This window comes from Lygodium microphyllum, chromosome 28, assembly GCF_053477565.2.
Source record: "Lygodium microphyllum isolate KBCC chromosome 28, Lygodium_microphyllum_v1.1.10, whole genome shotgun sequence".
NCBI classification, from domain to species: Eukaryota; Viridiplantae; Streptophyta; class Polypodiopsida; order Schizaeales; family Lygodiaceae; genus Lygodium; species Lygodium microphyllum.
In genome coordinates, this window is record NC_141162.1 from 58466418 (window position 1) to 58538506 (window position 72089).

Consider the following 72089-nt stretch of genomic DNA (forward strand, 5'->3'; position numbering starts at 1 on the left):
AAGATTGAAGGCATTCTTAACAACAAGAAGATTAATGGAGCAAAGAATTTGGGGAAAGTTGGATTTCAATCCTTTCTTCAACAATGGAGCATTTAATCTTGCTGATGAGAAGCATTGGAAGACTTTATGGGAGTTGCCATTGAAGATATTGAGGATCATCAAGCTTCCATTTTAGAGGTGTTTCTTGAATTATCTCTTCTAATCTCTGTAGATCCACTTGTTTACATATTAATTCACTCATTGATGAAGAGATTAATCCAACAATACCCAATTTTGACCATGTAAAGCCCTATAGAATACCTAGAGGACCTTTTTATGGGTAAACGCAATTCACAACTTCCCTCTTTTACTAATTGTAGTGATTATCAGGGCTATAGCCCCCCACACACTAATAAATGTACATGACAAGTACTTTGGTATAGTCCATGAAAAATGCTTTGATGTAGAATAGTCGTTTGTAAGTGTAAATATTGTTTGATTATCCTTACTTTGAAATCCTTGCTACCTTTAACTTATGGATATCTTTAATTGTGGTTCTTGATGAGATGTCAAAGTAATATAGCAAGACCAATATTTAAACTTGAAAAACTATTGAATGTCCATATGCTTGGTTTGATACTTAAGCTCTTACATGGCTCCATGATGAAATACCCATATAGAGTGCTCCATCTTTGGAGGGTAATCATGGTATTTAGAAGCACAGAAAGGCCTTTAAGTACCATACATGGCTTTGAATGTGGTATTTAAGCATTTTATGTAGCTCCATATTATTTTAGCTAGAAGTGGCCTTTTTTTAAATTGTAACATTGGTAATCGTGCTATGTATAAGGTAACGAACACTCTATATTTCAAGTATTGGATATAATCCAACCATTGGATATATTCTAGTTTTTGACAAGTATTTCTTGTATGATAAACTCAAGCTCTTGTTTGCTATATTTGATATTTTGTTCATTTGTTTTAGCAAGTGCTTCTTGTATGCTTAGAGTGCTAAATTTTATATACTTATTAAAGAAGTTTTAATTACCTAAGATGAATTTCCCTCTCTTTTAGCCACAAAGTTCTATCAAAAATATTGTTGCTAAAATTAGTTTTCTAGAAATCATTCAAATAATGTACCCAATGTATACTAGATTAGCATAAGATATTATAAGATAGTGAAACTTTTAAGTAGTTAGAGCTTGGTCCGTATGCATTTTATTTTGCTATATTAAATGCTTTAACTAGATTTACACCCCTTGAGTAACCTAAGGATATTTTGAAACTTTATTACATAGGGAGCCAATTTTTTAGATGTATTTTGACATTTTACATGTATAATATTTTTTCCTAGGTAAAAATACTTTGACTCCCCTACAAAATATCATCTTAAATGGCTTCCTTTGAGGTGAATGTCACATATTATATTTTGTATCATCTTAAATGACTTCTTTTGATACCAAAAAAAGTTTTTGAAGAATTATTGCCTTCAATAGACATGTAACATGGGATATAGTTGCTTAATCCATCAAATACTTAATTCATGGCTTCTTACTAGCAAGTTAAAATAAAAAGGATTACCTCATTAAATGTTTTATAGTAGTTGCTGGTTTACTTGAATGTGTATGATAAAGCTCTTATTTATTTTGGTTTGCTTATAACAATTGTATATTCGTAAATAGTCTATCTTCAATAGGCTTTTAACTCGCAATATAGTTGCTTAATCCATGAAATTGTTGATTCATGGCTTCTTAATTGCCTATAAAATAAAAAAGGTTCCTATGAACGATTGCCTTAGCAATTGTTTTATAGTAGCTTGTGGTTTACTTGAATGTGTATGATGAAGCTCTTATTTTCTTTGGTTTGCATATAATAATTTTATATTCATAGATAGTGTATCTTAGAGTAGCAATATTGACATAGTTGGTAGGGTTTGGTTTTAAATTATGCAAGTAACAAACTAAACCTTTCATCCATTCAGGCCTAGAAAGGCTACTCCCATGAACTATTTTTGACAAAATCAATTATCTTCCCATATTTTGCACATTTCAAAAAATATGATATCTATAAACTCTCAAAGTGTAACTCTATATATTTCCAAGGTTTGAATTGTATTTCTTTAAATTAGTTATCGAGTTTAATATAATTTACTAATTTTTAAATAATTATATATGTTTTCCTTTTTGAAGGGATTATTACTCAAATGCACATACTCCAATTCTCCCTACTAACCTTTGGTCGGGCTAGTAACATATAGATTTATTAAAAATTTACTAAATGTTAACACAAATAACTCCCAATCTAGAATTAGGATAACCAAGTGGTTGTTTGAATGCTATGGATCCTCTAAAACTTTTGTATTGGGAGTGCTACTATTATATTTGCATAAGTATCCCTAAATTCTAGCTCCCATATTGATCGAGTGATTTTTGTGGTGGCTATGGATCCTCTAGGTCCAAAATATTTGAAGGGTTATTATTTGTCAGTTTTTACTTCTATTTGCAAATAGCCTTACATAAGAACCCATGCTGTGTGATCAAGGTTTCAGAGAGAAGAAACGTGCTAAGAACAATGAAAATGGAGCTCAAACGGACCTGATCAAATCAACTACTAAGATTAAGTACATGATTCATAGAATGGATTTAAAGATGAAGACTACGTATTTTGGATCAACCATGGCCTCTAAAAATGCATCAAAATATATGGACGTGCTCCTAGGAGAATCTTCAATAGCAATAATACTTGATGGTTGTAGGCCAACTTCAAATTACCTCATGCAAGTATTTGGATGATCGAATCTTGAAGAAGGCTGATGATAATGGAGAGAAGCAAAGATCTTTGGCTAGAGACTCAATGGGAGCTTGGGAACAATGAAAAAGAAGAAGCTCTCTTGAAAAAGGAGTTACGTTTAAAGCCTTATCTAACTCCTCTACACCTACTTTTGCCAAAATACCTCCAAAGTTTGCATCTGAAACAATGACAACTTGCCATTTTGGCCTCGATCTTGCCAAACTTGTCCAAAGCTCTAATAAATAGCTCCAAAATTAGTATCTGCTATCTATAGATGGATTGTTAATGGGTGCTACTCATAAATCAATGCTTGTACTTGTGGTAGAATACATTGTCCGAGAGAAAATATGTGGGAAATGGATATGAAGCAAACTACAAATAGATCAAATGCATGTAGCTTTGATAGCACTTGTCAATAAGAGAACTAGAGGAGAGAGAGAGAATTGTGGAAGAGAGAGAAATAGTAGATAGAAGACTACACTACACGGCGACGATAAAACAAGGTTTGCAGTTGGCTAACTGGAACACTTGTAGCTGCTTTGGGGATCGACAGAGGTCGAATGGAGAAGGCGAAGAAGAAAGGGCGGGATGGTTTCTGATGGAGGTGAATTACAAAGCAACCAGGGTGGTGATTGCTGTTTTTGATGGAAGCTGATCAGGGCTGCCACCCTTGGATGAGCAGCAAACAGGCAATACCCTCAAGCGAGGAGAATTGGTGGATTCTAAGTTGATCAAGGGGTGGGGGCAGCACAGCAGACTGTAAAGGAGAGTGCTCGTGTTATTATGAAGGGCTCCTGTAAGAAGCAACCAGATCATGAAGGCGGCTGCATTGTTGCCGGAGACCATAGCCCACATGCGCCCCACAGATATGGCTCCCATAATTGTAAATGGTAGGTCCATTCCAGCTTCTTTTATCCTTAATAACACATGTTTGTATTCCATGAGTATACCTGCTCTAATAGGAGCGTTTGCTTCTATCCCTCAAGGCGCTTCGAGGTCGTTAGATCATGCTGGTAGTCCGGGATATAATTAAGAATGTCCATGATAAACAATCCTTTCATGTTTTTGGAAACATTATGAGCTTGGAGCTCCCTTTTTGTATGAAGTCTTGTTGGCAGAGTGAATCAAGAAATTTATGAGTTGCTTGATTTGAAGTCTGTTGCCACAATGAATCAAGAAGTTTATGAGTTGTTGACTTTTTGTACAATAGGCATGATATTTTGGATCTGTCTTGATGGTTCAAAATCATCGGATTTTGCCTGTCAGATGGGTTGGCACTTGAATATTGATGAATGCATAAGATAGACTATAATGACTAAATGTTTTGAAATAGGTGAGGCTTAGGGCACATCTTTTCAACATGCTTGCTTACATAGAAGCAACACATATTCTATGGGTTTATAATTGAAATCCTTTATACATATTTTCATTTTCTCTTTTGATACAAGTTGGTGCCATGAGATGAGGAAGGTTTTTGGTTGATGGGTTTTGATGTGATTCCTGTTGGTGCAAGTATGAAGTGATGATGCTTATCTGTCACTCTAGAGAAAGGATGTTTGTAGCACCCTCTTTAACTTTCAAAAATAATGCCTTGTACAGTTGGTTGGGTGGTCATTATGGTGTACTTTTTTTCTTTTTATCATTAGAAGCTACATGGATTTGGAATCAAATTAGAGCATTAGCACACACGCACTCACTCTCTCTCTCTCTCTCTCTCTCTCTCTCTCTCTCTCTCTCTCTCTCTCTCTCTCTCTCTCTCTCTCTCTCTCTCTCTCTCTCTCTCTCTCTCTCTCTCTCTCTCTCTCTCTCTCTCTCGCACAGAATCCCTTGAGTTGAGAGATTAAAGACTTGTTTGAGGTGAGTTTTAGAATTTATGTTTGAGACTTTGGGTTGTGTTGTTGCTAGAGACCTTGACAACTCAAAATAGAATTATGATAGAGGTGAGATGTGCTTGGTGAAATTCTACATTTGAGATGAGGTAGATGAGCTATGTAAGATTGATGAAGAGCAGCATCATCAACATTCAATTTGTTGTTTCCCTTGGGTCTCCTTCCCTAGTGGCATCTTTAGAGTAGTTGCCATGATTAGGAACACATTCGTGCATCACCCTATGTATGTGTGTGTGTGTGTGTGTGTGTACATATATTTATATTTATATTTATATATCTTTAAATTGAGAAGTTAAATACCATTGATTGGAGTTTAGGTTTATGGCTTTGAGTGGTGTTTGTTGAGGACCTTGGAAGCTAGAGCAAGAACCTTAAGGAGGTGAGTTGTACCTAGTGAATTTCTACTACTAAGAAGGGCATGGAGGCAAAGAGGACTTGAGAAGGACTATGAGCTAAGACTAGGATTGTTGTCTCTAGTGTTTGCTTCTAGAGGTTGTGTCCACATTCAAGTAAATTAAGCCTAGCACTAAGTTGGAAGTCCCTTACCACTACTCCTAAGGATCTTGACCATGCAAGTTAGAGAGGGTTTCTCTATCAAGAGAGTGCATCGTGCGTGTGTGCATGCATGCGTGTGTGTGCGTGTGTGTGTGTGCGTGCGCACGAGCTTCAAATATGCTCTAGCTATTACAAGTCATTCAATGAGTTATCTATAAGAGGATCAAGCAAAACTAGGTCCATTAAAAGATACATACCATGTGCATGCACACACACACATTCTCTCTCTCTCTCTCTCTCTCTCTCTCTCTCTCTCTCTCTCTCTCTCTCTCTCTCTCTCTCTCTCTCTCTCTCTCTCTCTCTCTCTCTCTCTCTCTCTCTCTCTCTCTCTCCTTCCTTTTTAATAAAGATATCAAGAGCTTGCAATCCTCCAAAGAATGGTTTCTTGATGGCAACAACTATGTCGTGTTGTTTACTTTAGGACCTTAGCAATACCATCTCCAAAGAATGGTTTCTTGATGGCAACAACTATGTAGTGTTGTTTACTTTCTCTTTGCAAGGCAAGAACAATGTGAAAAGTGGGTGGGGATTGAAGACACACACATGCACCTGTGTGTGTAATGGTTTCTTGATGGCAACAACTATGTAGTGTTGTTTACTTTCTCTTTGCAAGGCAAGAACAATGTGAAAAGTGGGTGGGGATTGAAGACACACACATGCACCTGTGTGTGTAATGGTTTCTTGATGGCAACAACTATGTAGTGTTGTTTACTTTTTCTTTGCAAGGCAAGAACAATGTGAAAAGTGGGTGGGGGTTGAAGACACACACATGCACCTCTGTGTGTGTGTGTGTGTGTGTGTGTGTGTGTGGTAGACAAAGAATGGTTTTTTGATGGCAATAGCAACTATGTAGTGTTGTTTAAATTCTCTTTGTGGGGGCAAGAACGTAGACGCACACACACACTGTGTGTGTGTGTGTGTGTGTGTGTGTGTGTGTGTGTGTGTGTGTGTGTGTGTGTGTGTGTGTGTGTGTGTGTGTGTGTGTGTGTGTGTGTGTGTGTGTGTGTGTGTGTGTGTGTGTGTGTGTGTGTGTGTGTGTGTGTGTGTGTGTGTGTGTGTGTGTGTGTGTGTGTGTGTGTGTGTGTGTGTGTGTGTGTGTGCACGCACGCATGTGTGTTGCAGAACATAGTCCTATGGGTGTGCTTAGCATTTAAATCCCCTCTTCATAAGTTGTCATACACAATTCAAATTGTTGGGAATAAAGGCCTCGTGCCTTTTAAATGTGCTCGGGTGTGAACACACCCTTAGCACTTGTACTTACACATATATATCTATCTAAAAACCTAAAGGCACTCACTCTCTCTGTCTCTCACTGCGTGTAATGACTGTCTCTCTCGATCTCCATGCCTAGTCGGTCCCTACAAACTGGTATCAGAGCCCAGGTGTTCAACACTCCATCAGTCTTGCAAGAGTCAACAGCAGAGTTGGAGTTGCAGGTTGGGCTGCAAGCATCGTGGGCGACAGGACTGACAAAGTCCAAGTCAATGGACTGTTGGACGGGGTGCGGTAGGTCGTTAATAAGCAACAGTCGCCAATCTAACACAGCGGGCAGAGCGGGCAGCAGAGTCGACGAGGACCAACGAGCAACAGAGTCGGCGAGGACCAACAGGCACAGCAGTCGGTGAGGACTAGCGACAGCTAACAAGGACCAGCGGGGCAGCGGACAGAGCATAACAAGGCAGCAGTCGTGCGATAGTGGTCCGTGGCGGGTAGGCACAGGCAACATCCCGTCGGCAACCTGCACGAGGTTAACAGACCCCGTCATGTTTTTTTCTCAAAATTATTTTTTCTTAAGAAAAACAAGAGAAAAAATGCAACTTCTATACCTTTGTTGACGGGGTTTCGCATGCCAAGCACAAAAGGCCAAATCTATGCAAACTTGGCCCGAAAATTTAGGGCTTTTCTCAGATTTGGAGATTGTGATGCAGAGCAATGTCATTTGTCTCAAAATTGCAGGAATTTTGTGACATTTTGTCCCCAACATTTAGGGCTTTTCATGTACATGCACAAATTGGGTTGAAATTTACCCAATTTCTCGACATTGATGCACATTGGACCCTGTGCAATTTGGGGCTTTTTGTTGGGGTAAAATGTTTCTGGGCCTACCCATCTATAGTGACCACCCATATTCTTCATTCATATATATGAGATAGTGCAATAAGGCTGTCATATCATTTTTGGACAACACCTATATTGTGTGTGCTATTCTCTCCCGCATCTTCCTCTTCTCCTTCTCCACTGCCATTGCATCCCCTTCAACTAGTATCAGAGCTTTGGATCATAGCTTGATCGTGGAGCTTAGCCATGCATTACTTCAGCCTGGATTGAAGACCTAGAGCTTGGAACTTCAATGCTAGCCATGGCTTCTTCTCCCCAAGGTAAGACTTCATCTCCCGCCTCTTCCCGGCCCTCATAGGCTCTTTGCATGTGTTCCTTGGCTTCATTAGGCACCTTGTATGCCCCCATTTACCCCCTTATCCTCATCATAACTAGCAGGCCCCACAGTAGCAGTTCACGTTTTTTTTTTTGCACATGTTTCAAAATCTGGCTCAAAATTCCCATTTTTTCTCATATCTCGGGCATTCGAAACCCAATTTAGGCAAAGTAAGAGTCTAACTTGGGGTTTTGGCACGCTCCGAATGCAATGGTGATGCTAGATCTGCCAAATTTTGATCACAAAATTTTCTGTAATAGATCTGAGTTGATTTACAGTAAGAAAATATAATGCTCTTAGCTTATGTGATGCTCCCGAGGCTTGGTATTTGATGGCCAAATGCTTTGGGGATGTTTGCCCAATGTTTTGAGATGCTTTGGGACTTGGATTGAGCTTCCATAGCTCAATTTATGCAGGGATTTATTGATGTACATTGTTTGGGCAACAAGGTTTTATCAGAGACGGCTTATGCATAATGCTCTTTGTTGACATTTGGGTGTCTTATTGGATGTATTGATGCTTGGTCATCATGGTTTATGCTCGAATATGCTATTTGAGAGCTATTGAGCCTTGATTTGGATGCGGACACTTTATTCTTGGTTGGGATTTATGCTACCTTGGTTGACAGGTTATTTTACCTCTAGATTGGTTATGCCTATGGTCTACGGGTGCTTCTGACTACTCGGGATGATATATTGATGTATTTGGATGATGTCACTTTGCTATTTATGCTCTTGGATACGTCTTGAGCAAAGAGTAGAGCTCAATTCTTGGTTCACTATCATTTTCTTTGTCGTTGGCATTTCACTTGACAAGGTTTATGTCCCATGCTACCCATTATGGAACTGATGTCTGATATGGATGCTTTTGGGTTCGGCTATAGTATGGCAGATGTTTGGACTTGAATCGACTTGCATTTCAAAATTTTGTGGAGCAGTTTGCATTTGGTCGGCTTATCGCTTATGCAACTTGGATGCTATTTGGCCCTTAATACCTCGATTATGGATCTTGGATTTACTTGGATGCAGATACATGTTTGAGCAGTGCTTGCTCCATTGTCTTGGCAATTGGTTATTGAGCTTTCATTGCTCATTGATGCTTGGTTCTTTGCAAGTTACTCCTTGATCAGTGGACTTCTTGATAGTGCTTGGGTTTAGCAATTATGGCTTTGTTGCTTCTATGTTGCCTAGCTTCTATGCTAGTTGGGTTGCTTTTGCCCATACAGGTCAGAGAGCAGTTGCTCTTAATGCTTACCCAGCTATGCACTTTGTATACTATCATGTACTTTACAAAGCCACTTATTTGGATGTTTTTGTACAAATACTTGGGCTTCTCCTGGAGCTTGACCATTGCAGGATATTATGCCACTTACCGGTCTTACATTGACTTGGATGCTACTATGTGGTCTGATGTACTACAAAGTCATGTTTGCCATTATGGTTATGGGCTGATTTCATGGCTGAATATCGTATGGTCTTTTGACAAATGTATTGGCCTTTACACTATTGTGGTTGGTTATGTCATGCACGTAGCTACAAGTCTTTTTCATGTGGGATCTTCTGCATCCCTAGTTGATGCTTCTATGCTTCCCTCTCCAGTGAGGATGGAAGAGTACTTGCAGCAACATGCTTCTACCACTTGTGCTTCTATTGATAGTTGTCTTGATGAGCAAGTTCCCTATGTTTGAATAGCCCTCGACTCCTTGAGCTCCGTGGATGCTATGGATAGCCCTATTCATGATGACTTGGATTCCTTGTCGTCTTCTACATATTCTTCTTTTACAAATCTATGCTTCCATTGTGGGAAGCTTGGGCATGTTAAAAGAAAATGTTTCAGATGGATTAGAGAGCAACAGAGATAGAGACGGACTCAACATGAGCAGAGAGTCAGAGATACATGAGATGCAGCGTGTATTACTACTGTTACTAGTGGTGAGGTACATGTTGTTACCCATGATGATGTAGTTGAGCATATACTCCTATCATCAAGTTTCCCTACACCTTTCTTGCTTAGTGATATGGCCTATGCCTCAGATTGGCTATTGGATTCTATGGCATCTTGTCATGTTACTCCACATAGAGCATGGTTCTCTACTTACAGGAGTTTGATGGATGCATTTATTTGGGCCTTGAGCAGACTTATGCTATTCTTGGTATAGGGGACATATACCTAGTTTTTCCTAATGGGACTTCTCTTATGCTTAGGGATGTTTTACATGTTCCCATGCTCAGTAAAAGCTTGATTTCTGTCAGCCAGTTGCATGACGCAGGTTACTCTGTTTCTCTTCAAGATAGGTCATGGAAGATCTATCATGGTTGCTTGGTTTTGGCCAGAGGTTCTTGAGTTGGTTCTCATTATCCAATGCATGTCTCTCACGTGGGAGATTCTATGGTTACAGTTATCCAGACACCACATTCATTTTTATGGCATTATCGCCTAGGCCATATGCACCACAAAGAGATGGAGATCTTGTCTCATTCAAACTCATTGTTGCCTCCTATGTCACTTACAGATCTTGATGCTTGCCTTGATTGTACTCTTGGTCCTTGTAGAGCCCCCTTGGCTTATGGCGATCGTACGAGGCATGCTCCTCTAGATCTTGTACATTGTGCAGTATATGGACCTATGCCTTCCCAGTCACTTGGTAGAGCATCGTACTTTGTGACCTTTGTTAATCATGCTACCCACCATCTTTGGGCTTTTCCCTTGATGAAGATTGAGGATGCTGCAATTATGCTTGAAAGTTTTTTGGATTCTGCTGGTAGCAGGCCTAGGTGCTTGCACATTATGAGAGTCATGCTCTCTCTCCCAGCTTTCGAACCTCTTGTCAACAATATGGCATTGATTTCTTATTCCCATGGTATTATGGGATTGCTCATGGCATGTACCTGACATTACACGCAAAGCTTGCTTCTATTCTTACCACAGTTAGGTTGTCTTATGGCTTTTGGGCTGAGGCCCTTATGACAGTAGTCTATTTGGTTAACAGGACACCATGCTTGACCTTCGATCGTATTACATCCCATGAGGTACGGAGTGGCATGCAACCCTCCTATGATTACTTGAGAATGTTTGGCTGTCAGGCATCTGTACGTATGCCACATGAGCCTACGTTACATAGATGTATCCTCCTTGGTTATAGAGATGGTGACTTTAAGGCCTACAAATTATGGGATTTGGATGCCCAGCAGATCATACGCAACCGTCATGCTATCTTCTATGAGATGCAGACACCTCTTAGGCCTCTTGATGAGCATTCAATATGCTTTATGGCTAATTTTACAGTAGCTACAGTGCCATTACAGCAAGCTGTTATACTGAAAATGAGGCACTTATTGGCCTAGATGACACAGCTATGCATAGCAGTCAGGGTCAGGATGATGGTGGTCACTTGCTAGACCCCTTCTTGTAGTTTTGCAGGCTGGACAACCAGCCATATGTCAGTCTTCTGCCTCGGTGAGGCCACATGTAGTCTTGAGACCCCGTTGGACAACTATTCAGGATGTTGGCTCTCTTTTAGTGATTGACTCTGGAGAGTTTGACTGCTCTCCGCTGTCTTGTATGCGCTATGGTGATGCTATGCGTGAATATGATGCTTTACAACCATGCACTAATGAGTTTTGCTTGCTTCATGAGAAGCATTCTTGGATTTCTTCATTGTATGAAGCTGTGGGATCGCTTATCTTCTGGATGTCATGGACTCGAGGATTCTTGACTCTTCTTCTGCAGAGGTTCCCCACACTTCTTGCACAACTCGCTTTTCGATTGGACATTGGGTGAGATGTCATGATTCCTCACCTTGTCTTTCTTTTCTTTTCTTTGTTTTCACTCCCCATCCACATTGGTCTTTTAGTGGGAGGTTGTTGGGGTAAAATGCCTCTAGGCCTATCCATGTATAGTGACTGCCCATATTCTTCATTCATATATATGAGATAGTGGAATAAGGCTGTTATATCATTTTTGGATAGCACCTACATTGTGTGTGCTCTTCTCTCCCGCGTCTTCCTCTTTTCCTTCTCCACTGCCATTGCATCCCCTTCACTTTTGCAGTTTGGGAAAAATTTGTGTCGCATTTGGTCATTTTATGTACATGCAGATTGAATTCCACACAATTTGGACATCAACACTTGGTAAAATTTGGGGATTTTACTGAAATTGCTCTATTTTGGCAAAATTGGCATGTTCTAGGCATAAGAGAGAAAATGCAAATGTGCGGCTAATGCTTTGAGCACAAAAATTTTGGGGCTTTTGACCGTTCGTGTCAAATTTTATGCCCTTGGGTACATGTACAACAAAAATTGCAATTGCAATTTTGGGATTTCTCATGTAATGTGATGCATATGCCCTTGGAAAAGTTGTAATCAGTTGGATAATGTTGTAGCCATGGTTTGGTGCTTCTTAAAATTTAATTACAGATCTGAAATCTATGCTTCTGCTTGGTCATTTATTGTTGATTGGTACTTGTTTGTACCTTGGTCACTTGGGTGATATTTTGGGCCTACATTTACTGGTTTTTTTATCACATTTGGGCAGAAAATCATGGTTGGCAACAATGACAGCAGTAATCTAATGCACATAAAGAAGCTTGAAGGCGCACATAACTTTGCAGTTTGGCAAAAGTAGTGCTACAATATCCTGTTACAAAAGAAGCAGGCAAAGCCAATCAAAACCAAAGGGGCAAAGCATGTGGACATGGATCAGGACGATTGGGATGAGTTAAATGAGCTTGCACGCTCAACCATAGAGCTATCGATTTCTGATGCCTTGCTCTTCAACATTGAAGGTTTGGATTCTGCATATGCTATATGGACTAGACTGGAAGAACTGTATGCACAAAAGAGTGTTGCAAGAAAAGTGTATTGGCTGAAAAAGCTTATGGATTTGCGTATGAAAGAGGGTACAGCAATGTCTACTCACTTGAGCGAGTTTAACTCCATTTTCAGCTAGTTGATTGCCTTGAAGTTCATGATTGATGAGGAATTTAAGGCTACTTTCTTGCTTTGTACTCTACCAAAGAGTTGGGATACATTCAGGACTACTATGAGCAATTTTAATGTGATCCTTTTATATACTGATGTAGAGAGTGCTCTACTTATGAAAGAGATGAATCAGCAAAACAATGCATCCAATAATTCTTCCAGTGCTTTGCATACTAGGGGCAGATCACAATAAAAGGGCAAATATGATAGCAAGGGACATAGTAAATCACATGGCAAAGATGTTGAATGTAATCATTGTGGCAAGAAGGGTCACTTTAAACGTGATTGCTACAAATAAAAGAAAGAGAAAGGAAAAGGCAAGAACACATATGATAGCAAGGAAGAGAAGAAGGACAGCTAGCCTAAGAAGAGCAGTGTAAAATTTGAAGAGGTGAATGTAGTCACTCATGACAATGGCAGTGGGAGTGACGTACTCTTTGTCTCTTCACACTTTGTTGCACATGCTTTACTTGCAGATACAGATGATGACATACATACGTGGATTCTCGATTCAGGTGCGTCCTTTCATGTCACCCCTCATCGTGAGTGGTTCTCCGCCTATACACGAGGTCGACATGGTGTTGTACATCTTGGGGACAACTATCCATGTGAGATTGCAAGTATTGGTAGTGTGCAATTACAGTTTCAGCATGGCTCTGTCTTTATAGCTCATCATGTACGGCATGTACCTCAGCTCAAGAAGACTTGATTAGCACATGGCAACTAGATGATGATGGTTTTCATACCACCTTTGGTGATGGAAAATGGAAGATCTGTAAGGGATCTAGGGTTATTGCCAAAGGTTGCAAGACTGATACTTTGTATCCACTTCATGTGTCTAGTGTGCGCGACCATGTTGTTACCATGACCGAGCAGCCAAGCATTTCTTTGTGGCATGGCCGGTTAGAATACATGAGTCAAACAAGAATGAAAGTGCTTTCTCGTTTGGATTACTTGCCTTGTCTTCATTATGCTGATTTTGAGCACTTTGATCATTGTATTTATGGCAAACATGCACGTACGTCTCCTAAAAAGTCTCTTGTCTTCATTATGCTGATTTTGAGCACTTTGATCATTGTATTTATGGCAAATATGCACATACGTCTCATAAAAAGTCTCTTTCTTTGAAATCTTCTCCTGTAGAGTTAGTACATTTGGATATATGTCAAATGCCAGGATTATCTTTAGGAAAAAAGAAATATTTTGTCACCTTTGTCGATGATGCTACACGGAAGGTATGGTTTACCCTATTCATAACAAGGATGAAGTGCTTGACAAGTTTAAAAAATTCTTGGCATTGGCTGAAAATTAGACAAATAAGACACTTAAGTGTCTTTACTCTGACAATGGTGGGGAATATGTATCCAAGGCATTTCAGGCATTTTGTGACAGTAAAGAGATAAAGAGGGAGCTTGCTGCCCCTCATAATCCGCCCCAAAATGGAGTTGCAGAGCGTATGAATCGGACCATACAGGATAAGGTCCGTACGATGGTGTCTCATGCTGCATTACCCCAGGGTTTTTGGGCAGAGGCTGTTATGACAATCATTCACTTAATTAATCGGTCACCAAACAGGTCTTTGGGGAGGGGGGTTCCCCAAGAAGCATGGTCGGGCAAGCCACTTTCATATGCTCATCTGAAAGTAGTTGGCTACGAGACTTTTGTACACATTCGTAAAGAAAAACGCAGCAAACTTGAGCCAAAGTCCTATAAATGCATTTTCTTAAGATATGGTGATGAGGGTGAAATGGGGTATGAATTGTAGGATCCCGAGAAAAGGAGAGTAGTATGCAGCAAATGACATTATCTTTCGGGAAGATCGCATGCACAAACAGCCCGAAAAGACAGAGGAGGTCCTTAAGGTTGTATTCCATGAAAAAATACCTTTTGAATAGCAAAATGTGTCCGTTGTACAGCAGCAAATACCTACTGTTAATGAACCTGTAAATGCAGGAAACAATGTTGAAAATGATCAGCCAACTATTGCCCATGAAAATGAGCCATTATATGTGCAGGAATAGCCAGGACAGTAAGTTGTTAATGTTCATTTGTAGGCTGAAATGCCAGGACAGCATGTTGAAAATGGAAATTCGCAGGAACAGCCAGCAAACAATGACCATTGGGTTAGGAGATCGTCTAGGGCTACTAGACAACCTGACATATTTGTTCTTGGTGCAAACAATGTGGTTGATTATGTCATGTTGACAAATTGTGGTGAGCCATCTTGCTTCAAGGAAGCAATAGACAGACATGACAACAAGAAATGGTATAAAGCCATGTTATCAGAGATGGAATCTCTTGAAAAAAATGGCACTTGGGACTTGGTGCAACTATCTAAAGGACAGAAAACCCTTCCATGCAAATGGGTTTACAAGATGAAAGTCACTTCTAGTTCCTCACCAAAGTACAAAGCAAGATTGGTTGCAAAGGGGTACAAGCAGGAGCAAGGAATTGACTTTGATGAGATTTTCTCTCCTCTAGTCAAGATGACTACATTAAGAACCATTTTGGGCTTGGTTGCAGTTGAGGATATGGAGCTCATACAAATGGATATAAAGACTGTGTTTTTACATGGTGATCTGCATGAAGACATATATATGCAACAACCTGAAGGGTTTGTTAAACAAGGGAAAGAAAAAATGATATATAAACTCAAAAGGAGTTTGTATGGGCTGAAACAAGCACCAAGAGAATGGTATCATAAGTTTGATACATTCATGCAGTCCCAAGGCTTTCATAGAAGTCACGTGGATCACTACTTGTACACCAAGAAGGCAGCAAATGGCAGCTTGATTATCTTGGTTTTGTATGTTGATGACATGCTAATTTATGGCACGGATACTCATGCCTTGGATTCACTGAAGCAAAGTCTTCATGGTAGCTAGCTTTGACATGATATACACAGCATAATATACACATCATGCAATGATGTCAACAAGAACACACCCTTAATGGTGGTGGGAGATGTAACCTCAAGAGCTCCAAGATGGATTTGTTCAAATGAAATGATCAAAATTTGTGTACAAGGGTGACTTCCTTCCTTTTATATGGATCCTTAATTCTTTAAGGTTATTACAAAGCCTCTCAAAGACTAAGGCTAATTTTTTCTTTATTATAGACCATCCCTACCTTAAGAAGTTTTATCCTCAATACTTGAGAATGGCAAGAGTACAAAGATAAAACATATGAAAGAGCTTGATTATGAAATTTTGTCACTAAATGTTCTCCATGAAAAAATGAAGAATCCTCAATAAGAAGAAAGCATGATCACTGTTGCAAAACTATAAGAATTCTTAATATTGTCCTGAAGGGCTGCTCTAGTAGAAACGCCATAACTTTGGGTAGGAACCTATGAATGAGACAAATGAGGTATATAAATGTAGTAGACAATCGTGAGGTACATATGCATGACATAAAAATCAAATAGCCTCACTATTAAGCTTCAAAATATTTCAAGAAGGCTTCATCTATAGCTTGTATGACCCATTTATCTCAAGGATATTAAAGCAAGCATCAAGATTACAAAGATTGAAGGTATTCTTAACAACGAGAAGACTAATGGAGCAAAGAATTTGGGGAAAGTTGGATTTCAATCCTTTCTTCAACAATGGAGCATTTAATCTTGCTGATGAGAAGCATTGGAAGACTCTATGGGAGTTGCCATTGAAGCTCTATTGTTGGTTGATTAAGGGATTGAAGATATTGAGGATTGTCAAGCTTCCATTTTAGAGGTGTTTCTTGAATTATCTATTCTAATCTCTGTAGATCCACTTGCTTACATCTTAACTCACTCGTTGATGAAGAGATTAATCCAACAATACCCAATTTTGACCATGTAAAGCCCTATAGAATACCTAGAGGACCTTTTTATGGGTAAATGTAATTCACAACTTCCCTCTTTTACTGATTGTAGTGATTATCATGGCTATAGCCCTCCACACACTAATAAATGTACATGACAAGTACTTTGGTATAGTCCATGACAAATGCTTTGATGCAGAATAGTCCTTTGTAAGTGTAAATATTGTTTAATTATCCTTACTTTGAAATCCATGTTACCTTTAACTTATGGATATCTTTAATGGTGGTTCTTGATGAGATGTCAAAGTAATATAGCAAGACCGATATTTAACCTTGAAAAACTATTGAGTCTCCATATGCTTGATTTGATACTTAAGCTCTTACATAGCTACATGATGAAATACCATATAGAGTGCTCCACCTTTGGAGGATAATCATGGTATTTAGAAGCACAAAAAGGTCTTTAAGTACCATACATGGCTTTGAAAAAATTGGCACTTGGGACTTGGTGCAACTGTCTAAAGGGCAGAAAACCCTTCCATACAAATGGGTTTAGAAGATGAAGGTCACTTATGGTTCCTCACCAAAGTACAAAGCAAGATTGGTTGCAAAGGAGTACAAGTAGAAGTATGGAATTGACTTTGATGAGATTTTCTCTCATGTAGTCAATATGACTACATTGAGAACCATTTTGGACTTGGTTACAGCTGAGGATATGGAGCTCATACAGATGGATATAAAGACTGTGTTTTTACATGGTGATCTGTATGAAGACATATATATGCAACAACCTGAAGGGTTTGTTAAACAAGGGAAAGAAAAAATTGTATATAAACTCAAAAGGAGTTTATATGGGCTGAAACAAACACCAAGAGAATGATATCATAAGTTTGATACGTTCATGCAGTCCCAAGGCTTTCATAGAAGTCAAGTGGATCACTACTTGTACACCAAGAAGGCAGTAGATAGCAACCTGATTATCTTGGTTTTATATGTTGGTGACATGTTAATTGTTGGTAGGGATACTCATGCCTTGGATTCATTGAAGCAAAGTCTTCATGGTAGCTAGCTTTGACATGAAGGATCTTGGTGATGCAAATCACATTCTTGGCATGCGAATACTCAGAGATAGATCGAAAGGCTTACTCTTATCTATCTCAGTAGGAGTATATCTCCAAAGTTTTGCAGCATTTCAATATGGACGGGAAGGGAAAGAATTGGGGTTCCATTGCCTCCATATATGAAACTTAGTATAGAGAACAACCCTACATCTGATGATGAGAAGGCTGAAATGGCCAAGATACCATATGCTTCAACCGTTGGTAGTTTGATGTATGCTATGATTACTACACGTCCTAACATTGCCTTTGCAGTGGGAGTGGTTAGCAAATACATGACAACCCCTGGCAAGAAGCATTGGGATGCGGTGAAAGATATTATGAGATAGCTCAAAGGCACAAAGGAGTTGTGCATCTGCTTTGAAAAGTAGAAGGCATCTGTCATTGGCTTTACGAATGCAAACTGTGATGGTTATGCTGACTACAAGAAGTCCACTTCTGGATATGTGTTTACTTTCACAATAGGAGCAACCTCTTGGATCTCCATGCTACAAAAGTGTGTTGCATTGTCTACTACAGAGGCAGAGTATGCGACTGCCACTGAGACATGCAAAAAGGCTTTATGACTTTCACGTCTGGTGGGAGAGCTTGATATCCCAAAGTTACTTGTTCTCCATTCTGATAGTCAAAGTGCCATCATGCTAGCACGTAATCATGTCTTTCATGCAAAGATAAAGCACATACAGGTGAAGTATCACTTCATTAGAGATGTACTTGACAACAAGAGCATTGAGCTTGTCAAAGTGCATACAAATGATAACCCTACAGACCTTCTCACGAAGGGTCTTCCAACATAGCAATTTGCTCATTGCCAACAAATAATGCAAGTTGGATAGATATATGTATTTAAGCTTTGTGCATACGTAGACTTAACTAATTCTTTTCTCCTCTTAAGGCACATTGCCTTTAGGTGGGAGGGTGTTGGGAATAAAGGCCTCATGCCTTTTAAATGTGCTCCGATGTGAACACCCCCTTAGCACTTGTACTTACACACATATATCTATCTAAAAACCTAAAGATACTCGCTCTCTGTCTCTCACTGCGCATAACGATTGTCTGTCTCGATCTCCGTGCCTAACCAATCCCTACACAAATTTAGGGTGCCCAAGTCTACGCTCCAATTCCACACAATGGTTTACACAGTGTTTACATCAATGTAAACTACCATGACCCCTATTGTTTTAAGAGTTAACACCCCTTTTCCACACAGATAGAGCTACCACAAATGATGGCTTCTCTGCTTCATTCTCACAATTTTGGAGGGCCTAGTCAGCTAAACTTTCGCTCTCCAAGCAAAGATCATTCTTGCATGCATCATTTCTAACATTGCGAGTAACTATAAACCCTACATCTATGCAAAGCCTCATTAACTCCATTGTTTATGTAGCTGAATTGAAGCTGTCATGCAGCAATGCAGCAACTTCACTTCACTCATAATGAATCATTGCTCTTTCAAAGCAAGCCACTGTGGCAGGCATAGTAGACCTCATGCACGCTGTACAAGGATTGCTGAGAGAAGGCATCCAAATTTCGTTGTGTTTTAGCTTTAAGTGTGAGAAGGCATCCAGATTTTTGCGCCAACTATTATTTTGATATTACAATTGAGTATTGCACCAGTGTATTTCTATATTACAATCGAGTATTACAACAGTGTATTTCTATATTACAATTGAATATTAAATAGAATACATATATGATATAAATCAGGGGATCTCACAGAAGCTAATCAGGAGCAACTCTTCCTTTCTTACTAGCACTCCTCTGGTTGCATGTGGTTGCAAGTTATCTTTGATCTGATGTAGGAGAAAAAGGATTCATTTCAAAGCGAAAACTCAGGCAGCAGTCTGACATAGGTGTATAAGGAGAGAGGGTAGAGCTCAAAGTCCCGATTTCATCACTGACGTTCAAGTATGTTGGTGATTCTTTGCCAGAACGGTCAAGAGAGGAAAGCATGAATACTGTTGATGACTGTAATTCATCTGCATTGTTTAAGTCCAGCTTATCATGTAACCATCTGATTACTTGCTGAATCGTGGGCCTTAGTCTGCCTTCCTTCCTAGTACACATTTTTACAAGACTGATTAAGCTTTCAAGATCCTCGACATCGTACGAATGTTTCAGATCAGGATCTATGATCTGTGGCAGGCTTGCTTTTGTTCCGACATATTGTTGAGCCCACTCCACCAAATTAATGTTGTCTTGAACTGCAGCTCTGCCAGTAATAAGCTCAAGAAGCAGCACCCCATAGCTGTAAATGTCACTTTTGTCTGTCAGCCTTCTGGTGATGACATATTCAGGGTCCATGTACCCTGGAAGACAATCTTAATGTATCAGTCATTTTGGTACACAAACGATGTTACCCTTCACAACAGCTTTCTGAGAGATTTAAAGCTTTTCGATTTGTTTGAACTCAGTACAGATGATTCAGAAGATATCTGCTTCATTCTTGAAACAGGTTCTACAATAACAATACCTGGAGTCCCACGCACATCTGTACTGATCTGCTGGATTTCCGAAACAGTCTTTGGTGCAACATGGGCAAGGCCAAAATCAGCAACCTGCAAGGCCCATCGACAGTCAAGGCCAGTGGACGGTCAAAAAAACAACCTCAATATCTTTGATAACCAGAACAGGTTTCATCCTTGTACCTTTGCCACAAACTTCTCATCTAGCAAGATGTTACTTGATTTGATATCTCTGTGACAGAGGGGTGGATCACAATAGCAATGCAAATATTCCTGTTACACAAGCATCAGTAGACAAGGTCATTATACATATTAAAAACACATGTTTAGAACAGTGTGTCAGGCAAAAAACTAACCAAAGCAGAAGCTACATCTATAGCAATCTGCAATCTTGTGCGCCAAGTGAGAGGACTTTTGCTCGTACCACCTGCATATCTCAAGCAAAGGCAGATATGTGAGATTAAACTTGTGAGTCAAGAAGCTGCTGAGACTGAGTAGAAACAAATAACAACATTGCAAGTACTCTTTCAAGTTATCAGTTTGTATGTATCGCACAATATTGTGAAAGTTAGGAAGCTGCTAAGACTGAGTAAAGACAACTACAAACCTCGCAAGTGCTCCTTCAAGCTGCCATTTTCCATGTATTCATATACTAGAAACCTGAGAGTACCAGACGGCATGAGTACAATAAAACTGATTCGCTCTGCCATTTATCCTTCAACATATTAGTTTGCTTTAGAAATAATGAGTCAAAACATATTATAAACAGCATGTACTTCAGTCAAACTTGCCAAAACAACAATTGGACCTTTAGCATACACCATATAAACTGCTGGGCCTTAAAACAATCAGGTTCAGCAGATTCCTAACCAGGTATTGACCCAGCTCACAACCAGGAGATTGACCTACACACTTGAGAAACACTACTGTTCTACCACCTCCTTGAACTGGCATACTCATGCTCTGCCATTCGTTAATATCTGGCTGGCTCATCAGTACACAGGGCACATTTAAACTGCATCTACTGTAGTCAAACTTGCCAAAACAAGGATGGACCTTTAGCATACACTATGAACTGCTGGGCCTTAAAACAATCAGATTCAGCAGATTCCTAACAAGGTATGAGTTGTGACATAGTGAGCCATAATTACGTGGCATCTACTGCAGTCAAACTTTGCCAAAACAACATGGACCTCTGACGTACACGGTATGAACTACTAGGCCTTCAAACAATCAGATTCAGCAGATTCCTAGGCATATAGATCCCAACTCTGCAGGTGTGTATGACATAGTACTACCATAATTACACGGCAGTTTTGGCCAAAAACATTACCTTGACAGCAAACCAACTGTCACATGCTAGTGACAGTCAAGGCCAGTCATATGCCCCTGCACTAGTACACTAATCATAATGCCTATATGTTAACATCAAGACCAGTTGTATGGCCCTACTAATCATAATGCATATTGCGAAATAGCTATTGGCCTATGACCCCACCTAGACAACAAGCCTCAACGGTCACATGGGCATTGACCATCAAGCAGCCTGCTGCCCTGATAGACGCCACCAATCTGGTTGCCTCATGCAGCCCTCACATATGTTTGTTGGCCATGCATCTGCCTACCATCCCCAGCAGGCCCATAAGCCTCATAAAGCACTTGCCTAAAACCCCTGGACCTGCCCATCACTATGTCAACATTCATCCATGCTGACCAAATAAACTTTGTGAGAGTGCGCATTGGAAGAGGAACACGAACACAGAGAGAGGAAAAGAGAGAGACAGCAGAAGAGAAGAGAGAGTGAAGTGACAAACTGCACTGAATCTGAAATGAATGCTGAATGCAGAAGAGGAGAGAAAGTGGACTGATCAGTCCTTCCACACAGCCCACAACATAAGTGAGGGCACAAGTTCAGGCTGAAGACAATGGCAGCACCAGAGACAGAGAGTATATCGGAGACGGAGTGTACTCAACAACCTGCAAAAGAGAGAATAAATCTGCTTCTGCAGCCATACCACCTCACATGTTGCCATAGCAGCATCTCTATACTCCACCTCTATACTTGATAAAGCAACTGTAGGTTGCTTTTTACTACTCCATGCAACTATTGCACTACCAAGGGAAAACATGAATCCGTTGGTAGATCTTCTGTCAGATATACTACCAGTCCAATTTACATTTATATATCCAAACACTTGTATATCCTTACCAACCTCATAAAAAAGTCCATATTGCAAAGTGGACTTCACATACTTCAATATGCATCTACCTACATCCAAGTGAAGCTTTCTAAGCATTTGCATAAATTGACTAACGAGACCAACAACATAGCTCAAGTCTGGCCTTGTGATAGTCACGTAAATCAAACTTCCTACTATTCTCTTGAACATAGAAGAACTTCTATCTCATCCCCAACATCAACACTCAACTTCACATTTTACTCCAATGGCACTGAAAGAGACTTAATGCTATCATACCATACCTGGATAAAATATCCAAGCCATATTGCCTTTGGGACAACCATATACCATCATACATCTAATCACCTCAATACCAAGAAAATACCTCAACTCACCCAAATCCTTCATCTCAAACTTCTTCAAAAAGTCCTTAAACTTCAGCGATCCCACTATCACTGTCACCTGTAGTAATCAAGTCATCCACATAGATAACTATGATAACCAAACCTGCATCTCCCTTTCTTACATAAAGTGAGTGATTAGCATCAAAAATATAAAAGCCAATGTTGACAACATACTCTCCGATCTTGTCAAACCATATTTTAGGTGCTTACTTTAGCCCATAGAGTGCATTTTTTAACCTACATACATATAGGGGATACTCTAAATCCTCATAACCTGCTCGCTACTCCATATACACCTCTTCTTGTAATTCACCATGCAAGAAGGCATTCTTGATATTCATTTGCTGTAAACTCCAACATTTCGTTGCTGCCAAAGCAATCACACATCTAATTTTGTTATTATCCTAGCAATTGGACTGAATGTCTCTTCATAATCTATACCATATGTTTGAGCATAGCCTTTTGCAACCAGCCTAGCCTTGTACCTATTAATGGAACCATCTGCATTATGCTTGATTTTGTAAACCCACTTATAGCCAATAGCTTTCTTGCCCTTAAGTAATGTTACCAAATCCCAAGTCTTATTGGCTTCTAATGCCGCCATCTCCTCATCCATTGTTATATCCTAATGAGCATGACCAACAGCATCCGCAAAACAAGTGGGCTCAACATACTCAACCACCTCCATATAAGCATAATGGTGAGCTGCATAACCTTCAAAACCAATTTTTTAACAAGGTATCTAAACCTTGCTAAACCTACGTACCACTAGATCACTCAATAGAGTCTTTACATTACTATGTGCTCTCTGTACACCTAGTGTCTTGACTGAAGCAATACCAAGCTCATTATCCAAACTCTCTAAACCACTGGAATCTCCATCAAATCCCAAGTGACTAGTAAATGCATCATTACCATCCGACACTTTCTTCTCTTTATCTTTACCTATAACACTTATTGATGCACCTAAAGATGTGGGACTACTCTCTAGTCTCCCAGACCAAGGACTAACTATAGATGTAATATCTTATGGTATTTCTAGTCCACGAAGGCTCCATGATTCTTGCTTTTTTCTATACATAACTATCATGATCATCATCATCATCCAATGTATCATCACTAGATGCATACCAACTACTCATCTCTCCCTACTTACTCTAAGCTCACACGTGATAGGGTTATAACAACTGCTCTATAGAGTATCCAATCAAAATATATTTTCTAGCCTTTGAATCAAACTTCTTTCACAACTCATCTGACATATGAACGTATGCAATACAACCAAACACTTTCAAGTGTGACACATCGAGCTTCTTGCCTATAAAGCATTCTTCGAGGTTATCCCATTAACTACAGCTATGGAAGTCTTGTTCATAATATAGATAATAATATAAACAGCTTCAAACCAAAAATGTTTTGACATATTCTTTTCAACCATCAATGTCGATGCAACTTCTGTAAGATGCCTATTTTTTCTTTCTACAATCCAATTTTGCTGTGGAGTATATTTGCAAGTAAACTATCTCTTTATTCCATGAGACCTCACGAAGTCACTAAACTCATTTGAAAGGTATTCTCCCCCTCCATCTAATCTCAAGTACTCAACTTTCAAGCATGTTTCTGTTTCAACAGCAACCTTGAAAGTTTTGAAGTACCCAAATACATCACTTTTTTTCTTTATGAAATATACCAACTGCTTCCTTAAACAATCATCAATAAATATAACAAAATATTTACTGCCACCAAGAGAGATATTCTGTGTAAACCAACTGTCACCAAGTGGTGATACTTTTTGCAGTTGCTTTCCTTATTTACTTATATAAATATTTTATTTTTCTTTTCTTTAGTTGCTGTTGCTTTTTATCCCCAAAGTTCTCTTGGATTAAGCCGGAATCTTTGCATGGCCAAAAGAGACAACCATTGGGACAAATTGGATTAATGGTTTGTCTGAGCCTTGGGACCGGATTGAATGGGCACTGAAAAATAGAATGCCAGTGGTTTGAGACTATGTGCTTAGCCACTAGAGATGGTGCGGGACAATGAGCCTAGCCGACAGAAGATGCACATGTCAGAATGCCCACGGAATAAAAGTCACCATAACTAAGCCACATTACACTTTTTAATGTGGTTGCAATGATAAAAGTTGCTCAAAACAACTTGAGGAATGCAAGGGTCACCATCTCTAAAATTTAGGGAGTTACTATTTTTTGACCTCAGAATCTGTTCGCGTCATTATCTTCGTTTTTACACGAGGATTAATTCTCCGATCTATGCTGAGATTAAATTTTGCATCAATCATGGAGAATTTTAGACCGAAAGGTTTAAATGGAAAAATTGTTACATGTATGCCATGTGTCACAATTTGGGCACAAATTTCTGAGAGAGAGAGAGAGAGAGAGAGAGAGAGAGAGAGAGAGAGAGCATTTTTTTAAAAACGTAATAGGCAAGAGAGGCAGATCTAAGCGTGAAGTTTTTAAGGGCTGAGGGCTGATTGCTGCAAGTACATCAACTATGGAGAGTACTTCTTCATCTCTGACTCATGTACGAAGGTAGAGCTTGCTCTCTCTGGTCAACTCGCTCTCTATTCTCAGGGAAAATGCTCTATATGATGGGCCGATTCCATCAAATGTATAGTTCTGTGTTTTCTTTGCTCTTCTACTAAGGTCAGAGCCTCAATGTCCAGGTTCAAGAGCAACCGATTGCTTCTCCAATGTAGGAACTAAAGAAAGTGATGACCACACTACACAGGAACAATGTTTTCAGCTCTAATTTAGTATTGTTTGTGGGACTGTTTCACTATTGGAATGATGCTAGGGTCAAAGGGTTTATAGTCTAACTGGTGTGGAACAGATTTGGAATGGAATAAGGTTGAGAACAAGTCAAGAAACATGTGAAAAACAGTAAATACAAAGTTCTGCAGATTGCAATTCTGCACTTGAATTATTGAGTTATGGTCATAGAAAGTGTTTTCCTACTTGGAATGTTGTTCTGAATATGTTGTACTGTCCTTATGCAACTGAAATTTACTTAGAAAGGGATGTTTTGGATATTCTATACTATTCTTATGTAACTGAAATTTACTCAAAAAATATGAAAGCCATCTGTTCACAGGTTTTGTACTTTGGAACGTTTCATTTTTGTAACTTTCCATCTTTTAATTGATAAAGAAATACAAAAAGGGACGTCGAACTTCAGGGACAATTTGGTGTTGAGTGAGGAAGTGAGGTTTCTTTTTGTGTGTGTATGTGAAAAGACCAAGTATTAATTGAAGGGACTACCGCTTTATGTGAGTCAAACCGGTTTCATGGTTCCATCCCCGGGATTTGAATTCTTTTTTGTAAGAATTTAAGCTCAGACAGTTTTGGGTGAAAAGGCCATACATAGGTTTTACAAAGATTACAAGCGAGAAAGACTACGAGATTTTCTTGGATACAGTATTTGTTGGATACAAGACTAGAGAGATAGCAAACATGGACAAAGGCAAAGGAGAACTTCCGCATGAAGAACTGAGTTCTTCTTTTGCTCATAGACACCGAAGAGAGAGTGTTGATACACAGGTGTCAGCACCTTCTAGAACTCAGATTGAACCGCGAGATGAGGAGCAAGAACAGGAGGACTTGTTTATGACACAACTCCTCAGTATGGTTGGCTCTTTTGAACAGCTTGTAAAGAATCCTCGAATGCAAAAAAATTTGAAGTCCATAATGAGGATTCTCTAGCTAAGTCATCACATCATACCATGAAGTGCTCAAAAAGACAAACCTCTAATATGCATGAGCATGTGGAAAAGACACCAAACATGGAGACAGGTCCAATGCAACAAGAAGCACAAGCACAGGATCAGGGAGTGAATGGTCAAGGTAGTAATGACAGCATGGCGTAAATTGGACGTGCAAATTGTGTGAATTTAGAAGAGTACAATAAGAAATTTTGGAAAGCACTTTTGGCCGTGGGTTCTTACAGGAGAGTGCCCCTATCAGAATAAATTGAAAAGTACTGTTGCGATTTGCCCGAAGCCATCAGGGATTATTGTACCAAGACCAAGGTTACAAACATGGTACAGTTAATTGGAAATGCTGGTGTGGCAAATGCATTGTTGAAAGGAAAAGCTGACAACTTTAAAGGCACTGAAAAGAAGGATTCTCAGTTTAAGCAAGATCCTAGCAAGAAGAAGAAGCAATTTCCGAAAAATACCAACTTTACAAAGAAGTCTTTTTGGAAGAAAAGTTTTCAACAGTAGCCTCAGACTTCTTTTAAATAAGGCAAAGGACAGAAGAGGCCACTTTTTCTTCAAAGGCTTTAATGATGGCTAGGAAATGCTTTATATATGATCAAAAAGGCCATATTGCTTCTAAGTGCCCACAACAATCTTTTAAAGATGCGCCAAGTAAAAAGAAGCCCAACATTGGCTTAGTACCTAATATGGTGGGAGATCAATCAGCTAATGATGCTACAGAATTGTGCAGAACTTGGGGATAGAATAGAGATTCCACAATGCTTATTTTCTTTGATGTCAGTCCATTTCTACTCCTATGGATCCGAACTGGAAGGTCACTTCACACGTAGATTCTCCTTTGGTGGATACTACTCGGTAGCGTCAGCTAATTAGATTATTAATTCTTCTCAACACATAGTTTGATCTCTATTTTGTTGTAGATCTCTTGGATGGGTTCATGAGTGCACCTCAACAAGTGCATTGGCATGTAGGGACCGATTAGGCACGAAGATCGAAACAGACTGTCCTACGCGCAGTGAGAGCCAGAGAGAGTGAGAGAGAGAGCAGAGTAGAGAGTGAACACATTTTCAAGTACAATGACCAATATGTACCTTTAGGTTTTTAGATAGATATATATGTGTAAGTACAAGTGCTAAGGATGTATTCACACCCAAGCACATTTAAAAGGCACGAGGCCTTTATTCCCGACAACCTTCCACCTAAAGGCAATGTCCCTTAAGAGGAGAAAAGAATCAGCTAAGTCTAGATATGTACAAAGCTAAAATACATATATCTATCCAACTCCCATCATCTGTCTCGGCAATGAGCAAACCGCTCTGTTGGAAGACCCTTCGTGAGAAGGTCTGCAAGGTGATCATCTCTATGCACTTTGACAAGCTCAATGCTTTTGCTGTCAAGTACATCTCTAATGAAATGATACTTCACATGTATGTGCTTTGTCTTTGCATGAAAGACAGGATTCCGTGCTAGCATGATAGCACTCTGACTATCACAATGGAGAACAGGTAACTCGTGATACCAAGCTCTCCCACCAGACGTGAAAGCCATAAAGCCTCCTTGCATGCCTTAGTGGCAACCACATACTCTGTCTCTGTAGTAGACAATGCAACACACTTTTGTAGCCTGGAGATCCAAGAGACTGCTCCTCCTATGAAAGTAAACACGTACCCAGAAGTGGACTTCCTGCAGTTTGCATGATCAACATCGTCTGCATCCCTAAAGCCAACAACAGATGCCTTCTACTTTCCAAAGCAGATGCACAACTCCTTTGTACCTTTGAGGTATCTCATAATACCTTTCATTGCATCCCAATGCTTCTTGCCAGGGGTTGCCATATATCTGCTAACCACTCCCACTACAAAGGCAATGTCAAGATATGTAGCAACCATAGCATACATCAAACTGCCAACAGTTGAAGCATATATGATATCTTGGCCATTTCAGCCTTCTCATCATTAGATATAGAGTTGTCCTCTGCACTCAGTTTCACATATGGAGACAATGGAACCCCAATTGTTTTCCCCCCCTCCATATTGAAATGTTGCAAGACTTTGGAGATATACTCCTACTGAGATAGATAGAGTAAGCCTTTTGATCTATCTCTGAGTATTCGCATACCAAGAATGTGATTTGCATCACCAAGATCCTTCATGTCAAAGCTGCCATGAAGACTTTACTTCAATGAATCCAAGGCATGAGTATCCCTGCCAGCAATTAGCATGTCATCAACATACAAAACCAAGATAATCAAGTTGTCATCTACTATCTTCTTGGTGTACAAGTAGTGATCCACATGGCTTCTATGAAAGCCTTGGGATTGCATGAATATATCAAACTTATGATACCATTCTCTTGGTGCTTGTTTCAGCCCATACAAACTCCTTTTGAGTTTACATATCATTTTTTCTTTCCCTTGTTCAACAAACCCTTCAGGCTACTGCATATATATGTCTTCATGCAGATTACCATGTAAAAATACAGTCTTTACATCCATCTATATGAGCTCCATATCCTTAACTACAACCAAGCCCAAAATGGTTCTCAATGTAGTCATATTGACTACAGGAGAGAAAATCTCAACAAGTCAATTCCATGCTCCTACTTGTACCCCTTTGCAACCAATCTTGCTTTGTACTTGGGTGAGGAACCAGAACTTAGAAGTGACCATCTTGTAAACCCATTTGCATGGAAGGGTTTTCTACCCTTTAGGCAACTGCACCAAGTCCCAAGTGCCATTTTTTTCAAGAGATTCCATCTCTGACAGCATGGCTTTGTACCATTTCTTGCTGTCCTGTCTGTCCATTGCTTCCTTGAAGCAAGACGGTTCACCACAGTCTGTCAACATGACATAATCAACCACATTAATTGCACCAGGAACAAACCTGTCAAGTTGTCTAGTAGTCCTAGACAATCTTCTAACTCAATGGTCATTGTTTGCTGGCTGTTCCTGCAAATTTCTATTTTCAGCATGCTGTCCTGGCATTTCAGCCTGCAAATCAACTTTAACAGCTTGCTGCCCTGGCTGTTCCTGTACATATAATGGCTCATTTTCATGGGCAATAGCTGGCTGATCATTTCCTGCATTTATAGGTTCATTAACAGCAAGTATTTGCTGCTGTACAGCGGGCGCATTTTGCTGTCCAAAAGGTATTTCTTCCCGGAATACAACCCTACAGACCTCCTCAGTCTTTTCGGGCTGTTTGTGCATGCGATCTTCCCGGAAGATAACATTATTGCTGGGTACTACTTTCCTTTTCTCGGGATCCCACAATCTATATCCCATTTCACCCTCGTCACCATATCCTAGGAAAATGCATTTACAGGACTTTGGCTCAAGTTTGCTGCGTATTTCTTTACAAATGTGCACAAAAGCCTCGCAACCAAAACACTTTCAGATGAGCATATGAAGGTGGCTTGCCTGACCACGCTTCTTGGGGAACTCCCCTCCCCCCCCCCTCCCAAAGACCTATTTGGTGACCGATTAATTAAGTGAATGGCTGTCATAACAACCTCTGCCCAAAAAACCATGGGTTAATGCAACATGAGACAGCATTGTACGGACCTTATCCTATATGGTCCAATTCATACGCTCTGCAACTCCATTTTGGGGCAGATTATAAGGGGCAATGAGCTCTCTCTTTATCCCTTTGCTGTCACAAAATGCTTGAAAGACCTTGGACACATATTCCCCACCATTGTGAGAGTGAAGACACTTAAGTGTCTTATCTGTCTAATTTTCAGCCAATGCCAAGATTTTTTTAAACTTATCAAGCACTTCATCCTTGCTACGAATGGGATAAACCCATACCTTCCGTGTAGCATCATGACAAAGGTGACAACATATTTCTTTCCCCCAAAAGATAATCCTGGCATTTAACATACATCCAAATGTACTAACTCTAGAGGAGAAGATTTCAAAGAAATTGACTTTTTGTGAGATGTCTACATATTTGCCATAAATACAATGATCACGATGCTCAAAATCAACATAACGCAAACAAGGCAAGTAACCCAAATGAGAAAGCACTTTCATTTCTGTTTGACTCATGTGTCCCAACTGGCCATGCCACAAAGAAACGCTTGGCTACTCGGTCACGGCAACAACATGGTGGCAATAATTCTAGATCCCTTACAGATCTTCCATTTTCCATAACCAAAGGTGGTATGAAAACCATCATCATCTAGCTGCCCTATGCTAATCAAGCTCTTCTTAAGCTGAGATACATGCCGTACATGCTGAAGTGTAAAGACAGAGCCATGCTGAAACTGTAACTTCACACTGCCAATACCTACAATCTCACATGCATAGTTGTCCCCAAGATGGACAACACCATGTCGACCCCCTGTATAGGCAGAAAACTGTCACAAGACTGTGACAACTATTACCTTTTTGCTGATTTCTTTATTACTACTTTATTTGGTTTTTCTTTTTGGAAGGATCCTGCTTTTAATCTTCTTAAAGAAAAGATGACTTCTAGTCCAGTGATCATTCTGCCAGATCTTAGGAAGTCATTTGTTGTCCAGTGTGATGCCAGTGTGATGCCTGTGGCAATAGCATCGGTGCAGTACTAATGCAAGATGGCCGGGTAGTGGCTTATGAAAGCAAAATCTTGCGAGGGCCAGAGCAAACTATGTAGGTCTATGAGAAAGAATTGTTGGCTGTGATTCATGCGCTTTCTTGTTGGAAACACTACCTACTTGGGGCAGATTTTGTTGTCCAGACAAATCATCAGACATTGCATTATTTCTTAACTCAGACTAAGCTGTCAGAAAAGCATATGCGTTGGGCAAACTTTTTGTCAATGTTCCATTTTCAGATTGTGCATGTGGAAGGCAAAAAGAATGTTGTGGCTGATGCTTTGTCAAGGAAGCCACAAATTTCAGCTGTGTCAATTCCTTATCATCATGAGCTTGATGATATGAAGGAACAGTATGCTGATGATGAAGATTTTGCAAGGATCTTTGACCAACTTGTCAATGGACAACACCATGAGCATTATCTTCTCAAGGATGGTTTCATATTGATGCATGGTAGACTATGTGTAACTATGGTATTGATGCAACAGTCAAAGCAGTAGAGACATTCTTTTATTGGCCTACTTTGAGAAGAGACGTGGATGCTTTTGTGCGGCAGTGCTTGATTTGCCAAAAGGTCAAGTTTGACAAGCAAAAAGCACCAGGGCTTTTACAGCCATTGCCTATTCCAGATAAACCATGGGAAAGCATAGCTATGGATTTTATCTTTGATCTTCCAAGGACACCGGTAGGAAATGATGGGATATGTACTATTATTTGCAGGTTTAGCAAACAGGCTCATTTCATTCCTGTCAGGAAGAAGATAAAACCAGATCAGATGGCACGTTTGTTTATATGCAATGTCTTCAAGTATCATGGTATGCCACAGTCTATTGTCAGTGACCGTGATCCACAGATGGCAAGTCTATTCTGGAGAGGCATATTTGAGAACATGGGCACAACGCTTAAGTTCTCATCGTCATTTCATCCACAGACTGATGGACAGTCAGAAGAGGCAAATTCTACTGTCTTGGATCTGCTTAAGTGCTATGTGTCAGAGCACAAGTCAAAGTGGGAGCAGTATTTGCCTTTGGTCGAGTATGCATACAATAATACTGTGCATTCGTCAACAGGCAAAGCCCCTTTTGAAATTGTTGAAGGAGGTAAAAAGGTTCCTCCCATTTTGCATACAAAGGATAAGATCTTTCAGGCAGATCAGTATATGCAGAATATGGGTGAAATGTATCAGAAAGTTAAGCATGTCCTTGAAAGGACTCAGGCAAAGCAAAAGAAAGTTGTTGATCATCACCGTCGTGAATTGATATTTTCAGTTGGTGATTGGGTATTGTTGCGGTTTGAAAAGGCACGCTTAAAGAAGCAAAAAGACAAGGAAAGTCTTTTCACTAAGCTTAGCATGCGATACTATGGGCCTTTTCAAGTAATAGAGAAGATTAGTGATGGCAGCTATAGGCTGAAATTGCCTGACAATTGGAAGATTCATAATGCTTTCCATGTAAGTCTTCTTATACCCTATGTGGGTGATGTGCCAGAAGATATGCCAGCTAAGGAACAGCCCGAAATTGAGAAACTTCATGAAATTCTTATTCCAGAACAGGTACTGGCACACAAGGAAAGGAAAGTGAAAGGCAAGGTTACTAGAAGGTATTTGGTTAAGTTCAAGAACTATCCAGCCATAGATGCTAAGTGGATGGACGAAGGTGAACTTACAGAGTCACCTAATGTGTTGGAACTTTACCTTGAAGCATTTCGCTTGCAACCTACCTTGACCCCTTGTATCTCTAAGCTGAAACAAATTGTCAAATGACAATTGCTCAAGAAAGAAATTATGTATAGACACAAATTTTGTACAGGTTAGCACTTATTGTGTCCATATGGTTTTCTCAGTACTAAAGAAGTAAGTATTGCTTGCAAGAATACAGTTTTTACTTCTATTGAATTGAATGCATGTTGTAACAATGGTTACTCGATCGGGCATGTATTCTGTGAATTGACTCAGTGGGGATATCATTTTGATGTACCGGCCACTAGATCTCTAGTCAGGGTGATGTGGAGTCATCAAATGAAAATCTGCCACTATGGGAATATCATTGTGGTGTACCGGCCACTATATCTGGAAACAGTGATGTGGAGTCACATGATGATAGTCTGCCATGTTTCACAGTTAGAACATACATGTGTTAGCAGTGTGTTCAGTACACAATGTTGACTGATAGCATATATGTGTTGTATATGTGCTGCCAAGTGTAAGTTCACTGGGTTAGCCGCCGGTAGCATGTATGACATTCATGCAAACGAGGACGTTTGCGATTTCGAGAGGGAGGTATGTCACAAGACTGTGACAACTATTACCTTTTTGCTGATTTCTTTATTACTACTTTATTTGGTTTTTCTTTTTGGAAGAATCCCTCTTAAAATCTAAACGCCTGAGTTGCATGGCCAGTATGTGAAACGGACAGGAATGTCCAATGAGTCAAGACTGGACAATTAAGGTCCAGTACAAGTCTGGAAGAGACTGATGGCACTGTAGATTGACAAGCCTGGAAGAGACTTGTGAAAGTGTATATGGACAAGTGTGTTGAAAAACTAGCCTGGAAGAGACTAGTTCAAAGTGAAGATGGACAAATCTCCAAGAGATTAGTCCATGTGGGGTCATCAGTGGAAATTCACTTTCAGTTGAACTACATTACAAATTTGGATGTAGCCATAGTCTGCAAAGATGGTCAAAAGACTAGTGGGGATGCAATGGAAGCAACTCCTAAAATTTAGGGAGTGGAGTTACTATTTTTGGACCCCAGAATCTGTTTGCATCATTATCTTCGTTTTTGCACGAGGATTAATCCTCTGGTCTGTGATGAGGTCAAATTTTGCACCGAGGATGGAGAATTTTAGACCGGAAGGCTAGAACGGGAAACACCTTCCAGTGCTGCCATTTGGCACTAATTTGTGCACTTACCTCTTTAAAGAGGGGCTGGCGTGCAGTTTTTTGGGTATTGGGGGCTCATTTGTGAAAAGGAAGATGGATAGCTTCTGCAAATGGAGAGCTATTGAGAGCTGGTCTACCTTGTCTATGATGCACAGAGGGTTGAGCTTGCTCCCTACTTTCTCTTTCTCTCCCCCTGACAGTTATGGATATGCCTCAGTTGAGGGCCTTTCTGCTGATTCATGTACAGTTATGTGGGAATATGCTGTTTTTGCATGAGGCAAGAGCCCCCTTTCTCCAGGAACAGGAGCAGTTGTTTGCTGCCCCCAGCAGGAACAGGTGAGGGTGGTAACCTCACCAAGCAAGTGTCTGAAGCAGCACTAAATCAGTACTGATTCTGGACTGTTCAGAGGTTATTTCAGAGCCCAATTGATGTCAGAATCAAGGGGCACTTGGCACAGATGTTGGAGAACAGTACAGGGAACAAAATGAGCTGAAAACAGGTTTCAAAACAGGTCTGAACCAGTAATTACAGCGGGCTGAAATGGACAATTCTGCACTCCAACCAGAAGTTTAAGACTTGGGCAGAGTTTTCCCTCTTGGTCAACTCATTTTGGATCAGTAATTGTACTGTTATGCTGCCAAATTTCACCCAGAATAGGTGAAAGACAGCCCATTGTACTTTCTCTCTTTCTAAAAATAAAGAAATATCACAAGGGGCGCCTGACTTAGGGGCCAACAGGGTGTCTGTGTGGCAACACGAGCATTCTAGCTTCCTGTATTTCTTCTTGATTCTGTGTCTTTAAGTTCAAGTAAAGTGGGCAACTGTGAATTGGGTGAAAGCATTTATATATTTTGATTGTACACTATCGCCCTTTCAGTGAACACGCCGATTACAAAAACCACTCACAATGAGGGGTGACATGAAAGGAAGCAGTTGAATCAAGAATCCAGGTATGTATGTCATCATCTATATCTGCAAGTAAAGCATGTGCACCAAAGTGTGAAGAGACAAAGAGTACATCACTCCCACTGTCACTGTCATGAGTGACTACTTCACCTCTTCAATTTTTACACTGCTCTTCTTAGGCTGACTGTCCTTCTCTTCGTTGCTATCATCTGTCTTCTTGCCTTTTCCTTTCTCTTTCTTCCATTTGTAGCAATCATGTTTAAAGTGACCTTTCTTGCCACAATGATGGCATTCAACATCTTTGCCACGTGATTTACTACGCCCCTTGCCATCATATTTGCCCTTTTGCTGTGATCTGCCCCTAGTATGCAAAGCACTGGAAGACTTACTGGATGCATTGTTTTGTCAATTCATCTCTTCCATAAGTAGAGCACTCTCTACATCAGCATACAAAAGGATTACATTAGAATTGCTCATAGCAGTCCTGAATGTATCCCTACTCTCTGGTAGAGTGCAAAGCAAGAAAGTAGCCTTTGAGGCAAGGGAAAGCCTCGTTTGCATTCTTAGCTTTGTGAGAGAGAGAGAAAGAGAGAGAGCTTGCAAGCCACGAGCTTACAACTGATCAATTGGAGCGTGCCAGAGTTTCTTGTGAGATTCAGGTATATGAGACCCTTGCCCTACACCCATATTTGAATTCTGAAAGGTCTTGCAAGCGATCGTAGCTCGAGCCGGGAGATTCTTATCAAATCGTAGTTGAACGCATGTTTCTGCTAGGAAAATCGAACATAGTTTCCAATTCCCAAAAACGGATGTATGATTCCACGAAATTGGACGCTTGGACCAAAGATCTTGTCCTATTTTGAAAATCGGACTACTAAAATCGGACCCTACCACGTCATCAATCGGACCACCTTGTCTTGTCCAATTCCGAGAATCGGACAGGCGAGAATCGAACTCACTACCCGGCCAATCGGATGCTCGTTGACAGTCTAATCCCTGAAATCGGACACACCCAAATCGGACCAGCCCACTTATCAGATCGGACACAACCTGTCCGATTTTGACAATCGGACATATATGAATCAGACCACCAAGTCGGACCATTGGTAAATCAAACGTCCGATTACCAGAATCAGACCCTACACAATCGGGCACACATGGACTAACAAATTTGGGAAGTCTGACACATCCCATACGACGTAGAGCGGGACCCGCACCAAGAGAATTCACCGAACGCCTTACAGGCAGTTCCAACCCTAGAAATCGTAGTCGAACGGCCGAGAACAGTGCTAACGCACTGAGCGGCAATTCGACACACTTAGAGCCGTAGGCTAACAAGCAGACTCTAAATTGACCCTAAACAAACTGAACGATACACCAAAGACCCTAACAAGGAGCAAGAAAGGCCAAGTACCGAGCTTAGGGCCCCATCAGGCCACGAATACAAATGGGAGTACGGAAGCTGAATGGTCATCTTATCTTTGCACTCGTACTGTTCTTCAACACTTGAAGTACACTTCAAAAAAGTTGAAAGCTTGATTGCGCATAGTGCACAGAAAAGAGTACACACACACACACGCACACACAGTGACTGTTGAAAATTGCTTGTAATTAACAAGAAACTCACTCAGACGTAATAACCTGAAGGAACCCACCAATAGGAGAAGACCTGGAGACATAGCTGGGTGAGCGTAGGACCCACCTGAAAACACAAAGAAGCCAGGTGCAGCAAGGACAGACTCCATCAGAGAAGTCGATCTACCCAACCTAATCAATCTCATCGACAACCTGGTGGAGCGCGAGACCGCTGATATGGCAAAGACCAGCTTAGATATGCGACACAACGAGGAGCTTGATCTAGGAGGTTTTCTAGAGAAGATCCAACAAATTGTGTGAATGAATATGACGCTCAAACTCGGCTAGACCACCATAGCAAACCTGTGGAGGCTGTCATAGCAAATCTCGAAGAGGAACGAAAGCTAGCACGCAAGGCTTTGCAAGGCATAGTGACTTATAACTAGGATCAGCTGTTGTGCTAAGAAATGCACTTAGCCACTTAAACAGCCCCAAAACATGCTTATTTTAGGCTTATTTTAGCCAAAAATCCTAAAAAGGAGAGCGGATCGAGAAAGTTAAGTGGGAGACGATCTAGAACCCTAATTTTCTATAAATTGGCAACCAGCCCTCCACTCTTTCACAATCTCATTTTTGCAAGTTTCAAGTGTTACCAGCTTGATGCCCACACCCCGGTCAGGGAGGACATCTCAGCCCTTGCTGTCCATCACTGTTCCCTACAGTTTGGCGCCTGTTTCCAGCCCTCCACACGCTGATCGCTGCTGTTTCTGCCTGGTGACTGATTGCTGTTCATCTGCACTGCTGTCATACAGCCTGCCACGCCAGCAAACTGCTGCATTTGCAGGCTCCAGCTACCGCCCTGACAGTTTTCTCTCTCCTGTCTGCAGTCGCTGCAGTCTTTCTCTCTCCTGCAGGCTGTCCTGCCTGCGTTTTTAGTCTTCCTCTCTCCTGCAAGCTCCGTTTTTAGTCTTTCTCTCTCCTGCAAGCTGTTCTACCTGCGTTTTTAGTATTTCTCTCTCCTGCAAGCTCCGTTTTTAGTCTCTCTCTCCTCACTGCTGTCTCCATCAGATCCAGCTTCTCACTGCTACATTTGCTGGTGTTTGACATCCGGAGGCTGCCTTGCTGCGATTCGGGATCCGTTCGGAGTACGACACACTCTCCAGCTCATTACCCCTGCCCTAATCCTAGAGATACAGAAGTTCAAGGTTCAGTATTCATTCACTGCATAGTGTGTTTGCTGCATGAGCATTGTATTATTAGCAGTCATATCATTTCATTTATTCACTGTGTTCATTGTCTATGAGTTACTCTAACCCTAACCCTAACTATGTTCTTTTTATCAATCTGTACTTTGTCGTACACTTTCTGTTTATGTTTCTGTGTTAGGGTATTTTTCTTTACACAGCAGACTAGGAGCTTACACCAGAACATGGAAATGCCAGAGATCCAACGAGTGCTTCTAGCAAGCAAAAATTGAACAGGTGCAGACGCAAAGAGAAAAATAGTGCTAGAAGGAGACCTCACGCTGAGCAAGCTTCTGAGGAAGCGATTGCTAGATAGCACGATAGCAGAGCAGAGTGCTACGTCACTAGCAACATCGCTACTCACAGGACTAGGAGTTAACCAGGGCTCAAAAATCCCCATTGTCGCGAAACAATTGGATAAATATCAACCGAATGACGACCCATACAGCTTTGTGGAGCAGTTCGAGCAGATTTGCAAGGCCAACGGCCTCACCGATCCCACTCAACACTCGCAAGCATTCGGTCTATGCTTAGGCAAAAAGGGAAGGACTTGGTACACAAGTTTAGCTGCTGTTGAGTGAGCCAACTTCAACAGCCTTCAAAATCTCTTCGTTAAGAGATTCTCCGAGCCAAGCTACTCCGATAAACTACTAGTGCAGCTGATGAATGTCAAGTAGAGAGATAAGGAAGATATCTGGGATTACATGACCCATGTGAGAAGTCTCTTCAAGAGAATCCCAACTAGCGAGCGATCAACTGAGAGAGCGGTGTCCACAATATTCATTAATGGAATACGAAGCGAAGAGCTCTTTTAAGGCCTTGGCAAGCAACTCGAGCTTACAGCAAGATGCACAGATGAGGGTCTTTGAAAAGGCCATTAGAGTGGACGACCAGCTCAAGGAGAGAAACTCCATGAGCTCAAATCAAGAGGAGACTACCTCTAGGAATTCTGAGAAAGCTTCGACAACAAGCAAAAGATCAAACCCAAGTACTCAGGATAAAGGCAAGGGCACCCACTCAAGCCAGGAGCTAGCGGAGATGAAAATGGAGCTAGCTAGATATAAGAGATGATGAGACAACCAACACGCCCTAATGTCCAATGCGTGTATTGTGGCGGAAACTACCTAGTTGAGTGTCAGGACCCTCGGTCCCGACCTTATGCCAATTGTGGGAGGTTCGGCCACGATGCCATGCATTGCAGATTGCCGAGGAGACTCCCCTACTTGCAACTATATAATCAACCATACCTAGCGAATAGGCCGCCAAACTTCTTCGAACGGGGAGTCCCATTGGCTCTCCTGGCACCCAATGATGCCAAGCCAACTATTCCTAGGATGAAAATAAACCATACAAGCATACCTAGACTACTTGGACCCTACATGACCCATCCACCAAGTGACACTCCACTCCACTACGTGGAAAAGCCGAACGACGAAGAGCCTTACGTGCATCCTTACGTCTCGCATGACGAAGAGGACAATGCAATCCTTATGAACTACCAACCAATACCAATGATGGTACTAGTTAGAGAAAGAGGTAGAAGCTTAGGACGGCAGACCCAAGAGCCAATCACATGTTGGATTGCACTCACCCAGGACATCTCTTCGCGATACCCATAAAGGGAGCAAGCAAATCGAGACAAGGCTAATTAGAGATGCGTTGAATGCGGAATCACACACCTCTTTGTTGATTGCCCTAGAAGAAAGCTATCCTCTAACTCAGCAAACGAGCCAACAGCCCCATTGGGGTTCTTTGGTGTCAAGACACTCGATGGGGAGGCCACGCCTATCCCGTTGCATGTCATGACCTGCGCACAGACAAAACAAGCTGGCATATCATTGCCAAGGCCTAGAAACGTAGACACAGTCTCAATCAGAAAGAAGAGCTGTAGAAGAAGAAAGAAAAAACTGGACGCAAGGGTCACACTGAAAACAAAGAATACTACAACGCTACCTACAGGAAAGAAAGTGACGGACGCAGAAGCAGAAACGTCAGCCCCAAGGATGGCTGAGAAGGGAAGTGCAAAGGTCGAGGAGTACCCCAACCCAAAGCGCCAACTCAAAGCTATTGAAAAGGTAAAGGAGTGGGTGAAAGAAGCCCAAGAACACCTAAAAGATGTTGAGCCAATCTTGGAAGACAAGATCGATGATCTTTCAAGCATGAGCACACCAGTATTATCTCTACAACCAAAATCGAGAAATGTGACTGTACCACAAGCAGTGCTGCATAGACAAAGCCTAAACGCCACGGGCTAGTGAGGCAGTCAAGGCCATTGGCCAGGAAACTCAGGGTCAAGAGAGTGACAAGCAACTCGCAATCTCCTCACCCCACCGGTGACCACCCCCGTGATGCTAAGCCTAGGAGATCTGCTTAGGCAGCATCTGTTGCTGTGGCAAGAGCTGAAACAGTTGGTTGAAGGGTCGATGGAGCAAGCTATTGCTAACTCGCACCAACATGATGCAAAGACGCAGATACCGAGTCTGACGCTGCACTCAATGCCAAAATCCTTACACATCAATGCTTTTTGGGAGGTCACAGAAATACATGCGGTCTTGCTGGTCTTAGCTCTAGTCGATGCCACAAGGAAAGGAATTGTAGACACTGGAGCGGAAGTCAATGTGCTAAGCCATGTAGTGCTCCAGACCTGGGATAACCCACCCGTTGAGACAACCAGGTTTAACGTCACACTGGCTAACAAGATGAAAGTGAAGCCATTTGGCGTATTAAAGAATTGGCCAATCAAGATGGCAAGAGTCCAATTCTCGGCTGATTTTATAGTCATGAAGGAAGTGGACTATGACATCCTGCTAGGCTAACCCTGGATGCACAATGGGAGAGTCATAAAAGACTGGGGCAACAGCCTCATCTTCCTAGAAAATTGAACGGAAGCAATAAGAGTAGAGATGGATACCCGAAAGACCACACTGGTCGATCTAGATACCATCTCCACTATGCTAAAGGGTGACGGCCAAAATAGGAAATCTTATGGGCCACTGACTAAGTATATCCCTTGTCCTGAGGACGAGGGAGACTGGATGCATATCCTTCCTACCGTTCTCGAATAACAAAGAATGCAAGCAAGCTGCTAAGGCAGTTGGCAAGACCCAAGAAGAGGCCTCAGTGGCAATCTACATGATGGCTAGGAGCATATAGAGAGGACCCAATCCAATCATATTCCAAGTTCCGAACAACAAGCGAGAGCTCCATGAGATCTTACAACAACTAACCGACATTAGCTGGTAACCCGTCAACGAACCTTAAACCACTTGAAGATCTCTTGAACGAACCTAAGTGGCAATGGACCGAAGTGCACGACTTAAACTTGATATACAATTAGGCCTTAGTCACCGACGAGAGGGACGAGACATATCAAGATGTAGGAGATGACGAGCAATCGCGAAAAAGATAGCTCTGACAACGAATATGAGGATTATTGTTCTTTCAATGACGAGAGTAAAGGAAAAACTGACATGATAGAATACGACACTAAGGAACAAGTGATAGAGCAAATACGAGCAAACTCCAAACCAAAGGGAAATGCCTTTAAAATCGAAAGAGGAGTCATGTGTATGGATTGTGATCGCACTTGGTTGGAGCACATAGGTGCAATAGACTTTGAGCAAATAGGCCTAGCCCAAGCAAGTGCCGCACCATTGCTTAGGATGGATTCACCATCAGAGCTACGACCACTAGGAGAGACTCCCTCTTCTAGTGAAAGATGGAGAGTTCGATTCCAAATCGGAAGTAAGCTCAGATAATGATCTTGAAATACCTCGACCTTGACGCACCAAGGGGGATTTACCCGTCCACCTCAGGCGCCGAAGGTTAAAGAAGGAAAGAAGAAAGCAACCTGAGGACGCACAGGCAAAGGAGCAAAGAACACCGCAAGATTCACTAAGTTCAAGAAAGACGATAGGGTAGTGATCTTGCTGGGAGCCAAACGCAAGGGGCAAGTAAGCGAACCAATCGAAGGACCCGCCAAGGTCAAGGAGGTCAATTTAGCCAAGGGAAGGGGAACACCCCTACTTGTCTTTATAGCCAATGACCTGACCAAGAAAGAGGAAGCAAGTCTCATTGCTCTCTTACAAGAGTATTTAGACATCTTTGCTTGGACCCTGGAGGAACTCAAAGGGGTAGATCCAAGTGTAGTGACTCACAATATACCCATGTTACCTAACGCAATGCCGGTCAAGCAGCAACCGTATCCCATAAATCCAAAGCATGCTTGCTCACGCTGTCAAGGAAGAAATTGATAAACTAATGAGAGCAGGATTCATCTACAAGATTGAGCACACGGACTGGATTTCACCCATAGTCATTGTACTAAAGAATGGAAAAATCAGAGTGTACATCAACTACAAAAAGGTAAACGCTTCTATGAAGAGATAATAATCCATTGCCGTACACCGAGCACATGCTCGAGAGAGTGGCTGGCAAAGAGGCCTACAGTTTCCTGGACGGCTTCTCGGGGTACAATCAGATGTAAGTGCACCTTGACGATAGACACAAGACCGCCTTTGCCACTGAGTGGAGAGTCTTTGCCTACATAGTCATGCCCTTTGGGTTGACTAACGCGCCAGCTACCTTCCAAAGGCTCATGTTTGCTATATTCAAGGATATGCTTAGGAAGGAGTTAGAGGTTTTCGTCGACCATCTGTGTGTTCAATTCACTTGGAAGAAGCACATAGACACACTCTAAACTATCTTTGAACAGTATCGATTATATCCTCTCTCGTTGAACCCCTTAAGTGCTTCAGTTCTAGATAAAGCATGGATATATCCTAGGACACGTAGTGTCAAAGAACGGGATTGCCACCGACTTCTCGAAAGTCGAAATTATCGTCGATCTTCCACCACCAACTGATTACAAGGGAGTTCAATGCTTCCTAGGCCATACAGGGTATTATCGACGGTTCGTGTTGAACTACGCATCTTCCTCATCCTTAGAGAGAGCCTTGCTAGAATATCCGGTGCTTACCTCCATCCATTCTGAGCACCTTGCTAGAATCTTTGGTGCTTTCCGTCATCCTTGAGAGAGCATCTTTCATCCTTGATAGGACCTTCCTCATCCTTGAGAGGGCCTTGCCAAAAGAGTTGGAGCTCCCTCTGTTTCTAAGCTTGCCTTCTCCTGCACCGTTTCAAATAAGCTTCTTCATTCACTTTTTGACTGGGGCTGCCTCCGTCTGCCTCTGCCTTGTTTCGTCTGCATGGTGACATGTCGCATAAGATGATCCCTCTCCTAGACGGGCGCTAGTTTAAGGACACTTGCAGTTTTGAGTTGATGAAGGTTCGATGATTTAAAAAGACAGTTATGTGAGTCGATGATGATGGGGTCTCGAGGGAATTGGTCTTGGGAAGAAACATATCAACTAGTTAAGGTAGGGGCGCATTGCATGGATGATGGGGCCTTTGAAGTTGGGGGGTTGGAGCCTTTGTTTATACCTGAAAAGAAAAGAAGGTGCACTACCTAGGGGTGTGCTGCTTTGCCGTGTGGTACATGTCAAAAGATGGCGTACCAACGAGACAGTAGGGTTGGCGAGGAGCAACACGGAGTGAACTTAGCAAACATGGAGAAGAGAATAGAAGAAAGAAGAAACTCTGATGAATGAAATGATGAAGATTTGAATCATGGAGTGAATGTGATACAAGGGAACAAGGGTGCCGTAGCACAAGGAAGATGATGAAGACAACCATGAACCACGTACCGCAATGTCCTCCTGAAGGAGTGTGAGGGTAGTGGAGAGACTGGAGAGAAGAGGCGACAGATTGAATGAATCAACCGTGAAGAATGAGTGAGAGAGTGGCCTATAAATAGGCACAGTCAATCTAGGATGGCGCTCCTTTTTGGGGCTGCAAATCCTAAACACAAGCCCTAAACGCAAAACACAAAAATGCAAAAACCCAAACTGCAAGTAAAGGGTGAAGGGTTTCTCAACAGTGCATTGTGCTTGTGCTAGTGGAATTGGGAGTTGGTGTCCCTCACTTGAGAACCCAATTTGTGCATAAGGAAGGTGCGGTGCGTGTAGCTTAGGGTGACAGGTCTAACCATAGGTGAGTGTTACCTCCCTAAGTGTGTCCTGCCCTTGATGTGCCCTAAGCGTGAAGTGGAGAATCAAAATGAGGCTAGGGGGTTAGGGACGGAGCCGGTCAACCGAAGCCACCGGACGCACCTAACTTGAGAACCCCTAGATGCAGTGACTATGGCCTATGTGGGGTAAATTGTTGTTCATTCTGATTTCTACGCTTTTCATCTTTGCTTTCTTTTTCTTTCTTTCTCTTTCTCGTTCATTTTTTCTTTTCTTTTCTTTTTGTTGTTGTTATCGTTTTTTTTTTATTACATCGGCAGGACAAGAGCTAAGCTTCGTCGTCGGAGTGGGGTGGAGAAGGGGGCCTAAGAGACTTATTCAGGAATTGCCGATTCTATAAGTATCCTTTAAGGTTCAAGTGGACTTGTAGAGTGGTGCTAGAGAGAAATGGATGATTGCAACGCGCAAAGCGGCTATCATTCATATCTTCTAGAAGGAATAAACAAAACGAAGGGAGAAGAGCAACGAGCATTATCAGTCGACCTAAGAGACTTATTCAGGAATTGCCAACTCTACAAGTACCCTTTGAGGTTCAAGTGGACTTGCAGAGTGGTGCTAGAGAGAAATGGATGATTGCAACGCGCAAAGTGGCTATCATTCATATCTTCTAGAAGGAATTAACAAAACGAAGGGAGAAGAGCAACGGGCATTATCGGTGGAGCCATGGTGTAGCTGTCTATGGCATTGGGATCAAGGTAGCGGGGCGAAAGGTTGCGTCATTGTGGAGTGGGATTTTGCCTAAGTAGTATTCTAAGTAGACTAAGGTAATTACAAGTAGTAATAATGAATGCAAGGTCAGGGCACGAAGAGAATTCGTCTATAAAACGGACTATAGAGTCATATAGATTTTCTGGGGTAAAGGTGAGGGCCTCTTCCAACTTAGTACAGTTCGCATTGTAGATTATGGGCAAGTCATACCGACCGTGGAAATTGGGGTCAAAATCCACTCCCATTCTTTGGGGGTATGGCATGAATGTCGGGTTGTTGCGTTCGAATGGGAGGGTGTTGCAAAAAGCCACCCAAGTGTCCATATTCAGAGATGCCTTCTCCATGTAGGTTGGCACTTATAGGATGATACTGATCTCAGGACCTCAAAAACCTTATTTTGCCAAAATTCAGCATCCTTTGTGCCCCACAGGGTGGGGTTCTGTTCTCTCTCCACCAGCCATTTTCCCCCGAGCATGCTTCCGATGTTGATTACTTCTTCCACCACCTTGATCGATAGAACCCTGCGCAAATTAGCAGGGAACTCGAAGTTCAGGTCGAAGGGGTTTCTGGAAATTTCCTGTTGTTCCTAGATCACCAAATCAACATGGAAGCTCGCTGGGAAATTATTCTGGCTCGGTGGAATAGGTGCGGGTGACTCTTGTACCGGTCTGACATTCAACTTTCTCCTTACTTCCTCCACCATTTGTTTTCTTTTTTCCTTAAGTGCAGCCCTTCTTTCTTCGGATGTGTCTGGTGTTGTGGGTCTTCTGGCTGTGGTGGGGAAGGTGGCTGTGGGGCTATCTCTTCTTCATGGGGCCCCATCTCGAAGCTTGGGCCAGCCTCATCTCCTTGCTGGATTTCCTGTTGGACCCCTTCCGCAAACCCAATTGCATCTATTTCTTATGGGGTTAGGCTTGCCAACAGTAGGTATCTCCGTTGCTCTTCCAAGGTCACAAGCTGACTTCTATACGTTGCAGCAGCATTTGCAGGCTTGCTCTCAAGGCCCTGTATGTAATCTAAAGCTTTTTCTTGATGGTTTCAACGGCCTCCCTTTCCTCTGTCTGGGTGACATCGAGTAGTGCATTGAGGAAGGCACGTTGTTGGGTTTCGAAGCCCACTTGGACGGCCTCTACTCGGCTTTCAGCTAGTACCTTATCTTTTTCAGCCTGAGCCAGACGGTGTGCCAAGGCTTTGACTCGTCTTTCATTATGTGCTGCCCATTCGTCTGCCCTTTTCGTCATCTCCTGGAGGCTTTTCCCTTGCCTCTGAGCTTGTACTATCAGCCTCTATTCTTAATCTTCCGTTTCTCTTTTCAATCTCTGCTGCTCTTCCTATGCTAAGGCCGCCTCTTGTGTCAATTTCTCCACCTTTTTTCGTATTTGCATGCTCTTTCCTCCCTCACTACCTCTAGTTCTTCTGTGGCTTTAGTGATCTTTTCCATTTCTACTTGCAAATCCTCATAAAGCCCTACGATCTCTTCGTTGTGTCTTCACAGACGCACTATGGCTTCAGTTTCTTCGTCCAATCTTGCTTGCCATTTGGCTTTAGATTCTTCTTTAGCTTGTAGCTGCTCCTTGAGCTCACCAATCTCCCTTTGGGCCATGACTATTTGGCAGGTTTTCTTTAGCTGAAATGTAGCCATGGCCTCTTTTTCTACTTCTAGCTCTGCCACTGCTAATTTTTTCTTTTCCTTGGCTTTCTCTAGTTGAGAGAGAAGCTCCTTGACATATTCATGGTACTCCACAAGTGGTATCTCTATTGTGGGGAAGGAGGTTGTAGAGGTTGTCACCTTTTGTTTCTTCGGGTCTTGTCTAGACTCGACATCTGCTCTGCTTTCAGGCTTTTGGTTCCTATGAAAGGGGTCTCTTCTCATACTCCTTGGCTCATTTCCTTATTCACAAAGTATTGGACCCAGGCCATTAGGTTGCTGGCGTCCACCTGGGTCGTAGAACTAGGTGTGGATACAGTGGTTGTGGTGGCAGGCGCTAGGAAAGTAGGAATGGGGATGATTGGGGCCTTGCCCTTGCCTTCTTGCACTGCAGGTGATATGAGTTCCGGCGCGTGGGCACTTGAGCTTGGCCCTTCCATTTTTGAGCGGACTCATGGGCTTCAACTTGTCCTGCCTGGACTGCTACTCAATGGATCTACGCGTTGCAAGGGCTATATATTTCTCCTTCTTTCTTTTCAAATCCTCCTCCTCTTCTTTCACCTTTCTCTTTCTTTCTTCCTCGACCTTCTTGGAATCACTGCGAGCCTTTTGTAAGTTTGCTTTTTCTTTTTTCCTCCTCTTCTCTTCTTGCTTTTCCTATGCAATTTTCTTATTTGTCTTCTTAGCCTCTCCACGGTTAGATTGCCCTTCCTGCTTCGTGTCCTCTTCATCCTCACTCATTGTCCTCTCACTGGATTATGCCTCTTGTTCCTGGTGAGGTGGTGACCTGCTTGGTTTCTCATCAACTCCTTCTCCTCCTCCCTATCCTTGCCCCAAGGCTTCTCTGATGATGGCGGTAAGGACCCCATTGAATCCAATCGTTGAGATCTTTGAAGATGAGGCTTTCCTTTTAGCCTTGGTGGTAGGGGACTCTCATCTGGTGAGTTGACCTCTTGTTGCAAAGCCTTTGCCGAGGTCTCGATGGTCTTTCTCACAAAGCCGTTGAGGTTCACCTCATCCAGTGATTGTGCTGCAATGCTCTCTAGTAAGGGGACATTAAGATGACTCATGATTGTGTTATACCTCTGACTAAAGAACAATGCATGCACCATCTTGGTCTGAAGTTGGATTTTGGGATCCGAAATATCCGCCAAGCTGATGCCATTGTTGGTGCGGACCTTCACCTTGTCCATCCCTAGCATGGCGTATATGTCTCTCTTCGGCTTTCTCTCTACTTTGTTTGCCAAGCCCAATGCTCTTTCTACCAACTCCAAGGTCAATTCAGTCTACACCCGACGAGTTTCTTCTCTCTTCCGCACGGTCACGGTGCCACGGTTTTTGTGAAAAGTTCATAAGAACTCCATGCAATGGATGTAATCAACCCCTTGGCCCACTGCTTCCATGTATTTTTGCAGATTGCACTGCTTAATAACAGCTTGCTCTTCGATGGCTACATCCTCTAGGTTAAAGATATGTCAAAATTTAAATTGATTGAGAGCCCTTGTTTCCACCAAGAGGCCGTATTTCGCTTGTTCTTCTTCCGAGAAAATCAATCTGCCAGTCTTTTCTTAGCCTGCCATGATGGTTGCCTATCATGAAGTCATATTCACCATTAGTGCTTTTCAAAAGAATTACTCACAAAAGGAAAGACTCCATGCTTGCTGACTTGAGATGCTTAAGTACATTAGTAGACTTTTTCTTCAAGCAGTCCCTTCATTCTAAGATTTTATGCCATTTTTCCTCAAATCACAAATTAATTTTTCATTTATTTTGGACATTGACTGAGGCTTTTTAGTTTTTCTTGCTCGTTTTATTCTCATTACCTATTTGATTTTACCTTTTGATTTCACTGATCTTACCTTTTGATTTCACCTTACCCCCTCCGCCCTTGAGAATGAGAAGGATCCTTCCTAGGGTTAGAGGTTAAAGGGTTAAGGGCATTCAACGCCTGTGCACAGTGCTTCATGTCCGCATGAGCCAATCATAGAAGTTTGGATTATATTCCATTTTAGCGTAGTGGTCCATGTCGATAGGTCAAATGCCTATGTGAGTGATGTAGATAAGGACATTCGTTAGAAAGTCACCAGAGTCAAATTCGGCTAGCAATGTGTAACTCTTCCTCAATTAGAATATGATCTAAAGATAGATAGGTCAGGAGGTGCTCTTCTAGGGGTTTGTTACAAATTGTTATCAAAACCTTATAGGATGTTGGAGCTACATAAGTAGGGTCATACTTTGAGGTTTTGATAGCATGTCTCTGTTCAGCATTAGTCATGATTTGATAGCCCTCAAATTCCCATTGAAGTCAAAGAGTGTACCATTTTGGCAAGAAGGAAGAGTTGTCAGCAAGTTGCTTCAATTCTTCGATTTCTTGGTCGGTGGCGTACGCAATGCGCTTGCCATATGATGTGATGAGGTGTCGTTTCTGTGCTTGCTCGCGGGAAATCTCAGTGGCAATTAACTTCTCAGCTGCTTTGGCAGCCTTAACGAATACAAATTCCGATTCTTCCCATGAGCAAGGTAGCGTACGCACCTCCGTTGTTAAAGGCTACTCCAAAAGGTCTAAGTCCAAGCGATCATAGCTTTTAGCAAGTGATCGGAAGGTAGCATCTAAGCGTCTAAGGCAAGCAACCAAGTCATCTCCCGTGTTCTAAGTGAAGTTCGTGGCCAAGGTTAGAATTGATCTCTGCTCGTAAGAGGGTCTAAGGCCTGTAGGTGGTTGGGGCTTGACTGAACTAGAGAGTTCAGCAGCTGATTGTCACGGCTCTAGTTGCTTCTAAGGTTGTGGCTTGGCCTCGTGTTCGATAGGCTGGGCTGCGGCTGCTAATGATCCTTTTGAGGTTTAAGGGGCACTAGTTCCACGTTGAGACAATTTGTTAGTAGCGGGCTGTGGTTTTGGCCTATAGAGTATTTTAGATTCTACGGGGTTGGGCTTCGGAGATTCTATGGGTTTAGCAGCCTAAGCCTCTCATGGCCTGAGTGCCTAACGTATCCTAATGTTTCGTGTGGTCAAGCTTGAGGGCGGCATTTGAGTAGGGCCTTTGGCCGTTTCAGCTTTAGGTACCTAGATCCAAGTGTTACCCACATAGTAGCCTTGCGCTTGCAATAAGGTCTTGGGGACTCATCATGGCTTGACTGTGCATTGACGTCTATAGTTTCATCTTTGCCTCCTAGGTTTCGAGTGTGGGTCTTTAGCCTTGTGGGGCCGGGTATGTGTGCTTCTAGGTAGTGGGCTTTGCTGTTTAGGTATCCATTGAAGCCTTGGTTCAGGGGGCGTAGTTTTGGCTTCAACGGTTTACAGGTCTTTAGGTTTGGCGGGTGGTGGCAAGTCACGACCCCCCTCCTTAGACTTGGCGGTGGGTTTCCCTACTAGTGGCTTTGCAAACGCCGCTGGAGTCGCATAGCCCTTACTGAAAGTGGTAACTATACGTATGTTGTCTATGGTGAGGTGAATACGTTGGGACTTGTAGTCGACATTGCAATGAGCTTGCTTTTTAAATGTGCATTCTAACAACAATTCCATACCGGCATCCTTGGTGTTTGGCAACACATAGAAGATTATTGGTATGCTTTTAGACTCGATAGAGGTTGCAACCTTGCACTTCCCCAAGAGTGCATATGAGGTCCCCATATGGGCTGAGTTTGGCATTGGTCGGCTGTAATTGTGATCTGCCAATGTGAGTCCAATGATCGTGAGTTGAGACATTAAAGTCAGCTTCCTCATTGATCAATCCATTGAAGGTGTATGTCTTCTTGGCAGTGACCATTATGCTTAGGTAGGCTGAACGTTCTCGCAAGGAAAGCGAGGCACAATGTAATTCATTTTATAAGGCACGCATGTTTCCTCTTGTGCAAGTGGTGAACTCTACACGGACATAGGTGAAGAGACAAGGCAACTTTTTGGAAATGGGGAAAAGCCACGTTAAGATCGCGTCGTAGCAACCGCGGAGGGCAAGAAGATGGATCCATCCAACACTATCATGAATTTCAAAGACAAATTAGTTCACCCGCCATTCTCCAAGGGAGATCCATCCAACACCATCGAGAATTTCAAAGACAGATCCCGTCTACCGCCATTCTCCAAGCAAGGAACCATCCAACACAATATTCAATTTCAAAGGACAAATCCACTCAAGGCCAGTATCAAAGAGGGACCCACCCCAACTACATCTTCAATTTCAAGGGCTGGTCCATCCGACACCATCTCCCACAAGGGCTTATATACAAACTCAAAAAAGCCTTTTGGCTACATCCACCCCACCATCCAACTACTACAAGTCAGTGCCATGGGACTGGCACTACACTAGGAGGGGAATAATGTTAACCTCAACACGAAGAAAGTGAAAAAAAGTGGAAAAGCGCAAAGTCAGGACCTAAAAGAGGTGGCCCAAGAGAAAATTGGCCTCAACGGAAAAGACAATAGGAAGAAAGACTAAAAGTGCAAGGGCAACCTCAAAATTCAAGTCAAAGGCAAAAGGGCTTTTTTAAATGCAAGGTACCCCTAAAATTATTATAAAAGAGCGCCATGCCTCTCCTGTGCAAATTGTAAAGGTAGATGGGTGGTAAAAAGAAAGCTAGGAAGATAGGACAATGGGAAAGAAGGCCTATCGGCCATGTAAAAAATGGGATAAGGGAATGACCGCCCAAAAGGGATTAAGGGCTTTGTATATAAAGTTGAAAAGTGAATGAAGAGCTCATTCTTTAGTGTGTAGCAAAAGTGGACTCATCTTCTTCTCTCCTTCTCTTCTCTTTGCTTGTTTTTGAGTGCTTAAGGGAGGGAGTGAGTGTGTGAGGGTGAGGAATCTTGGAGGTGAAGCTCTCCATCATCTCCTCTTTTTCTCTTCTCGTCTTGCGCACATGGCTATGATGGAGCTTGGAGAAGGAGAATTGAGGATGCTTGAGCTTGCATCACGAATCATGGAGCTACCAGAGTGCTTGAGAGAGGAGGCAACTCGTTTGGGCATCAAGATAAGCTCACTACATCCCGGTAGGATCGAAGGCGCATCGGCGTCGGCTAGGTGAGAGAGAGCCATAGGTACTCGCTTGGAACGCTTGAAAAAATAAGCGGTCCATGGGTCTTGGCAATTGAGCGTGAGCTTGCCTCTACAATCGGGTTGCATCTTCTACCACATGTGAGACTATGTGGCTTCAACGATTGTTAGAGGAGCTTGGCTACCCCCAGACTCATCCTACTATTTTGCGATGCGACAATGAGAGTTGCATTGCCTTGGCACGGAATTCCATATTCCATGCCTGGACGAAGCACATAGAGATTCAGTATCACTTCATCAAGGAGAAGCATCTGGATGCGACCATCGATGTGGAATATTGTGAGACTGAAGACAATCTTGCCAATTTGTTTACGAAGGCACTTCCCCACACTTTCCTTCACTGACATTCCAGATCCCTCCGTCTACTGATTTGTCCAGGATCTGAGAGGGGGTGTTGAGAATCATTCCCTGTGCCACATCAGCTGTGCCACGTGGCAAGCTGCCACGTGGCAAAAGTCGGACTGCCCATTGCAATCAGCTGCATTAAACCTGATTATTTCAAGCATTTTTCAGGCATTATTTTCAGCCTTTATAACGCTGAGTTTCCAGCAGTCTTAGACATTGTATCTGACATATTTCAGCCTGTTGGTGATGGAGATTGCTCTCGAGGCTGACGGAGATCGAGATCCTCGAGGTGGAGACATACGCAAATATTTTCTCTACACCTGTGTATAATTTTGCATCCTTATACAGCATTCTTCACTACAAATTTTCTGTGTTTCGCTGTCTCTTTGTCTCTCTCTGTTTACTCTTTGTAACGGTCATTCACTTCCGCACTACTTCACTCTGCAATGTGATACGACCAACATCGACTCATGGCAGGCCAAATGGACAGCTTATTTTCATTAGTATCGGTTCAATGACACTCATTGTATCAAACAAATACAAATTATATTACAAGAGAAGGTGTATGATTGGTAGACAAGGCTACACACCAAATTGAAAACATGGGCAAATTTTCAGTCTAATTTTCAGAAGCATTTTGTAATCGACAATCGGATTGAAAATTTCCATAAATTGTTAAACTCAACATAGGAAAGAAGACCTTGGACATGTATTCACAAGAATTCAAATATCTTCTTTAAGAAACAAAGGCTTTATATAATCCTCAAGCATTACTCTACATGTGTTATCTTTTTGGGAAAATTGTTGCCAAACTAGCAGAATGAGTTGCTCCACAATCAATTACATCCATTAGAAGACATCTACAGGTACGCCAAAAGTATGGGTTGGTGGTATGAAACACCAATCCTTGGGATGTGGTCGTGACCCAAAGTGTTGCTAGCTCCTAAGCTAAAGGGTGAGCTTGAGGGTGGGTTTGTCTAGCTCTATGCCTTGGCTTGGTGAGTCTAATGTCCAATCTCTTATGTTCATGAATGTGGTTTGCATCGTATCTCGTGTGCAAGTTGGATCCTAGGGAAACCTTTCAAGTATATCTTCAAGCTGCTTGGTATCCTAATGGGATTTAATGTCTCTCTAAAACAAAAACAAATATGGTAAATAGAAAAAACCAAGTCTAAAATGGACAAGTTAAATGGTTTACACGTAGCTCAATATGGCTAGTAGAGCCACTGTCATTGAATACATCTTGATTGCCTATGCTGTCTACTTCTTGGTCTCCTAGAGACACCATGACAATACGATCAACCAATCCACTTCATTATGCAGGAGTTACTTGCTTCACTCTAGTAGGATCTAAAAAAATGGAAAGGAATCCTGCCTACCCATAGCAACCTCCAAAGCTGAATTAGGTTCTATCAATTGTTCCCAACTTTTTAATGGGCTCTAGAGTTCTTGCTTCAAATTTGAATCACATCCGATCATCTCTGCCCCCAAACTTGACTCTTCCTTGGATTCACTTAGGACAATATTTGGGTAGGCATACTACTCCCCCATATCCCACCCACCCAATATCAAGTTGCCAAGTAAATCAGCAAAAAGGTCTCAATTGCTAGTCTGATCTATGGGACTACCAAAATAACAATTAGTTTTCTAAAGAATATCTATCTTAACAAAACCTTTGAACTGTCCCCGCAGCAGCGAAATGAAATCAACTGCAGAAAAGCCCAGTGGCAAACTGCCAGCCCACAGCCATCCAGATTAGACTACCTTTCAACATTAGAGTGTTCTCCTAGTACGATGTCCAACCTCCTGCCCACAGCCACATTAAAACAAGACACCAGAACCATGATGACATCTCTCAACAAAAGATGAGCATTGAATGGACTGAATATCAGGGGATCCACAGGTTCACTAGAGTTTGGTCTCCAGTAATTTTCCCCAAAATCTCGTGTTTGCTTTGGCTAATCTTGCAAAATGATCTCTAACAAATGAAAGAAATTCAAACTAAACATAGGAATTGGCCTTTGCCCAAAGTGCAAATCGTAAGTGGAAAACCCACCCTACCATTTCATGAATTGCCCAGCCAATAAGCCCTCATATGGAACCTCTTTCGCATATTAAGTTGGGACTTCCTTGTTCACATATCAAGAAAAATGGATACATTTGAGAGTGCAGCAGAAAGGGCTAAGAAGCAGTGTGTCATAAATCAAGAACCATAAACCTTTTACTGGACCTCGACAATTTGCTAGAGATGAAGGCCCAACGCATAGCTGAAGCTGAGCTTTCTGATGCTGCTCACCTAGCCGCTCTGGATGAGTTATTTTTGTAAAGACATTCTCTTGGTTACACCCAAATACTTTTTGTCAATAAGACTATGTATCCAAGTCAATATCCTGCCAGTACAAAGTATCCCATTTCGAAAATGTGACAGCTCCACTTTTTGAAATCCAAAAAAGTCGTACTATGATCTTTTAGACCAGCATTTTCAGCAGTCAGGCTATCATTAGACCAGGACCCAACTTGACCACGTTTCATCCTTCACTCATAATACTATTACTGCAACCTTTTAAGGTTGCACTTAAGTGAGAGGCATCTCCCTCTGTGGAAAACTTTTCATCCTTCACTTGCAGCATTTCCTGTGCTAACTTTTAGGACACAGCAAGTGACATTTAGAACAAGAGCATCTCCATCTTTCTGGTGTGGAGCACTTTTCATCCTTCAGTTGCAATATTTTCACTGCAACCTTTTAGTACACAGTATGTGACACTTAGCACAAAAAGCAGCAAGCATTATACCTTCTTGGGACTAGACCATATTCTTGCCAACCTTAAGTGACACTTAGCACAAAAAGAAGCTAGCAAACCTTTCACATATACTCTCAGAAGATTTCTCCCATAGCTAATTGTGCACCACAACTCCCTACAATTTAAACCCTAAAAATATTCATTCGCCTACAAGTATACCAGCGATTCTTGCACTTTATTGCAGATGATTGAAGGATTACCTTTCCTGCTTTCTCATAGAAAATCCTCGAAGATTTACAAGATGCCTGTGATGTAGGCGACCCAAAAACTCCATTTCTCTGGAGAATTCTTGTTGACTATGCCTAGAAACAACGTTCATGCGCTTGACTGCTGCAATAAATCCATCATGAAATCGGGCCTTGTATACAGTGCCAAAACCACCCCTTCCTATAATTGTGCTGAAATCATCAGTTGCTTTTTTTATTTCCCTGTATTTGAAGCGGTGAAACCGTGCTGAAGGACCTGTGAAAGAACAGAAAGGGAGGGAGATCAATGAGCACATGCATGAGTTCAAGGGCACATGCTGTAGCACAATCAATAAACATCACAGAGGATGCATCATCTCAAGACTAAATGTGGCATATAGCATAATCCCCATAAATAACAAGTAGGATACTTCCTGACCTTTCCTCCACTTTTTGAACTGTCTTCCTGGGCTTAAAAGGAGGTCTTTCTTCCACAGAGGTAGACTAACGGCATGACACACAGGGTTCTTCAGCTCCTCTTTCTTTCGTTTAATTAAAAGTATTAGTAGCAACAGCAATAATACAGATATCCCTGTTGTAACTATGCCAAGTGCTATGAACACTCTCAAGTGAGAAGAGGGCTTGGCATTTGATGGAAAACTAGTAGATGTGGAATATGAATCAGGAGGAAGGACTGGCAATGATATCAATGAAATTGGCACATCTGCCATCATTCTGAAACTGCAAAAGCCAATGAACATGTTATGGATGATCCTGCTTTTGCCTGATGTGTCTATGCAAATAAATCTCATTTGCCTACAACATTTACCACTTCAATAAAAGACCTTTCCTTACAGACCCATGAGGAATCTAATTCAGAAGTCAGTACATCCGAGATAAGATTAGCTAAAGATCATGTTGGCAAACATGAAAAGGCAGAAAAACCAAGTATCCAGAGAGCGACCATATCTAGCACTCTGTTGTCTACCAGAAGTTAGTATATCCAAGATATGTGCAGCGGGTCGTGTTGACAAACATGATTAGGCAGAAAAACCAAGTACCCTGAAACCAAACATGACTCTCTCTCCAGTGTCTACCACTGAACAGCTGCAGACACTTGCCCTGGGTTTGCTGTTTCTCTGTCGCCATCACCTTGACACTACCATCATCCTGCAGACTGTCAGACTGAAGCATCAAAAAATTTTAACATCCAAAAGTGTCTATCTGCAACTCGTCTCGATATGATACCCTCTGGGTATGCTGTGCCTCTTGAGTCTTTCTGTCAGCATCAGCACTACACCAAAAAATTGAAACCTACTATGCAAGTAAATGTGAAATGGACACGGATGAGACAAAGGCTAACCCAGAATTCTGGTCTCGTGGATTGGATGATATGGGAACATCTCTGAGCGACCAGATGCAGCATTGTGAGATTAAAGATTAGTGTTTGTGCTAGAAAACTGCAAATTTGACTTGATAGAATTGGCAAAATGCTTAGATAATTAGATGCAGCATTATCAGCTTAAACGCCAGCATTTGAGCTCAAAAAAAGCACAATTAAACATCAATAGGGATCAATAAAGTGCTTGAATAGCAAATCATTACTAGCTTCAAGAGGAATCTTTTCTGTGAAGAATTGACATGCCATGATTTGATATGTCATGAGATCTCTAAGAGAAACCAGGGTGTCCAGCAACAATTTTCAGGAATGCTTATGTTCTAGATTAAGACGACTCAAATACATTTGCCACATTACTTCAACTTGAAGTGGTTGCAATGCAAGTACAATTTCACACGTGTCAGAGGGATCCCTACAAACTCCACTTTAATGGCAACTGAATCTGCTACCTGAAATGCCAGTTACTAGTCAGTAAGATCTGGTTTTGTGAATGCTTGAAACTTGACAACTGCTGCACACAATTTTATAGTTCGAAATAAGCTTGACTGGCATGAAGTGTTCTGATCCGCAAATCATCTAACATGCAGGTTGAAATGCCAGACTCATGTATGGAAAGTTGCATTCCCTTTCAAAGGCTGAGCTTAAGTCCAGTATTTTTGCTCATACATTCAGTGTCCATTGTTGAAAAAAAGTAAGACACCACTAGTGAATTGCAAACGCCTAAGTGTCTGCTCTTCTGGATTTCATAATGATAACAGCCTCCATCATATGAATGTCATTTGCTGTAAAGATTACAAAGCTCGCCTTGCAAGAAGTGCTGTTGTTCTAACTCGTACAACTATGCAAGGCAGTTTAAAGGTGTGGAAATTTGGGACCGGCAAACTACACACACACACACACACACACACACACTCTCTCTCTCTCTCTCTCTCTCTCTCTCTCTCTCTCTCTCTCTCTCTGTAAAATGATACCTTTCGTTCAGCTTCAGACTGCAGAAGATGATGTATGCAGCGTGTAATGCAGGACAAGAAAATGATAAATTTGTGTGATGAAGCTTCAGATTCCAGGAGGCTATCTGAACATTCCTGCTGCATGCAGCGTCAAATGCAGGACAAAAAAAAGGATAAAATTGTGTGATCAAGCAGCAAGAATTCTGCAAGGACCAGCAGTTTGCGCATGTGCGCCTATGCGCAGCAGTACAACGGTCAAGGAGCCGGTAAATCGTTCTAGAGCTTTAAAGATAACTTACCAGACAGATTGTCCTCTCTTTCATATCACGATCGTCCATTACTCATGAAAGAATAAAAAAGAAACAGGCCGAATTATGACATGGTGAGAGAGAAGAACAAGAAAGAGAGAAACGGTACCATATCAACTTTTTGGGAGAAAGGCTCCATGGGAAACAGCCTAGCAAGCTGGAGCAGCTCAATCAACATGCTGTCACCAGCCAGCCAACCAGCTTCTCTCTCCGTCTCTCTCTCGCTGGGCCCTGGTGCTATTCGTAGGCAAGGAAAAGGTGCACTCTTTCTTCTCTGGCAGATTATTTCTTTTGTTGTTTCCGAATGAATTTCACCCGAGCCCTGACACAGAAAATGAATTTACCTCCGCCATGGTCATCGCGTGACATGCCTCCCGACTTCAAGAAGATTTCAATTTTGAAATGATTATGGACTAAGGGCGATGCCACACACAAGTAATAACTAGGCTATTCTAAAATATATTTTATAGTAAGCAAGAGGGTTAAAAAAAGGTGCCACATGCAGTTGACTTTATTACTTGATGTACCTCCAAACGTGTAGCAGGTTTGCACGTGGCAAGGCCCTAATGAGAGAGCTCTAAAACTGAATATTGGGGACGAATAATGCCCAAGATGTAAAGGATTCTCACTTTATAGTGAGCAACAGGGTTTGAAAAAGGTGCCTTTACTTGCTATACCTCGAGAATGTATAGCAAGTCTACACATGGCATAACCAAAATGAGAGGGCTCTAAAACTTTATTTTGGGAATGGACAATGGCCAACATGTAGAACATCCTTGGAAACCATTTCCACACATATTTATAATTTGCCCCTCCCACAAATCGGTGTGGAACCTATCACATAAGCTAATACTTAGATGGCACCCACATGCAATGTTCTAAAAAACGTTACTATCGAGCATACCCCTTCCCCCCTCTTTGGACCTATGCAACCTACCATGTTTGTTGACACCTAGAGTTTGACCCATATGGGTGAAAGATGGGGAAGGACCTATCAAATTTCCAAATAAAATCTTGGTTTTTTTAAAGAGTGCTATTGGGGAAGGCTAATGGTATTCCCTTATGAACTTGAAATCGGCTTGTGGTATTTATTTACAAAGCATATGGTTAAGAAAAAACAATGGTATGTTTAATAATTGCAAGTCCAATATGTTGTTTGACCTAATATTAGATCTTCTCTTATTGGGATCTAGATAAAAAGGCAAATTTTGTAAGGAAGAGAGTTAGGGGTAAAACACCGATTAGTTGGGGGTAAAATATTGATCACACATGCCGGGTATAAAAAGTGTAAAGGAACTTAATAAGGGCATGCAAAAAATTAATGAACTAAGCATCTTCACCTTCATCACTGCTTCCAAGGCTTCCCTTCCTTCTTTCTCTCTCCTCTAGTCTTTCTCTCTCCCCTTCTCTCTCCTCAGTCATCTTCTTTTTAATTGGTATCAAAGCCTTAGTCTTTGGTCCCTTCTCCTTTCCCTTTCTTTGTATCGACTCACATTTTTCAATTAAAAACCCTAGTTTAGAGAGGTACAAGAGCTGTCATGGAGTACTTAGATCTTCTACAAAGGATGGCAACCTTTTGTCAAGACCTTGCACGAGGATCAGACTAAGTTAGGGAACACCAATACATTTTTAGCCTATTTGTTGCATTAGAAGCTCAAGGGATCGAGGCCAAATCTCTCTCTTTTTTTTTGCTTTGTCACCCATCACTCTTACACTATCTAGATTCGATCCATTAAATTTAAGACCATAATCTTTGCAAATGCCAACGAAGGCCGCATTTCCAACAAGAAAGCCACAACCAAGATGAAGCATCATGTAGTGACGTGCCATAGCAACAAAGATTATATTGGGATGTTCATATACAATTGGCTACCAAGAGCCTCTCCTATGCAAACAACTTCACTAGCAAGCTAAGTATGCACCCTCAACCTATCATTCTTCAACCCTTATGTACACTCTTGGAGATTAGGTAGTCTCTAACTCGTCTAAATAGAGCAATACCTTGCCCCTATCCAGCTGTGTTTGAGGATAAAAACACCTGAGTGGGGATGGAATGTAAGGAAGAGGGTTAGGGGTAAAATACAAGTCAATCATGGATAAAATAGCAATCATACAAGTAGGGTATAAAAGGTGTAAAGAAACTCAATTAGGGCATGTAGAAAATCAATGAACTAAGTCTCTTCACCTTCCTCATAGCTTCCATGGCTTCCCTTCTTTCTTTCTCTCTCTTTCTATCGTTCTCTCTCCTTCTCTAGTCTTTCTCTCTCCTTTTTCTAGACTTCTCTCTCTTCCCTCTCTCCTCAGTTCTCTTCTTTACAAATTTGTGGCTAAAAAAAAGAGAAGGCAATCAAGGACAGGACCAAAATAGGTACCCTGAGCTAGACATGGGTGGCATCCATAAGGAGAGTATGCAATACTTGTTGCAAATGAAGAGCTCATTATAGAGGCAAACCTCTTCCATGCTAGATGCTCCCCTTAGCATCTAGACTTAGCTACTCCAATAGAACTATGTTTTGTACTTAAGCCTTTTCTCATAGGCTGAGAATAGGTTGATTCAGACCATAATCCCAATGAATATGTAATCAAACCCAAATACTCTCTTTTTTGGTTATTTTCCTTTTACTTTTATCTTACTACAATTTGTACTTTCTCCTTAAAAGAAAAAGAAAGGTTACCAAATTTAGGTAGAAACCATTAGAGCAATTCTTCTTCTAATAAAGAGATTGGAAGTACAAGTTTTTATTATTGTTGCTCATGAAGGCATATGCTATTACACTCATATAGTGACAAGGTAATTCATCTTTGAAAATTTACCCCAATTAACTTGAGGTAGGATAAAGGGGTCAATGAATTGTTATCTAAGAAGTTCCCCATTATATCCTCTCTTTTTTTCAAGTAAGTTACATAAATTTGAGCATTGTATCATGGTGAATGAAACATCCATAGACTTAGCCATTATCTTGTGACATTTAGCATTATCAATTATGTCCATTGTGAGAATGTGTGCAAGAAGTGTGCTTTTAGAGTGAGAATACTAACATGAGTCATGAGGATTGCATTCAACCATCCTTACATGATGTGAGCATCTTATTGGAGCTTCATGAGAAGGAACACCTTCATTCCAAATGCGAGGTGGAGACTCAACAAAAGCATGATGATAGTACATCATCTCCTAAGCAACATAAGTGTCTCTATAAGTAGCAGCCACTTTATCCTTAGCCATGTAATCAGCATGAAAATCATGGATAGTAGCATGTTAGAGATGATAAGAGAACTACATGCTCAGGGCTGCTACAGATGTACCAAGCCAATATCATCTTATCAGAAAGGCAAACACAAAGTAAAGAATGCTCAAATACTATAATTCTTTGAATACTACGATGCAAAGGATGTAGAAGATCATGTTCAAATTATTGATCAAGAGGCCCAAACTAATGCATGTATTAAGAAAGCACATGCTATAGTACATGTTCTGGATGCTACACTAACTTTTTCAACTTATATAGCACGACCTATTCCCCATGCATTTGTGGAAAGGCCTACACTAATCATATATTGGTCATTATGGATTTACTATATGGGATAGTCATCATTTCAACCCCACTTGACCTGAACTTTGTGGACCATGGCCCAATGGATAGCAACACTCTCAACTTTCATTTTGATCCTAGAGAAACTAGAGGCTCACTTCAAAAAGGAAAAGCTCTATTTAGACGTGCTTGCACTAAAGTCATTGCCACATCTTCATGGAATTATTTGAAGAATGATTATGTCAATTCATGAGCTTTGTTTAACTCTAGTTTGAAACTCTCTATTTTGGATCAAATTGATGTTGATTTAATGAGAAGGTAACACAAATTATATGAGCTAAAAGTTATTGAAAAGAGCTTCATTTGGAGCTATGACACATTCTCATTGGATTAGCCTATTCATAGATATTATTGATTTAATACAACATAATCTGTAGTAGTGCACAACACAACCATTGCCCATTAGAAGAGTTCCTACTTGACAACTTGATGAACAAAGCCTTGCCTTTATGGTTTACCTCGAATGTATATCCATGGCCTTTGGTCCTTAACCTATCATTCTTCAACCCTCATGTACATTCTTGGAGATTAGGCAATCTCTAACTCATCTAAATAGAGCAATACCTTGCCCCTATCCACCACTCTCGAAACACCATCGAAAACACCATGTAATAAGTCCTATCCTTTGTGTTTGAGGATAAAACCACCCCAATGGGGATGGAATGTAAGGAAGAGAGTTAGGGGTAAAATACTAGTCAATTAGGGATAAAATATCGATCACACAAGTAGGGTATAAAATGTGTAAAGAAACTCAGTTAGGGCATGCAAAAAATCAATGAACCAAGTCTCTTCACCCTCCTCATAGCTTCCATGGCTATCCTTCTTTCTTTCTCTCTCTTTCTATCTTTCTCTCTCCTTATCTAGTCTTTCTTTCTCCTTTTTGTAATGTTCTCTCTCTTCCCTTATCTCTCCTTGGTCCTCTTCTTTACAAATTTGTGGCTAAAAAAAATAGAAGGCAATCAAGGAAATGACCAAAATAGGTACCCTAAGCTAGACTTGGGTGCAATCCATAAGGAGAGTATGCAATACTTGTTGCAAATGAAGAGCTCATTATAGAGGCAAACCTCTTTCATGCTAGATGCTCTCCTTAGCATCTAGACTTAGCTACTCCAATAGAACTATGTTTTGTACTTAGGCCTTTTCTCATAGGCTTAGAATAGGTTGATTCAGACCATAATCCCAATGAATATATAATCAAACCCAAATACTCTTTTTTTGTTATTTTACTTTTACTTTCGTCTTACTACAATTTGTACTTTCTCCTTAAAAATAAAAAGAAATGTTACCAAATTTTAGGTAGAAACCATTAGAGCAACTCCTCCTCTTCTAATAAAGAGATTGGAAGGACAAGTTTTTATTACTGTTGCTCATGAAGGCATATTTATTACACTCTTATAGTGATTAGGTAACTCATCTTTGAAAATTTACATCGATTAACTTGAGGTAGGATAAAGGGGTCAATGAAGTGTTATCTAAGATGTCCCCCATTATATCCTTTTTTTTCAAGTAAGTTACATAAATTTGAGCATTGTATCATGGTGAATGAAACATCCATAGACTTAACCATTATCTTGTAACATTTAGCATTATTGATTATGTCCATTGTGAGAATATGTGCAATTAGAAGTGGGCTTTTAGAGTGAGATTTTGAGCAAGCTTCTTTTGGTTCAATTGCTCCACGTAGTTTAGTTGTTCTTTGCAAGCACCCCTTTATGTCAACTTTGACTTGTACCACTACTAGCACCACCACCTCCTTCTCCACCACCAGCTCCTTCACCATCACCACTACCACCTCCTTCACCACTACCAACATCTCCTCCTCCTCCCCCTCAACACCACCACTACCCATCTATCTCTTTCTCTCTTCGAGCTCATGTTCTCTCTCTCTCTCTCTCTCTCTCTCTCTCTCTCTCTCTCTCTCTCTCTCTCTCTCTCTCTCTCTCTCTCTCTCTCTCTCTCTCTCTCTCTAGGGATGCATACTCCCATTCTATCTCTTTCTTTATTGCAACATCCCCATTTTATATCCTTCGTTATCCAAATCTTCTCTCTCTAATTCTTGTCCCTCTCCCTTTTTCTCACACATATGTCGAGGATCCAAATTCCCATTATTTCTCTTTCTCTTCCCTAACCTCTCTCTCCAACTATTACCCCTCTCTCCCCTCCCTCACTCCCTCCCCCCTCTCCCCCCCCCCTCTCTCTCTCAATTGGGCTTAGATATGAATTAAACTCATATGCCAAATTTTCCTACTAGCAAATGCACACTATCATCAATCAACATTATGTCCATCTCTCGAATCACTAAATTATTTCGCATTTTGCATTGCATGAATATACTAAAAAAAGATGAAATTAAATGATTGGTGGCATAATATGAGTATTAAAATTTTAATGAACATCCAATTTCAATCCAACTCTATTGATGGATTTTGAAATGGGTATTTTCTAAGGAGGTGTCCTCTAAGAAAGTCCTTGACACCCCCATGAAAACTTGCTAATTCTTGCATATAGGGTAGCATACATTAAAAGATGAGAGTATCCATAGGATTTCAAATTTATTATATATAAAAGAGCTAGGTAAGTCATTTTGCATATTCTCCACTCTATCATCCACAAATAGTGCCATACAAGGACTAATGTGTATTGTCAAAATATTTTTTGGAGCGTGGCTTTTGCTTCTTTCTCTTAGATTGATTGTTAACAATTATATTGCACTTGCATTGAGCATATTGAAAGACAAATACCTATGCTCATGCAAATTGCTTTATGCATTCACTCCTTATGACTTGAAGCAGGTCCCTCAAGTTCTCCTCCTTTACTAAGCTCCATATAGAAATATCAAACAATGTATATCTACCAAAAAATTAGAGAGGCATGGTTGGATGATGACCCAATATCTACTTATTGTTGAAATTATATTAGTTCAAGTTGTAGTAGAAATCAAGTAGTATAGGAACTATCTATGTTATGGTGGAAAGGGGAGCCAAGTTTGGTCAAACCAATTAGGTAGAAAAATGATAGTCTTCTAGGTAGTCGGATCTCAACACATCTCATGAATAAGATGTCATTCTTGCGCTCTACTTTTTTCTCTCATTGTCTCTCATTCCATTTGCAAGATGTGTCCATTCTTGTCTATAGATTGATCTCTTCTTTGATTTCCAACATCGTATCAGAGCACAAGGCATTCTCTCTACCTCTCATAATCGTCCTATGCCTCCATAGCTTCATGCAAGTCATAGCTATCTAGGCATAAGCAAAAGCAATTTAGCCATAGCTAGACACATGGTTTTCTTGTTTTCTATAGATATACATAGTTTCAAGAGCTACATAGCTCACTAGAAAGTTCTCAAGAAGGTACCATTTTCTCAAAATTACATTCAAGACATTGCACATCAAATTAGAGTATTTAGTATTGCACATATCAATATCTTGATTGTTATTCAACCTACTATACTCCATCCTATCACAAGTGCTTGATTAGTGGTGACATTTTCCTACCACATATCAATATCTTGATTGTTATTCAACCTACCATACTCCATCCTAACACACAAGCGCATGATTAGTGGTGACATTTGCTTACCACAATGTGGGATCTATAGCGATAATCTATAATAGCATCATTTGGCTTCTGCTCAAGCCCAACATCAACAATAGTCTTGCAATTGATGTCGAATCATCAACCCATCATTGGTCACAATTAATCATGGTCAATGGGACCTTGAGAGGAACATTTACAGCTCTAAATAGATAATTATTTTAGCTTATAAGATCCTCACTAAGGTTTGTAACCTTTATAGCATTAGCCCTTATTTATACTAAAGCTCTTATATGCCAATGTTCACATGCCCTTTTATCCAAGTACACAACAAGAAGCTTCTAACACATCATGGAGTTCGCTATGTTCATCTATTTAGATGGCACAATCATTATTTGCTTCTAATTTTCAATCTCTTCACTAGTAGTGGATATCTCGATTTATTCTTCCACTATGAATATTTTCGCGAAAAGAGAAGTTTTAACCGCTAAGAAAAGCTTCATTTCAATCTTGATAAATTTCAACATGGATTCATAGTGAGAAAGATTTCATAGAGACAATTACCACATGGTCCATAAAAATAAAGCTTTTTCTCATTAAGAAGGGGTGGTAGAATGTTGTTATTGGGAAGGACAAGTTCTTAGAGCTATGGAAGAAAAGGAAATATGGACCATCGAGGACAAAAAGGCAATAGCCACTCTAGTGCTCAATATGGAGGGTGCTTATGTTTACCAGATTGATGATTGTGGCACTTCTAAAAGCATGGTACGCTCTTAAAGACACATTTGGTGCCAAGGGAAAGGGTACACTAATGTGTCTACTTATCAACTTCTTTAGTCTCAACATGCACATTGGAATTCCATTTTCAACCTTTCTCAAACTATATGAAGAGTCTTGATTTTTAGATCATCAGCCAAGGGGAGACTCTCTCTGAAGAAGTGTCCATTGCAGCTCTATTAAAGAGTCTTCCACCAAGCTATGGCAACCTTGTTACCATTTTAAAGAATATACCAAATATCACTTTGAAGAAAGTGGAGTCCTCTATCTATGAAGAGGAAAGAAGGCTTGCAAATAATCACAATTTCATGGATGCAATTGTGATTGTGTATATGAAGAATGGATCTACTTGAAAATCTAAGATCAAAGCTTGGGCATTTGGAGAAGGATTATTGCTTGAAAATGAAGTGTTCTATTTGTGGGAAGATTGGACATTCATAACACTATTGCTTCAAGAAGAAAGAGTAAACAAACATAGTTGAAGAAACTGAAAACAATGAAGAAGCTAATGATCTCGTAGTCATTGGTTATGATGACCATTGGGATTTTTATGCTTTCCATTTGTAGTAGCAATAAAATCTCCCTACTTTTGTAATGATTTTATTGGCCAAAGCATCCTTGTAATAGTAGCTTAGTAGCAAGGATGCTAGACTCAATGCTTTCTTGGAATCATAGCCATGTTGTAAGACCAAGCATGCATACTTGGAGTTGTAGTTTGATAGTAGTAGTATACATTTTCCTTTAGTAGTCAAGGGATTAGACTATTGGTGAGGTGGAACTAGTCTAAAGGGGAATGTTGAGATTATCCTAGTTCCATCTAGTAGAGATCTAGTAGCACAAGAACTATCTCTATTATGGTGGAAAGGGGAGCCAAGTTTGGTCAAACCAATTAGGTGGGCATTAAATAATAGTCAAGCAAGTAAGAAGAAGAAAAAGAAGAAGAAGAAGAAGAAGAAGAAGAGGAGAGCTACTTTTGGCCACACACAAGAATGAGCTTCTCATTCACTTTTCAACTTTATATACAAAACCCTAAATCCCTTTTAGGCTGTCATCCCCTTATTCCCTTTTTTACATGGCCTGGGCCTTTTTTCCCATTGTCATCCTATCTTCCTAACTTCCTTCCTATCGCCTTCCTACCGCCCATCTGCCTTTACAAATTGCACGGGTGAGAGCCCGACACTCTTAAAATAAATCATGGTGCACCTTGCGCTCTTTTACAAAAGTATTGACTTGTGATTTTTCTTGTGCACCTTTCTACTTGATTTAGGACTTTTCAGCACCTCTTGTGTTTCCATATTTTTCTTGGCGTGCCTTCATATTCCATTTCACTTTTGCCTTGGCCTTGTCTTCTACTTTAGATTTTATAGGTTTTCCACCTTGTTCACATTTACCCCCCTCCTAGACGAGTGCCAGTCCCATGGCACTCACCATTGTAGGTAGCAGGCTTTGGCATGCACTGAAGATGTGGGTGAAAGGGACTACTGTGGTTTGTTGTGGAGGAGTTTTGGTGCTGGTGCGGATGAAGATCGTTGGGGGACATGTTGTTGGCTTGATTAACTAGTGATAGGGTTGTTGGAGTTGGTGATAGGGATGTTTTTTGTTTGGGAGTTACACTCCTCACTGGCATAGGTGTTGGTTTCCGGGGATTCTATGTTCTTTGGTGGTGGGCTTGCATCATGATAAAGAACAAGATGTCAGAGTTGAGTGTTGATGAAGAGTTGATGGTACTTTTGTTGGAGTCTTCAATACCTGCAATTGAAAACCTCTCATATGGTCTCTCCCTAGGGGTTAATGCTAGTCTTTTGATCGTGCACAAGACATAGTTTGATTAGTTTGGGAGACAGGTCAAACTCTAAGCAAGCTGAGAGTATTGTCCTGCACTTGAGGACCCAAACTGTGTATAGATTATGATGTAGATGTTATGTGAGTGCACGTGCATACTTAGATAGTACGTGATTGGTCTAGTTCCTTGTGGCAATGTGTAGATGAAGTGAGGGTTCAATGGGATGGAACAAATTGCCAATGTTAAGGAGAAGTATACTTAAAGGATTCTTGAGATATTATTTGTGCTTTTGTCAACACAATGTACGATAATTGAGCTCATCGATGTTGAGATTAGATTGCAAAGGCGATTAGATTTGATCGGGTAGTGGGGGCCTTCAATGTCAGTGGTTGATTGCCATTGTTGAGTATACTTGAAAAAAAGAAAAAGGAAGTGTACTACCTAGGGGAGTGTCTACCTCACTGTGCAATGTTGCATGGTGTCCGTGCTAGTGAAATTGGGAGTTGGGTCAACTTCAAGGAAGCCGATGGTGTTGTTCCACACTTGAGAACCCGGTTTGTGTACAGGGGAGATGCTGTGGGTGTCACTTAGGGAGACAGATCTAACCATAGGCGAGCATAAAATCCCTAGGTGTGTCCTGCCCTTGATGTGCCCTAAGTGTGAAGTGGGGGGACAGGAAGGGATAGGGGGTTAGGCACGGAGCCTGCTGACCAAGGTCACCGGACATGCCTAACCTAAGGACCCATAGGTGCAGTGTTTGTGGCACTCTGATATACATGGAAAAGCTCAGTGTTCATTTCCTTTTTCATTGTGTGGGTCTTTTGTTTGTTTTCTCTTTTCTTTTTCTTTTTCTTTTTCTTTCTCCTTTTTTTTTTGAGATGAATGGGGAGGGGGCACGCTAGACATCATCTTGATGCTCTATAGTAGTTACATTCCGAGGGGGGCTAAGAAATTTACCAAAGAATGCATGGCTTGGAATGGAGCCCTTTTCTCTTATGACTATACTTGTGGCCACAGAGGGGCTTGGCTTTTGCACTTATTCTTTCTTTCATTGATTTGATTTAGAGTCATGCCCTTCTTCGTGGACCACAGCTCTAGTGGCTCCTATAGTTGAGGCGGTTGCATTTGCTGTTTTGGCTCCCCAAGCCCTAGCAAGGAGAGTTCCTATGAGGTTCAACTAGTTGAGATTAGGGGAGCACATTGCTCCTCTACTCCTAAGCCAGTGTCAGGCTTAGGTGTCGTGGCATGGAGTCCATGTTGCAGCGATGTGCCAGCTTGTATGCTAAGTCTTTGATTCCATATTCATTAGAGTAATCTCCTCCTCCCTTTTGCCTTAGTCGTTCTTCCTCCTGTTCTGGTGGTTGCTTGTGCTCTTCTTCTAATCTCTCCAATTCCTCCTCCACCCTTTGCTACTCTCTGTTTTCTTTGGAGGTGGATCAAGTTCTTCTTATGGGGATTTTGAGAGTGTGATCTTTCCTTTCCGCTTGACTTGACAATTTTTGAGCTTTGCTTCTCACAGATTGTCCTCTCGCTCTCTTGCTGTTGAGATGGTTTTGGTCATTCTCCTTTTTATTAGTAACTCTCTCTATGTTGTCATGTTGTTCCTTGTGTACTTTGTCTCCCTCTTATTCTCAAATTGGTGATGGCTCACCCCCCGCATGTTATACACATTTCTCCTTAGGCGTTTCTCAGTCCTGCTCTGCCCTAGCTAAACCCAAGGCCTTGTCCACCATTGTAGGGCTCAACTCCACCTCTACTTGGCGAGCTTCTTTTCCTCTTCTTATTGTCACCATGCCACAATTTCTTTTGGCATCAAAGCTCCTCGAGAATTCTATGCTTTTACTATAATTGACAACCTGCTTGACCTTCTCTACGTACTTCTATAGACTGCACTTATCCAAGAGTTGTTTTATGACCAGCTCCTCCATGATGGCATCTTCTAGGTTTAGGGTAAGCTTGAATGTGAATTGGCTGAAAACCCTCATTTCTACCATCAAGCCGTACTTTGCTTGCACTTCCATGTCTTTGTTCTTGGTATTTCTGTTGCTTTCTCCATAATTGCTCTTTGTGGGGTTTGTGGTCTTGTGGTGACTTGGACGTTGTATGCTTTCATACACAAAGACGTGTTTCATCCTATATTCACTTGGCAACTTGTGAGAGTACATGCAAGTCATATGCTTCGATCATAATGAATAGATGTGGCTCAAAAAGACATCACTTATCTGAATCCTATAGTGTTGACTTCGATGCATATCACCTGGGCTTGATTATCATTGCTTGTGTGTGTGCTGGCTTTGCTTCTTTTAGTATTATCTATACATAGTCACAAAACACATTGTTTATTTATATGCACGTTTATGAATCCATGTCACTTCGTGAGGATAAGAATCAATTGTATAACTCAGGATTGTAGTGGAGTATGGCACATGTATCCAGTAATTGTGGCAGCCTACTCAATAACAACATATATTTTGCAACATCGAGTAGCATGGTACCTTGTCCAAGTCTACTAGCAACATGTAGCTCCTTCTCAGTGTGAATTTTATCAATCAAAGAGTTTTCTTTGCTAGTTTCTGCTAAGTCCATACCCTGAATGACAGTCAGTAAATACTCGAAAGGAAGTTGGTGCCACATAGGTCGGGGGTCTCTTTGCCATTTGGTTAGTCGCTCCTCTAAGATTGTTTGGGCTCCAAGTTTAGCCATTGTAGCGCGATTTTCAAACCAATGTTTTTCAAATTGACTTTGACCCTTTGATTGTTGCTTTAGTTTCTCTATCTCTAAGAGATTTGGTTGGCAAAGTGCTTTGTTGAATGTCACAATTAAGCGTAGTTCGTCAACTTCCTTGTCAGAGATGAGTTGCATGAGTTCACATAGGAGCTTGCCATAGTGCTCGTTAAGATATTCTTGCTCTTCCCAAGATAGCGGATATGACAAATATTCCTCAAGCTGCTTCCTAGGGAATGTGCCCATGTCCGCAAGGATGTAGGGACATGCGAATAATTTGAGTTTAGCATCCAACTTAGGCAAGCACTTTGTGACACTTCTATATTCGGGGCTTGCTTGGTTGCTATCTCATGCAAGGTTCTGGGAGTTTCCCTAGACACATAGTTTCCTTGCTACAATTTACTACTCCAGATATCATTCTTCTTAGCATAACAATGGATTGAATTATCATTTAAAACTTTTGGATCTACAAACTACAATTGTGTTGCACCCCCTTTACCTAAGACCCTTTTCGAAATGCGATGACTCCAAAACTAACGAATATCCAAAACATTCGAGCTTATTTTGTGAGTTTTTGAAAGTTACAAAACTTTTGTTGTTGAAAAACTAAAGCACAACTCCCCCCATTCTAGTCCTTGTTGACAAATCATTCACCAAGGCATGTAGTAGGTCCAAGATGAATCTATTAATCTTAGTATTAAAAAGAGTATAATCCTTGATGTATTGTCATAATCTCTCAATGACTTTAGTGGTGTCAACATTTCCATGTGGAAAACGTGATCAAACTTGGACCATCTTCTATGCCAAATACAAGTGTAGCCACACCATCAATTAGTAATATAACGCACCACATTGGTATAAGGTGAATAACTTTGAGCTAGTTGCTAGAACATTTCATAAAACTAACCTTATGTATAGTATTTGAGATTGAACCATGATGCATAGATATGATCATGGTTGTTGAAATGGACCTTATTTCATAACAAGATGGAGGTAAGTTATAACAAAGCTCATTTTAAATATATATAATGTAGATATTAAAACTTAATATAAATAGAGCAATGTGTACATGAGGGATTATATTTTCAACCCAAGCCCTCTTTTCATGGAACAAATAGAGAATAATATGGCATGAAACTTGACATCTATTGCCACTAAGGTGGCCAGTAATGGAGGTCATTTGCAACAAACTTCAAGAGCACCTCTAACTCTTGTTGAGATTAAAGAGAAGGTGAGATATTCAAACTCATGCACATTCTAGAGGATAAGGAAAAGCTTTTTAACTTGCCAAGGAGTTCCCAAATGTGCTCACTTGGAACTACACTAAACTCAAGGGATTCCACTCCATGTGTTAGTACATAAAATTCCAACAAGCCTTGATGCCAAGCTAATCACACCCCTAATCATGATACTAAAAAGTGAATAGAAAAATCTAAGTACATTGAGCATACAAACTAGGCATTACCCTTTGTTATGGTATGGTTTACAAAAAAAATAAAAAATAAAAAAAAATCGACTAGGGGGTATTTAGACCATGAGATGAGTACATTGAGCAGACAAACTAGGCATTACCCTTTGTTATGGTATCTTTTACAAAAACAAAAAAACAAAAAATCGACTAGGGGGTATTTAGACCATGAGGTGACTAGGATGTAAGTTTACTACCAAAGATAGCATGTATGATTATCAACATTGTTTCTCAAAGTGATGCATAAACATGTTGACCTATGTTTTGCACATATTAAATTATAGTACATGCATTGACACTCCTTGACAGTTCACTCCATTAGGATATTAGTAGCCAGCCAATAAAGATTTACTCCATGAGATCAAAATGTGTGTGTGTGTGTGTGTGTGTGTGTGTGTGTGTGTGTGTGTGTGTGTGCACATGCATGTGTTATGTGTGCTTTTTTTTGTATGTACATATATGTATTTGTGTGTGTGTGTGGATGCGGTGTATCACTAGTGAGTATATGTTTGAGTATCCTAGATAGTAATATCTATTTTAATATAGATGTACGCCTATATGTTTAAATGTATCTATTTTTCAAATAGTATTGGCTATTTAAATGCATATATGTTATCTGTGTATATATATATTTGTGTCTATGTGTTGTATGCATGCATATCATTATTTGTTATTTAGGTAATTATGTGTAATGATATGTACAACCATATATAAGCAAATAAGATAGTTGTATAAATGTGTGTATGCCTCTTTATTATGTGCATGCATGTGTGTGTGTGTGTATGTATGTGCATTTAAGTAAAATTTTCTTAAAATTGTGAATAATATATGATTATTAATATTTTAAATATGATCTAAAATAATACCTAATTCAAAGAAATCCATTGAGATCTATGAATAATAAATGTACATTGATTGAGATTGCCATAAAAATAGAACTGTAAATTATAAAACACTATACATCACTAATAAATTAAATCATTTGGACACGATAAAAGTATACTTTGAGAATATATACAAACCAAAACTTCATTGAAATAGACATAAGTATATAAAGTAGGAAGTAAAACATGAATCTACTTAATAATAGGCCTTGGGGCTAGTATTTATAGGCCTAAGTAAGGAAAGGGTTCAATTGTTACCTTGTCATGCACAGACATATGGATTGGACTATGAGGAGACATTTAGTCCAATGGCTAAGATGACTACAGTGAGA

At 41.0% G+C, this 72089-nt stretch overlaps 1 protein-coding gene across 4 annotated transcripts; it reads right to left on the reverse strand.

The window, feature by feature from the left end:
• Positions 1-19125: 19125 nt before the first annotated feature.
• LOC148011498 (putative receptor-like protein kinase At1g49730) lies at positions 19126-57379 on the reverse strand. Of its 4 annotated transcripts, none has more exons than XM_087669941.1 (8): positions 57106-57379; positions 54779-55080; positions 54355-54616; positions 20618-20670; positions 20367-20437; positions 20194-20283; positions 20019-20103; positions 19126-19854 (listed from the first exon to the last, which is right to left on the reverse strand). In XM_087669941.1, exons 2-8 carry the CDS (start codon positions 55071-55073, stop codon positions 19328-19330), a joined length of 1383 nt encoding a protein of 460 aa, XP_087526067.1. In that variant the 5' UTR covers positions 55074-55080; positions 57106-57379; the 3' UTR covers positions 19126-19327. The 4 variants fall into 4 exon arrangements, with proteins under 4 accessions (XP_087526067.1, XP_087526069.1, XP_087526070.1 ...); XM_087669943.1 differs by having other exon boundaries at positions 56988-57124; XM_087669944.1 differs by lacking the exon at positions 57106-57379 and adding an exon at positions 56710-56947.
• Positions 57380-72089: the final 14710 nt, after the last annotated feature.

Coding starts and splice junctions, on each gene's coding strand:
- LOC148011498 (XM_087669941.1), bottom strand. CDS start 55,073: ATGATGGCAGATGTGCCAATTTCATTGATATCATTGCCAGTCCTTCCT. Junction 20,284..20,366: donor TAGATGTAGCTTCTGCTTTG/GTTAGTTTTTTG, acceptor CTTGTGTAACAG/GAATATTTGCATTGCTATTG. Junction 20,104..20,193: donor ATGAGAAGTTTGTGGCAAAG/GTACAAGGATGA, acceptor TGGGCCTTGCAG/GTTGCTGATTTTGGCCTTGC.